Genomic DNA, 72,089 nt, shown 5'->3' with positions numbered 1-72,089 from the left:
TGGGGGGACTGTTATTATATATAGGTCGCTGTTTGTGGAACAGGACGCCATGCTCTTCACCGAGGGTGCTGTTCTGCCACCCCAATGAATGGATACCTCCCTTTTGGCTAGTAGTAAGCTGATGGCAACAAACCTGCGAATTGCCGGTGGGAAATGCTTTACATATCCCAACAGAGCAATCTCGGGCAAGGGGGTCATCGGTACTTTAACCAAGCCACTCACTATCTTATGTATTCCTACCCAGTATGAGTGTTTGCGTGGACAGGTCCAGGCGAGGTGGGCAAAGTCTGAATTTGGAGCGTTGCATCTTGCACAATGGTGCGGTCTGGCAGGGTCTATCCTGTGGAGTCTGGAGGGGGTAATGTATATCCTACGAAGAAACTTAAAGTGTATTAGTTTGTGTCGGCTATTAAGGGAGACATTTTTCGTAACTGCACAGCAGGCAGCCCACTGTTCGTCTGTGATCGGATTACCTAAGTCGGTCTCCCAGGCAGTGCGTACTCTGTCTACGATTGCAGCGCATGCCTTATAGAGCTGGGATATTAGGTGTACCCCTCTCTCGCTGCTTATCACTGTCGTGAGTGGGGTGAAGGAAGGAGGTTCCAGAGGGTAGTCCGTTAAAATAGCTCGCAGGGTAGAACAGATTCGTAGAAGGACGTATCTGTCCATGAATGTGGCACCATGGAAGAAGGACTCATCATCGGGATCAAAAATATGTCCATCTGGAAATTGTTATTGTTATTGTTATTTTTGATTTGTAACGCGCTCAATCACCTGCAGGCCTCTACGCGCTCGGAAATCGATGGTAAAACAACAACTTTGGAAGTACAGAGAAGCATCCACTAGCCTAGATGACACTCAAGGACCTCCTAAACAGCAGCGTTTTCAACACCTTTCTAAAGCGTAGGAGGTTCTCTTCCCTGCGCAGTGGCTCAGGTAGTGTGTTCCATAGCTGAGGAACCAACACCGAAAAGGCTCTTCCACCCTTGGTAACAAGTTTGTACCGAGGGCAGACCAATAATTGAGAGTCTGAAGATCAGAGAACTCTCTTTGGGCTGTACACTGTCACACGGTCTTTAATGTATGCGGGCGCCATGCCATAGATGGCTTTGTGGGCTATACACAAGCTTTTAAATTCCACTCGCTCCTTGATGGGGAGCCAATGGAGATTCTGTAGCAGGGGGGATGCTTTGGTTCGTCTTGGCAATCTAAAAATGAGACGAGCAGCATCATTCATCACCACCTGTAGCCTATTTGTCAGGATTTTTGGTAGGCCAAGGTAGAGGGCATTTCCGTAGTCTATTCTTGAGATCACGGTGGCTTCGACAATGGAGCAAAGCATAGATTGGGAGATGACAGGTACTAACTTCCGTAGCTGTCGGATAATGTTAGTGCAGCTACCCACCACTGAAGAGATTTGGTTGACCATTGAAAGGTCACAATCTAATTTGATCCCCAGGCTCTTCACATTCAGGCTGGGTTTTGGGGCCGGGCCTAACTCTGCTGGCCAGTAGAGATCACACCATGGTGAGGTGGCAGATGGAATCACCACTACCTCAGTCTTAATGGGTTGATTTTCAGAAGGTTTCCTGTCATCCATTGGACCGTGTATCTCAAGATATTCTGAGTGTGGAGTTGAGCGACATTTGTGTTGTCGACACTCAGCAGCAGCTGCGTGTCGTCCGCGTAGTTGTATACTGTGCAGCCCATACGCGCCAGGGAGGCAATCAGAGGCTGCAGGTATAGGTTAAATAGCAGTGGGGACAGGGCCGAGCCCTGGGGCACCCCACATTCTAGCTTTCCCACTGCGGAGGTTTCTTCTCCAAGTTGTATTCTTTGGGTCCTTCCTGACAGAAATGACTGCAACCATCTAAAAGCCAGGCCTTTAATGCCAAACTCACTCAGTCTTTCCAGCAGCAGCGCATGGCTGACGGTATCGAACGCCGCTGAAAGATCTAACAAGATCAGGGCGCTCGGTTTTTTACCGTCAGCCAGGCCTCTCAGTTCATCCAGTACCGAGAGCATCACCAACTCGGTGCTATGATGTGCTCGGAACCCTGCTTGTCGTTCGTGAAGTAGGGAATGGGACTCCAAGTACACGGACAGGGATTTTAGTACATGTTGTTCCAGTACTTTCGAGAGGAATAGATCGCCTATCTTAGCAATGTCAAATGTAGCGCATGTCTTCTGTATGAGCTTTTTGCTAGTTATAGGTATCCACTTAGGGTTCGGGAGTGGGAGATCAGAAGAATAAAGCAATGGTGTGTGTGTTATGCAACGCAATTTCTCCCATGCCCAACTAGTGGTCGATGTGCGTTAGATATCTTTGAGGGAACCCTTCGTTAATATCGCCGCTAAAATGTCCGGGAGGACTAAGTCAGACTCTGGTCGGAGGTATGGAATTCTGGCATCAGGGTGGTACCATGTCTGTGCAAAACTGAACTGTGCAGCTAAATACTACAGTTGTAAATCAGGGACCCCAAACCCACCTTTATCGCCGGGGAGTTTACCCTGAAGTTTCCGCCACCCCATACTAATCTTATTAAGTGTGATCAAAGGGTCGAAAGGAATTTATTCATAAGAGGGATCGGGATGTTTTGAACCAGATATAAAAATTTCGGAAGCACAACCATCTTAATGAGGGAAACTCATCCAGCCATGGATAGGGGGAGCTTTAGCCATTTCTCTGTTTGAGTCTCTAATTTGGACCAGTTGTCCGTAATTGCGGCGGATGATCTGCTCTGTTTCTAAGTGTATATGTATGGCCAGGTAGTTAACCGAGTCAGTATTCCATTCCAGGGGGAATTCCAAGTCCCTTGTCTGTGCTGGCAGTGAGTGGAAAAATTACAGATTTGTTCCAATTGATACCCAATCCGGAATGTCTGCCAAAGCTCAGAATTTCCCGGATAAGGGGATCCAAATTAGTCTGGGGGTTGCGTACATATAAAATCATGTCATCTGCATACTGTCATATGGTTACTACGTTTCTATATATTGTGTTAAGTTAGCATGTGCTTATTAAATGTTTAAACGCCATATTTTCTTTCTGCTTCGGTTTGCACACGACACCTAATTGTTATTACAACTTTTAACCTAGACGAAAGATGTGATTTATTTGAGAATAATATGTTATTGCACTGATATCAGTCGTGCTTGGTACACTTGGTACAAATGTCTGCACACTGAGAACTGCACACTCTCAGAATAACCTAACACAAGGTTGCTGTAGGCCTGATCCTCGCACCACGTTAGTCATAACACAAATAATGTTTGTGCCAACATTTGGCTCTACGTGGGTTTTAGATACAGTTACAGGGAATGAATCAACACACTTGATGCTGAGCATGCTGAGAGCTGGTAGCTGTTGATGTGAACTCCTACTACTGAGAATTAGAGGTATGGGTCCGCCCTGCTAAGAACCCAGATGAGACCTTCTTAGATATAATATATTATGCTAATTAGGGTGCGCGAAATATAGGTGATACAGAATTCTATAGAATTTGCATCAGAACATGTTATCACCTTTTGCTTACTATGGATTAGTGACTATGCTGCTGACTCTGATTTTTATAATATGTATGTTGATATTATACAAGATACTGCGTTTGAGAATGCTGCATTGAAAAATAAACATTTCAAACTTGCACGTGTTTTCATTGCCTTCCAGTTTCGGTTTGGAATGATAATATAACGAAAGAGTGTTCATGTGTTCCACGATACCTGAGGTATTCTAAGTTCATGTTCTGGATTGTCTAAGTCATTGGGAAGTAATTACTACCGATGCGACACTGTAGCTAGCTAGGTAAGGGGATTTCTGAAACAAAGGTGAGTTGTGGGTCACCCTAACTCACCCAGGTTCTAGGTCTCTGTGCACAGTTCTGTGAGAGAACGGAAACCCTGCGACATGGTGCCCATACGTTGATTGGCCTTATTTCATGACACTCGAGTAGTATATCATTCAAACCTTAACGACTACATTCCCGTTTCCGGAAAACGGCAGTGTGGGAAGAACCTACCTATTTTTGGAATAGGTCTTTTTCAAGCTTGAATCTATTTAAAACGGTTTCTTTGAATTACTACCCAGTTGTGCTACAGAGTATTATTTGTTTTTTTTCGTTCCTGTGCTGACATGGCTCAAGACGTGGACATCCCGCAGCATAGTCGCATTGCGGTGCGTGACCATTTGCGGATGTATGATGTTCCTCTAGAGGGCTTGGCTGTGATTCTAGTGGTGAGTGCGGAACATGCTTACCCGTACGAACTGTTTTATTCGTGGGTGACATTTCCGCCGGTGGACGCTAATTCTGGTGTGTTCCACTCATACACTGCTTCAGATGTACCGGTTGCGTACGCTCCGTACAGAGCACTGGAAGTACCTATTGACGCTTGGCAGCATGGAGTTTGATTTGGTGGCGCCCTACCGCACGCTTTGACCGCTCCGAGGTTAGGTCCATTGTCCATTCCGGGCACTCCGTGGCCCGCTTTGGCTGGGTTTACTCCTCACCCCCGACGTGCCACTTGTAACGTGGGAGAACTGCGGCGGCTTCATGAAGTCGCGGTGGAAGTGATTAGAGCGCTTGTACATTACACTAGCCGTAATGTTCAGGACGCGGCCCCTAGAGGCGCACAGCTTCGTGCAGAACATGCTGGTCTGAAAATCAATCCGGTCATGGTTAATTCCGTGATGGGTAAGAAGCCCCAAGAAAAGGATGATTTTCCTTTCTGGCTTGCTGAGAAATTCGGCCAGCTGGAAGCTGTGTTTCCCAATACAAGTCCGGGTGATAAACACCGGATTCTTACACTAAGTTTGCCGAAAGATCTGGCTCCTGACCTTGCTGACTGTGAAACCTGGGGAAAAACTTTTGCGGCGGTCTATTCGAGGTGCTATGGCTCCCCGTCTGTGACCAATCTAGGTGGGGTCCTTAAACGTGTTCAAGACGAACACGGACCAGAGGCGGCTGTTGAATTGGGCATGCGCCTGTGTGGCTCATTTGAAGTGGTTTGCGATCTGATCCTTGCGAATGTCAAGGGAGATGCAGTGAACTTTCAGGTGGCTAACGCGTTGGCGTTGGTTCAAGAGGCCGACCGACCCCGACAGTTGGCAAAGATCATTGTGACTGCTTACAAAATGGTTGGCCGCAATGTGAAAGGGGTTAAAGCTTCTCCGGATAAGGAGAAGAAACAGCCCCAGGGTCAGACATCGGAAACTAGTGGTCAACAAAAGTCCAAAAAGCAAAATTGGCCTAAAAAGCAGAATCAGGGTAAGCAACAGCAACAACAAACACAGGTTTCTGCTCCGGCGTCTCCGTTGCCTGCGCAGTCGGATCGTGTTTATGATTTGCGCGACCGCGCGATGATTAAATCGCCTGAGAGGTTTCAGGCTTCTGACTAACGCTCTCCTCGTTCCTTTCAGGACTCATCGGCACCGTCAACCGGTGGTGGAGGGGGCGGCAGGGGCCGGGGTGGCCAGCAGGGACGTGGTCAGCCCCGCCCGCGCAACGGTGGAGAGCAGCAGGAAGGCTCTACGCCCAAGAGACCACAGTTTGCTACGAAGAAAGTCGCCGCCCTGACCGCGCATCGTTATGCCCCAGATAGTGAGAACGCGGCTTCGGAATCTGACGTGGGCTCTGACCTTGCTGGACAGCACAGCCGAGATTACCATAGTGAGAGAGGCCCTCCGTCCACTGTTGAAGGTGACAGCGACTGATTCTTATGTTGTAATTGAAACTGCTGATACGCATGTTGCTCCCCCTGAGAGACTTTTTGAAATTGTCCTGTTAATTGAAGGTGACATGCAGCGAACTGTAAAAGGGGTATTTTGGGAAAATCTCTCGTCTACGTATGACATTTTACTTTCGGAGGCTGACTGGCCCCCACCTTTTGTTCTCGCAGCTCCGCGAGGGGAGGAGGTAATCCTGCCCAGCTTCGCGCACACCGTGCCGAGGGTGGAGGCACTGCATTTTGCAGAAGAGTGGGCTCTGGCGCTTGCGCCGGCTGTGTACCGCAATCAGTGTGGCTGAGATAAATTGTCACCAAGCCACGAGATTCCTTTGCGGTCACAGCCACAGCCTCAACCTCAATATCCCATACGGCGTGAAGCGAAAGCTTCAGTCGCAGCTATCCTTGAACAATTGGAATATCAAGGTGTAATTGAAACGTGTGTGTCACCGATGAATAACCCCCTTTTTACTGTAAACAAGCGGGACGGCTCATATCGTTTGGTTTTGGATTATAGGCATTTGAACTCGCATTGCCGTAACTGTGCAGTACAGAATACGCATGGCTCTGCGTTAGTGAATAGTCTTGAGCGTAAACGATTCAAAACCACGCTTGACATTTCCAATGGTTTTTATGCCCATAGATTAGATGGTCTAAGTTCCCAATGGACCAGTTTTACATGCGGCGGTGTACAAAAAAAAGTTTAAACGACTCCCAATGGGCTACAAGAATAGTCCTGGAGTGTTTTCCGCATGCATTGTCTCTCTGCTGGAGAGCTTCGACCCAGTTGCTTGTTCGTATGTGGATGACATTTATCTCACAGACGACGATCTTTGGGAGCATCTGTGTCGAGTAAATAGCATCATTTGTAACTTTGCTGACGTGGGTTACAAATTTAACTTTGCAAAGTCGCACATTGCAGAGTACACAATGTTGTTTCTTGGTTACGAGCTTAACAACGAAGGGAAGGGTTTAGCACCCCATTTCCTGGAGAAATGTGCACATTTGTGCTCTCCGACAACGCTGAAAAAATTACAATCTCTACTGGGCTTTTTGAATTTCGGGACATACATTCCGGAATATGCCCAGCGTATCAAGCCTTTGTATGCTTTGATACAACCATCTTTTTCCAAATCATGCTGGCTGCCTGAGCATTCGGCCATTTGCAGTCTTTGCAGGCTGATTTGCTCGCTTCTGAATACTTACAGACTCGTGATAACCAAACCAACCTGGTGATAAGAATTATCCCTGGGGCGGTGGGTTTCACATACCTGACTTTTAATGAAGGAGACACAGTACCTATTGCTTACAAGTCACACCTGTACACTTCGGCTGAATTGCGGTTTTCCACTGTGGAGAAGGTTTTAACGGCTGTACAGATGGCAATTCTTAAGGAACGTGCCCTGTCACAAGGAAAGCGCATGTTGGTTGTTACCCCGTGTCCTGCCTTAGAGGCGGTTACGAAAGCCAGTGTACCTAATTCCAAAGCTTTGCACCCTCGGTGGATTCAATGGGCTGCATCCTTGACGTCCCAGGATGTCACGTTTATTTTTGACGCCACTTTAAGGTCGCAGGAGTATTTACAGTATGAATTTGTTCATCCTGCTCCGTTAGCAATGCGGCCGTTGGAGGATTTCCACTGCATCATTTACACTGATGGTTCGGCGCAGGTTGCGCATGGCTCTAAACATGCCTACGTTTCCGCTTGCGCCATTGTGGTCGGTGCCATGGTGAACGATGAGTTCGAGTCCAGTGTCGTGCACACGCAGACACTTGGGGACTGCACCGCACAATTAGCAGAGCTTCGTGCGCTGATGCTTGCATTAGAGTACGCAGATCCTAGTGTGACGACTTTGATCGTAAGTGACTCTTACTACTGTGTCCAGTCTTACAATGAAAACTTGTTCTTTTGGATTCAGAATGATTTTCGTGACTCCAAAGGTAGCACAATAAAACACAAGACGATCTGGGTACGAGTGGCGGAACTTAAAGAGAAGCTGCCACTTGTCTTTGTGATTCATACTCTCGGTCATCAGCGCGTGGGGGTCCACGCTGTTGGCAACTCGCTTGCTGATGAAGCAGCGAAGTCAGCGGTATCGAAATACCTGGTTGCAGCAGTCACGAGATCCAAAAGCAAAATAGATGATGACATCTTGGCAGCAGTTGCTGCAACACAGAAGGGAAGTAAATATCCTGCGGGGTTCCCTTCTAAATACACATACCACTTAAGTCCCGATAAGGTTCCTTATGTGAAAATCCCTGAAGTTGGCGAACGTCTAGTTCCCAACTCGGATCGCAGGGCTGCTTTGATTACAGCGGCTCTGCGCATGCGGGCGTCTCGGCCACTGTAACTCAGCTACAACAGAGATTCTGGTGGCGGGGACTGTACAAACAGACGCGTGAATATGTTCTTCAATGTGACATTTGCCAGCAGATTAAGCCTTCAACTGCTGCGCGTCCGCCTCAGACACAGTTGTACATCTCGAATAAACCACTTGGATGTGTTTATTTGGATCACTGCGGTCCATTGTCTTCTGATACTGCATATAAGTACATCTTAGTAGCAGTTGATTCAGGCACACGCTTTGTGTGGGTATGGCCGCATCGGAGCGCTGATTCACGTACTGTCATTAAGGATTTGCGAGTCTTTGTGGGAATTTTTGCCTGTGGTACCTTCCATTCGGATCAGGGTCCGGCATTTGCCTCTAAGGCGTATAAGGATGCTATGGTTTCGATGGGGGTCCAAGTCAAATTTTCGAGTCCCTACAGACCTGAGGGTATTAGTGTAGTTGAACGAATGAACCGCGACTTAAAGCAATCTTTGACAGCTCGAGTTATAGGCACTGGCAGAAACTGGTTAGCCCACCTCATAGGCGTGCAGCGTGCGCTTAATAATCTCCCTAGAAGGTCTCTGGGTGGGCGGACCCCATACGAAATGCTCTTTGGTATCAAGATGTATGTACCTGACCTCGATGGGCTAGACAGCAAGGCCCAGGCCACGGCCTTTGACGTAGATGAACATTGCAATGTTTTACAGAATCTACAAAAGACCAGAGACAGTCTTGCAAAGGAACATTTGCCCTCCACATCGGATGATGCGCTGCAGATCCCGGTAGTTGGCTGGCTACCCCAAGTTGGAGAACTGGTTCGAGAGAAGATCGATAACAAGAAAGAGTTTGGTCCCTCATATCGAGCACCGGTTCGAGTTCTTGGAGTGAAGGGCACATGAACAGTCATTTTACCACCACTTCCAGGTCGTAAGGAAAACAGATTTATTTCTATTGACAATGTCAAGACACACAGGGTGGCCGATTCTTCATAGCATGACACCGGCTGTATCCTGCCCTTCCATGGTGAGGCACTCTGTGCTGGCTATTACATCTGGTGCAGAACAGGAGGTGTCCCTCGAGATGCCTGCCATATCCAGTCCTTTATTAAATACTATTCCTGATACTAACATTGATGAGCTAAACTACACTTATCCTGCTGATTTATCGATGCCTGATTTACAGACCCGTTTGGCAGGCCAGTCCAGATTCTCTTTTGACTCTGTTTCGGAAACTTCAAAGAAACCCACAAACATTGCCAGATATGCCACATTGTTCAAAAAACATTTTTTAATTCCGCCTTGGACATACATTTGGTTGATCCTATTTTCATTTTATCTTTTTATGTCAATTGGTTTTGTGTTTTATTTTTTCCGCCTGAATGATGGTCACTACGTTAAAGAAAGAACAGGAATTCGGTACCTTAATGGAACATTGGCCCCTCTTTCCTCTTCACATTCTGCGCACAGACTGAAACGAAACTTAAATACAGTTAACATTACTGCTTGGCCTGTCCTTGATGGGATTGTGTGGGATGCGGTTAGGTTTCAAATACATGGGCCTACTGAAGTGATTAATGTTCCATAAGTGCTTAGAGTAAACATGGGAGATGTAATTAAACAGAATATACGCTCTGATGATTGGGATATTCAGGCCGTAGAAACATTATTCTCTGATTTAAAGTATTATGCTGCCTTCGATGCTGAGGATCTGTACACAGATTCTATTAATTATGGTGATTTGTTTTGTTTTCAACACTATGGTAATCATTTTTTACATAAAACGAACTCCAGGAGGGTTGCTGTTAATTATACACAATGGGAACATTGCCCTACTCCATTTGGGGGCAGTTCCGATACGTTTCTGAAAAAATACACCTATTTTACAGACTTTAATCAATCTAATCCCGAGTCATTTTATTTTAAAATGACACAAAAATCTAGGTCCAAAGTTAGACTTACCGATACAAAATTGCTGTATTCGAAGTCCTTTCTAGACAGGTTGGCTGTAGATGGCTACGAGTTTTGGAAAGGAACAATTGACCTTAAATCGATTTGGGGTACCAAAGATTGGCAGGTACAAGGCACTGAGGCTTTGCACCGTGCATGTCTAATCCCGAATCACATGTTGCTTTTAAATTCATCCATTTTCCAAACAACATGCTTTGGATTGGCTACTTCTAAAAAATTGAATACACCGACCATCCCAGATTTAGAGGAATATACAGGTTGGGGTAATTTTACTGATTTGTCCATTCATGAGTTGCAAACTCTTATACACAATTCGTCCTTTAACATATCCAGTTTGGATTCGAAGGGTTGGCTAATGTGGCATAGGAGTGCTGATTCTTGCCAACGCCGTTTTCTGGGTTTGGCTAAGGGGTTCACAAAAGTCAGACTCGATCCCCGTTTTGAAGAAGACTATACTGTCACGACTTATTCTGTGGGGAAGCTGTGTCAGAATTGGTTACAACATTCCACTGTAGCTGCAGTTAAAATACATCTGTCTCTATTAAATGATAATGTGGATTTGAACGATTTTATAAAAGGCCCAGCTAAAGGTAGATCTAAACGATGGCTGTATGCGATTTACAATGAAATTTGGAAAGTTACCCAGGTTGAGGCTGCTAAACGCCTGCTGTGAGAAGTTGGCCCGATATGCAACGTTCGCTATTCTAGCGACCGCTATGTATCGTTCCAACGACCCTTATGGTGTTTGGTTGTAAGTCAACCTATAGACCAGCTATCCTAGTAGCGTGGATACGAGCAGTCTAAGGCTAAAGACTCGAGAGGGCGTGTTAAGCCAGCTGTTTACCACACATGTACCCCTTGAACACCCAGTGAAAGGACACCACACAAGCGTTATGAAAATAAACAGTATATTTATTAAGAATCACAACAGCCCTGTACTCTTTATGAGGACAGGGTACTAAGCACAAACCAAATCTCTTTAGCAAATACTTCAAGTGCACAGTTTAAAACAAGTGTCCGAGGACACGGAAAGGTTAAGGCAAGTCGGAAGCGAGGGACTCGGGACCCTAGAGTAAGGAGGCTATGCAGGCACCGAAATGCCGAGTTACCTAGCCACGAGGGCTGCGGCTGCACAAGTCTTACAGGCGTCGGGGTCTTCGCTGACGAGCCGGGAGCCGGAAGAAAGGAGTTGCTGGCCGGCGACCAGTGCTGAATAGTTCGTAGAGATCCAAGCCTGAATCGGAGATGGAAGAAACCTGAAAGCAGAGGGGACCAAGTTCGTACTACTAGCCAGTAGTCAGAGGGTACCAGGAAGGCACCAGTTGGCCGTCACCTCGACAAGGTGAGTGGGCGACGCTAGGCTCTGCAGTCTCACGGACCAGGAGGCGTTGTCGGCGACCACGGTGGAGGTGCGAGCTGTCCCACGAAGGATGATGCTGTCGGCGTCGCTGGGCCCAGGATGGGGCAACAAGCCTTGGCAGATCTCAGGGCCACGTGGTGGGCCTAAGATGGCGTCTTGAGTGGACCAGGAGGGTCCGGGGTGCTTCTCGCAAAGATGGAAGCAAGGGCCAGTCTGGAGCAACCAGACCAGCAGTGATGATTCTCGGATGTCGTCAAAGAAGGGCACAAGCCAGCGGCTAGTGACCAGACAACGTGCTGAGCAGCGAGCAGAAGGGCCCCACGCAGATCGTGGAGATGCTGGGAGACTGCACTTCGGTGCTGGAGCGGCTCAGGGTCGGGGCTTCTCGGACCCCAGAGCACTCACCAGAGAGTTACCTCGATGGTCGTGCTGGTTAAGAGCGTGCAGGTTCTGATGATGGCCGGTCCCTCGAGGTCTCGTCGCACCCACAGATCACAGCTAAGCTGATGACGTGGGTAGAGGTCAGAGGTGCCAGGGAAGCCGGTTCTCGTCGAGCTGGGCCGTCGGATTCCTTGAGGAAGGACTTACAGCAAACCGCAGAGTTCTTAGATGGTGCCCGCTGATGCAGGGTGACTACTCCTTAGCCACAAGGGAGAAATCTTGAGAAGAGTCTTGAAGTCCTTTCGTAGAAAGTATTCTTGATTCAAAGATGATCTAATTTGGAAGGGTCCCCGCTCCGGCCTTTATTCTAAAGAAAGGGGTGGGTACATGACTAGGTCCTGCCCTAAGGGTGGAACCAGGAAGGGGGGTAGTTACACCCCTCTCCCCTGCCGGACTTTCCCCAGGCCAGGGCTGTCGCCCCTGGAACTGGTTCTAACCGGCAGATGCGTAGTGAGCACCGGGGTGCCACTCCGCAGTCACCTTCTCGCAAAAGCCCTACCTACCCAGAATACACAAACCCTGTCTGGGACGGTGCGAACACCGCCCTCGACAGGAAACCCTTTGTCCAAGCGCTCCTCGCTGGAAGGACTCCCAGCAGCAGGAGGTCAGACTCGTGTCTGTGGTGGCAGCATCCATTTTGTGGAGCTGAGGCTTTAGTTAACTTTAACCGGGGTTCACAGTTACGTACATGTCGTGTCCCTCTAGAAGGGTGGAATGCTAACCTCATCGCCAGAATTGGTGAGAGGGCAGCACCCCGATTCGTATGACACCTTACTCGACATGTCTTGATAACGCGACACCGAAGTTACCGATGTGGCACGCGTTATCATGGAACAGCCATTGGGTCCTTTGTCCGCAAGCTGCAACCGGGCTCGGCTCGGGCCAGAGCACAGTTCACACGAGCCCACGCACTCTGCCTTCAGGATTGTCAAGGCCTGCCATAGGAGTGACTGATAGGAACTCGGGTGTCCATTGTGTGGTTAGATATAGGGCTACTATATCTAAAGCAAAGGGTGATTACACGACTTCGCCCCAGCTGTCATGCAGCCAGTTGTGTCAAATTTAGGAGGCCAGCCAGGGGTGGCATAATACATGCTGCAGCCCCTGGCGGCCCTGGGTACACCTATGCCCTGCGTTACGGGGTCTGATAAGGTGGCCCAGTACCAATTGGTAAATGCACCTAGGGTACATCTCGTAATTTAGAAAGAGAACAGCCAGGCTGTGGGTCTGATTGGCAGGCCCACAGCCAGAGAAAGTCGTAAACCAGTGAAACAAAAGCAAAAAATCTGGGTGATCATAGGATTGCAGACCCTACTCTCCTACATGACCCCCCCCCAAACGTCGGAACAACTAGCTAACCTTGACCAGGTGAGTCTTCTTGTTCTAAGTGGAAATATCTGGAGAGCCCATCGGCATTGCCATGATCAGTACCAGGTCTATGTTCCACTGTAAAGTCCATCCCCTGTAGGGAAATGGACCACCTAAGCAGTTTGGGGTTTTCACCCTTCATCTGATTTAGCCACAAGAGGGGCTTATGGTCGGTCTGAATCTTGAAGTGAGTACCAAACAAGTATGGCCTCAGCTTCTTCAGGGCCCAAACCACAGCAAAGGCCTCCCTCTCAATAGCTGACCAATTCTTCTCTCTAGGGGTCAGCCTTCTGCTTATAAAAGCAATGGGCTGGTCTTGACCATCAAAATTCAGTTGAGAAAGAACAGCTCCCACACCCAACTCAGAAGCATCTGTTTGGACAATGAATGGTTTGGAGTAGTCCGGACTCTTGAGGTAGGCGCCGTGCACATGGCCTGCTTTAGGTCATCGAATGCTTTTTGACAGCTCGCTGTCCACTGAACCTTTTTTGGCATTTTCTTACTTGTCAGTTCATTTAATGGGGTCACGATGGAACCATAGTTCCTGACAAACTTCCTATAGTAACCAGTCAGGCCCAAGAAAGCTCGAACCTGAGTCTGGGTGGTTGGAGGAGCCTAGTCCCTGATTGACTGTATTTTGCTCTCCAGTGGCTGAACCTGGCCTCCACCTACAAGGTGGCCCAGGTATACAACCTGTGTCTGCCCTATCTGGCACTTGGTGGCCTTGATAGTGAGACCTGCTGCTTGCAGCGCCTCTAACGTCTTCCGCAGGTGGACCAGGTGATCCTCCCAGGTGGAGCTAAAGACGGCAATATCGTCAAGATACGCCGCACAGAAGTCATCCAGCCCAGGAAGGACTTGATTCACCAACCGTTGGAAGGTGGCAGGTGCATTTTTCAGACCAAAGGGCATCACCACGAACTGATAATGCCCACCAGGGGTTGAAAATGCGGTTTTAGGCTTGGCGTCCTCAGCTAACCTGATTTGCCAATACCCAGCTGTCAGGTCAAACGTACTTAAGTAGTTGGCCGAAGCCAATCTATCGATAAGCTCGTCTGCCCTTGGTATTGGGTGGGCGTCAGTCTTAGTGACTGCATTGAGACCCCTGTAGTCTACGCAAAACCTCATCTCTCTCTTACCACCCTGGGTGTGAGGTTTCGACACTAGAACTACGGGACTAGCCCAAGGGCTATCGGAGGGTTCAATGACTCCCAGCTCCAACATTTTCTGCACTTCATTCTTGATGCAGTCTCTAACGTGATCAGGCTGCCTGTAGATTTTACTCTTGACGGGCAAGCTGTCACCAGTGTCAACCTCATGGGTGCACCAATCGGTCTGACTGGGTGTTAGAGAAAACATATGCCTGAACGACTGAAGAACCTGTTTACAGTCGCTCTGTTGATGTTCGGAGAGGCTGCCACAAAAGACAACACCATCTACCGAGCCATCGTCAGGATTCTGAGTGAGCAGGTCGGGGAGAGGGTCACTCTCTTCTTCCTGTCCCTCATCTAGGGCCATGAGCAAACTCATGTCCTTCCTGTCGACATATGCTTTTAGCCTGTTGACATGAAGCACCCTGTGGGGGCTCCGGGGAGTTCCCAGGTCGACCAGGTAGGTGACCTCTCCCTTTTTCTCCAGGATGGTGTAGGGCCCGGACCATTTGTCCTTGAGTGCTGCTGGGGCCACTGGCTCCAACACCCACACCTTCTGTCTGGGCTGGTAAACAGTCAAGACAGCCTTTTGGTCATGCCAAGCTTTTTGGAGTTCTTGGCTGGCCTTAAGGTTTTCAGATGCCTTTTCCATGTACTCAGCCATCCGCGAGCGGAGGCCAAGCACATAGTCCACTATGTTGGCTGCAGGCTTTTTGAGAGGTCTCTCCCATCCTTCCTTCACCAAACACAGGGGTCCTCTTACAGGATGCCCGTACAAAAGTTCAAAAGGGCTGTAGCCAACCCCCTTCTGTGGGACTTCTCTGTAGGCGAACAAGAGGCAGGGGATCAGGACGTCCCATCTACGCCGAAGCTTTTCCGGTAGTCCATGAATCATCCCTTTTAGGGTCCTGTTGAATCTCTCAACAAGCCCATTGCATTGTGGATGATAGGGTGTAGTGAACTTGTAGTTGACACCACATTCCTTCCACATAGCAGTTAAGTAGCTCGACATAAAGTTTGCACCTCTGTCGGAGACGACCTCCTTAGGGAAGCCCACTCTGGAGAACACTCCAACTAGGGCTCTTGCCACAACAGGTGCTGTAGTGGTCCTAAGGGGAATAGCTTCAGGATACCTGGTGGCATGATCCACTACCACCAGTATAAACTTGTGCCCTGATGCTGTTGGTGGTTCCATGGGACCGACGATGTCAATCCCCACCCGTTCAAAGGGCACCCCCACCACAGGCATTGGTATAAGGGGGGCCTTTGTCGTGCCACCTGACTTACCACTGGCTTGGCAAGTGACACAGGAGCGGCAAAACTCCTTGGTATCTTCGTTCATGTGCGGCCAGTGAAAGTGTGAGACGAGCCTGTCCCACGTTTTCGTCTGGCCTAAGTGACCTGCTAAGGGAATCTCGTGGGCCAAGGTAAGTAGGAAACCACGCTGAGACAAGGGTACGACCAGCCTCCTAGTCATGCCAGGCTTGGGGTCTCTTGACTCAGTGTACAGGAGTCCATCTTCCCAGTATACCTTGTGGGTACCTGTGGCGTTCCCAGCAGCCTCAGCAGCAGCCTGCTGTCTGAGGGGTTCAAGAGAAGGGCAGTCTAACTGGTCCTTCCCCAGGTCCTCCCTTGAGGGTCCCCCTGAGCCCAAGAATTCAACTTGATCAAGTTCGAACTCCCGTGGCTCAGTTTCCCTCAATTCCTGTAGGTCAGCCTCCTCTGAGACTTGATCCACGACCTGGGGCAAGGGGGAAGGCGCAGCCTTAACCCTACCGCTCTTTTTCTTGGGAGGTGTCTGGTCCGTTGTTCCAGGATCCAGCACCTGTTCAGTGGGGCATTTCCTGACCTGTGACCTAGTCACAGCGAACACATGTGCTGGCAAACCTAACATTTCCATGTGAGTCCGGTGCTCCACTTCTGACCATTGTGATGACTCCAAATCATTGCCCAACAAACAATCCACTGGGAGGTCTGGACTAACTACAACCTTCTTTTGGCCAGTTACCCCTCCCCAGGAGAAAGCTACAATTGCCATACTGTGATTGGTAGTGACATTGCTTGCATTGGTCACCAGGAATTCTGTGCCTGGCATGATCTGTCCAGGGTCCACAAAGTTAGGCGTCACCATGGTGACGCTGGCACAAGTGTCCCTATAGGCCTGAGCCATCTTTCCATTTATGAAAGGCGTCTGTCGGTATTTGCCCAAAGTATTGGGGCTTACGTCAGGGGACACGTCCACGTCCCCTGTACTGACAAGGACAGCCTGAGTGAGTGTGCCAACTAAGTTGTCACGCCCCTCAGAACCCAGGGTTAACCCTACTAAACCCTTGGGAGGCGCACTACCACTGCTGACTGTACTAGGGGGCACAGGTGCCTTAGGGGCTGCAGTGGCAGGAGTCTGCCCTCCTCCTTTCTTGGTGCACTCACTAAACCAGTGAGACTTACTTTTACAGTACTGGCACCATCTTTTGGATTGGCCTTCTTTCTTCTTTTGGGGAGCCTGACCCCCACCCTCTTTGGGTTGTTGGGGACCTGTCGAAGACTTCTGGTCATTTTGTTCCCCCTTAGAATCTTTACCCTTCTGGTCTGCTTTCTTCTGACCACCTTGATTCTGGCCCTGGTTCTGTTTAACTCTCGTACGAACCCATTTGTCTGCCTTCTGTCCCAATTCTTGGGGAGAGGTCAGATCCGAGTCGACAAGATGCTGATGCAACAACTGGTTCTGACAATTGTTTAAAATTTGTTCTCTCATCATCAAATTGTACAATCCTTTGTAATCAGTAACCTTACTGCCCAGCAACCAGCCCTCAAAAGCCTTAGTGGCACAATCGACAAAATCAGACCAATCTTGAGACTGCGTTTTCTGGGTATCCCTGAACAGCACCCTGTACTGCTCAGTGGTTAGGCCGAACCCTTCAACGAGTGTATTCTTCAAGACTTGGTAATTGTTAGCATCCTCCACCCTTGTGGTGAGGAGCTTGTCTCTTCCTTTTCCTTCAAAGGAGAGCCACAAGATAGCTGCCCACTGACTCTGGGGTACACCTTGCACAGTGCAGGCCCTCTCCAAAGCAGTAATCCATTTGTGGATGTCGTCCCCTTGTTTAAAGGGGGGCACTATCTTCCCAAGGTGTTTCGTATCGAAACTCTTTTCCCTATTACTAGGTACATTGCTGCCACCAGTGGGGACTACCCCACTTAACTGTTGCTCTCTAGCAAAAGCAAGCTTTTCCTTGGCCAGGGCAAGTTCTTCCCTTTCAATCCTCAGATTAGCTGCCCTTTCCTTCGCTTCGTACACTCTCCTCTGAGGGGACGTCATCCCTCTTTGAGAAGAGTTGTGAGAGCCATTGGTATGAAGGGATCTGCCAGAGTCTCTTGACAGAGATCGGGCTCGTCCGTTCCCAAGGTTAAGCTGACCTGATAGTGGCCCCAGGGGTCCCCCAGTACCGCTATCATGTTTGCTTAAGTTGGACCTGCTTAGTCTGACGACTTCTACCTGTCCCTTATCTGCCTCATCCCCAGAGAGATCCTCATCCTCATCCTCCTCCACATCCTCGTTCTCGGTTGCGAGGTGAATGAGGTCAGGATCGTCTCGGGTTCCCTCGAGGGGAGGCATGTCTCCTTCTGGATTAGAAGAGCTACGAAGTTTCTCAGCTCTCCTGGCATCATAAGTCTCCAAGAGACCAATCAGAAAGGACGTTGTGGGGTTAGACCCCTGCTGAATCTTCCTGGAGTGACACAGTCGTCTTAACTCCTTGAAGCTCAGCACAGTATATCCTGAAGGGATGACCTGTGGAGGGTCAACTGACACAAGGGGAGACTCAGAGTTTCTTCCTTGGCCCGACATACTGTTTCTAGTGTGGTGTAAGTGATGCACCTACCTACACTATGTGTTTTCCTACTGTTCCCTTGCTAAGAGTTGTAGCCAAGGTGTGCTAAGCCTTGAGGAGCTACAACAGCTGGTTCAGTAGAACTCAGAGTATTCTAAGCTTTTGGTTATATGTACTAACAGTACTTGTGCGATCTTTCAACAAGATATTCTTAGGATACGTGTGGTAAAACAACAGCAAGCTCAAATCCCAACCGCTGCTCACCAATGTGAGAAGTTGGCCCGATATGCAACGTTCGCTATTCTAGCGACCGCTATGTATCGTTCCAACGACCCTTATGGTGTTTGGTTGTAAGTCAACCTATAGACCAGCTATCCTAGTAGCGTGGATACGAGCAGTCTAAGGCTAAAGACTCGAGAGGGCGTGTTAAGCCAGCTGTTTACCACACATGTACCCCTTGAACACCCAGTGAAAGGACACCACACAAGCGTTATGAAAATAAACAGTATATTTATTAAGAATCACAACAGCCCTGTACTCTTTATGAGGACAGGGTACTAAGCACAAACCAAATCTCTTTAGCAAATACTTCAAGTGCACAGTTTAAAACAAGTGTCCGAGGACACGGAAAGGTTAAGGCAAGTCGGAAGCGAGGGACTCGGGACCCTAGAGTAAGGAGGCTATGCAGGCACCGAAATGCCGAGTTACCTAGCCACGAGGGCTGCGGCTGCACAAGTCTTACAGGCGTCGGGGTCTTCGCTGACGAGCCGGGAGCCGGAAGAAAGGAGTTGCTGGCCGGCGACCAGTGCTGAATAGTTCGTAGAGATCCAAGCCTGGATCTGAGATGGAAGAAACCTGAAAGCAGAGGGGACCAAGTTCGTACTACTAGCCAGTAGTCAGAGGGTACCAGGAAGGCACCAGTTGGCCGTCACCTCGACAAGGTGAGTGGGCGACGCTAGGCTCTGCAGTCTCACGGACCAGGAGGCGTTGTCGGCGACCACGGTGGAGGTGCGAGCTGTCCCACGAAGGATGATGCTGTCGGCGTCGCTGGGCCCAGGATGGGGCAACAAGCCTTGGCAGATCTCAGGGCCACGTGGTGGGCCTAAGATGGCGTCTTGAGTGGACCAGGAGGGTCCGGGGTGCTTCTCGCAAAGATGGAAGCAAGGGCCAGTCTGGAGCAACCAGACCAGCAGTGATGATTCTCGGATGTCGTCAAAGAAGGGCACAAGCCAGCGGCTAGTGACCAGACAACGTGCTGAGCAGCGAGCAGAAGGGCCCCGCGCAGATCGTGGAGATGCTGGGAGACTGCACTTCGGTGCTGGAGCGGCTCAGGGTCGGGGCTTCTCGGACCCCAGAGCACTCACCAGAGAGTTACCTCGATGGTCGTGCTGGTTAAGAGCGTGCAGGTTCTGATGATGGCCGGTCCCTCGAGGTCTCGTCGCACCCACAGATCACAGCTAAGCTGATGACGTGGGTAGAGGTCAGAGGTGCCAGGGAAGCCGGTTCTCGTCGAGCTGGGCCGTCGGATTCCTTGAGGAAGGACTTACAGCAAACCGCAGAGTTCTTAGATGGTGCCCGCTGATGCAGGGTGACTACTCCTTAGCCACAAGGGAGAAATCTTGAGAAGAGTCTTGAAGTCCTTTCGTAGAAAGTATTCTTGATTCAAAGATGATCTAATTTGGAAGGGTCCCCGCTCCGGCCTTTATTCTAAAGAAAGGGGTGGGTACATGACTAGGTCCTGCCCTAAGGGTGGGACCAGGAAGGGGGGTAGTTACACCCCTCTCCCCTGCCGGACTTTCCCCAGGCCAGGGCTGTCGCCCCTGGAACTGGTTCTAACCGGCAGATGCGTAGTGAGCACCGGGGTGCCACTCCGCAGTCACCTTCTCGCAAAAGCCCTACCTACCCAGAATACACAAACCCTGTCTGGGACGGTGCGAACACCGCCCTCGACAGGAAACCCTTTGTCCAAGCGCTCCTCGCTGGAAGGACTCCCAGCAGCAGGAGGTCAGACTCGTGTCTGTGGTGGCAGCATCCATTTTGTGGAGCTGAGGCTTTAGTTAACTTTAACCGGGGTTCACAGTTACGTACATGTCGTGTCCCTCTAGAAGGGTGGAATGCTAACCTCATCGCCAGAATTGGTGAGAGGGCAGCACCCCGATTCGTATGACACCTTACTCGACATGTCTTGATAACGCGACACCGAAGTTACCGATGTGGCACGCGTTATCATGGAACAGCCATTGGGTCCTTTGTCCGCAAGCTGCAACCGGGCTCGGCTCGGGCCAGAGCACAGTTCACACGAGCCCACGCACTCTGCCTTCAGGATTGTCAAGGCCTGCCATAGGAGTGACTGATAGGAACTCGGGTGTCCATTGTGTGGTTAGATATAGGGCTACTATATCTAAAGCAAAGGGTGATTACACGACTTCGCCCCAGCTGTCATGCAGCCAGTTGTGTCAAATTTAGGAGGCCAGCCAGGGGTGGCATAATACATGCTGCAGCCCCTGGCGGCCCTGGGTACACCTATGCCCTGCGTTACGGGGTCTGATAAGGTGGCCCAGTACCAATTGGTAAATGCACCTAGGGTACATCTCGTAATTTAGAAAGAGAACAGCCAGGCTGTGGGTCTGATTGGCAGGCCCACAGCCAGAGAAAGTCGTAAACCAGTGAAACAAAAGCAAAAAATCTGGGTGATCATAGGATTGCAGACCCTACTCTCCTACACCTGCGAGCTATTGATCAAGCAAATTTAGAGAAGGTGCTTGCAGTTGTTGATAACAGCATTAACACGCTTTCTTCCCGAATTTACACGTTAAACAATATTGTGTCTTCTGTTGTTGACATTGTACATGATGAAGTGTCCGTGTTATATCATGGTCAAAATCAATTGCGTTCTGTGATGCAATTTGCGTGGACACTACAGACTCTTAAGTCTGGTCGAGTGCCATGGACTTTTATGAACGTCTCATCATTATTTGCCCCGTTTAATCTGACCAAAAAACAGCGTATGCTGTCAATGAGAGATGCAACATTTTCTATGTTACATATTGAAAAATTAGAATCCTTGCCATTTTCTGTGGCTGAAGTGACTGCTGCGACGTGGCTTATTCATGGTGTTATAACATTACCTTTTGCTTTGTATAAATTTACAAATTGTATGAAATATATAGCCATTGGGCGATATGAACCATTAGGCAGTGCTTTCCTCCATGAGACGTGGTCTTTACCATACACTTACAGATGCCTTAAGGAGGGAAATGAAGTGAATCTGAATGGTGAAGAATGTACACAGTCGCCTGACCGCTCACTAATATGCAGACACATCCAGTTGCATGGTTCTTGTAATCAGGACAAACCTAATTTGGCCTGTGTTTTGAAAGGGACACCAGTTCCTGCAAGTGTTCCCACGTTCACGTTGTTGTCCAACGGTAGTTATTTACTTTTGAATAACGAGTTTTGTTGTGGGTTAGAGGCTGGTATCGCTTATGTGGTTACCGTGTCAGAAAGAGTCGTTTGCTGCAAGAATGTGTTGTATCCACCCACGCATGGGAATTCAGAAGTTTTAATTTGGCCAAGAATACCAACCTTGAGAGCTGAGTTCAATGGTTTAGGCCGTATAAGAGCCCTTTTGTCTCAAAAACAGGTGGCCCTGAGCTCTGCCCGTGAAACGTATGTCCTTCACATAGCAAACACACGCACAGAAGTACAGGCACTTTTAAGTACTGATTTGCCGTTTCATTTCTGCGAGCTGGTTCATCAAATCTTCAATGCCTCCTCCACAACGAGCCTGGCTCATTTTTTTAAAATGGTTAGCGGTGGTCTCGTGACTACATTTGAAAAAGTATTTGGTATTATCCCTGCGTTCTTTCATTCTATATTCGCTAGCTTGTTTGGCGGATTTCCTGTTTTGCTGGCTTTGGCTGCAGGCGTTCTGGTGATATTTTATTTTATAAAACATGGATGCCCATCCTGCGCAAGGAAACACTCAGCACCTACTGATGCAGTTTCGCAACCGGATGCTTGAATACTATGGATCCTTGCCGCTTGCGACCTTAAGCACGGCTTTTGGATTATCCTTCAGATTTTCCTATTTCACATGTGTCCAGCCTGTGTTTCATTGCCTGAGCTGTGATTTCGACTGGGCCATTGATTTGTGTCTCTGTTCACCGACTTCTCCTGACGTCAACTTTGATCAGCTGATGTACCCCGTAGTGGCTCACGAGCTGGTCTGTTCTGGCGAAAGGGTTATGGCTGTAGCAGCGATGCATGGACTAATGGGTCAGTGGGACATATTCGCAGCGGCGCATGACTTTCTGGCACAGAGCGTTCTCGAGAACCCACTGAGTTGTCCTCTGATGATGCTAGAGGAATCAGTGTTGGAGGAGCACGTATGTTCTTTCCCATTGCTTAATTGGATGGCTGAACTGTTTTCGGATGATGGCAGTGATTTCATGTTGGAAGCTGTAGCTACCTATTTTGCATATTCATTCAACGAGGAATGACTCTGAATACTTCCATCTGGCACGTGACTTTTTAGTAATTCTGAATGGTGCCTTTTTTTAATATGAACATTCGATTTTTCATATGTTCTAGGCCTGATTAATTGAAATTAGGCCTCAAGTTCGACTTTTTATGTTTTGTGTGGCCACTATAGGCATTCATACTTACATTTTTGTGTTTTTAAATTTTACATACATTTACATACATTTAGCTTGGCTCAATATCATTGAACTCTGCTTTCATGTCTTGCCTCTCATAGGGTATTGGCTTATATTTTTTCTTTTTTAACGGTCCTCGGATCATTGGGGGGGTGTCATATGGTTACTACGTTTCTATATATTGTGTTAAGTTAGCATGTGCTTATTAAATGTTTAAACGCCATATTTTCTTTCTGCTTCGGTTTGCACACGACACCTAATTGTTATTACAACTTTTAACCTAGACGAAAGATGTGATTTATTTGAGAATAATATGTTATTGCACTGATATCAGTCGTGCTTGGTACACTTGGTACAAATGTCTGCACACTGAGAACTGCACACTCTCAGAATAACCTAACACAAGGTTGCTGTAGGCCTGATCCTCGCACCACGTTAGTCATAACACAAATAATGTTTGTGCCAACATTTGGCTCTACGTGGGTTTTAGATACAGTTACAGGGAATGAATCAACACACTTGATGCTGAGCATGCTGAGAGCTGGTAGCTGTTGATGTGATCTCCTACTACTGAGAATTAGAGGTATGGGTCCGCCCTGCTAAGAACCCAGATGAGACCTTCTTAGATATAATATAATATGCTAATTAGGGTGCGCGAAATATAGGTGATACAGAATTCTATAGAATTTGCATCATACCATGTTATCACCTTTTGCTTACTATGGATTAGTGACTATGCTGCTGACTCTGATTTTTATAATATGTATGTTGATATTATACAAGATACTGCGTTTGAGAATGCTGCATTGAAAAATGAACATTTCAAACGTGCACGTGCTTTCATTGCCTCCCAGTTTCGGTTTGGAATGAAAATATAACGAAAGAGTGTTCATGTGTTCCACGATACCTGAGGTATTCTAAGTTCATGTTCTGGATTGTCTAAGTCATTGGGAAGTAATTACTACCGATGCGACACTGTAGCTAGCTAGGTAAGGGGATTTCTGAAACAAAGGTGAGTTGTGGGTCACCCTAACTCACCCAGGTTCTAGGTCTCTGTGCACAGTTCTGTGAGAGAACGGAAACCCCGCGTAGTTGTATACTGTGCAGCTCATACGCGCCAGGGAGGCAATCAGAGGCTGCAGGTATAGGTTAAATAGCAGTGGGGACAGGGCCGAGCCCTGGGGCACCCCACATAGTTGTAGCGTAGTTGTATACTGTGCAGCCCATACGCGCCAGGGAGGCAATCAGAGGCTGCAGGTATAGGTTAAATAGCAGTGGGGACAGGGCCGAGCCCTGGGGCACCCCACATTCTAGCTTTCCCACTGCGGAAGTTTCTTCTCCAAGTTGTATTCTTTGGGTCCTTCCTGACAGAAATGACTGCAACCATCTAAAAGTACAGGTAGACATAGTACACACTGTTAAGGGCTCAATAAATGCCGCAGGGTGATCACATGTTACATAAAGCAAGTCCCTCGGCGGCTAACATATTTTCTGTTACAATCGTTCTTGACTCTGATTCACATAAACAGTGTTTACAATCATGACATGGGAATACATCAACTGTACCAACATCAAAAAAGGAGTTTAGCATCCGGTGTAGTTGATTATTGACATGTATCTCGGGACAGTCTAACCCACCCCTGTTGGGACTATGCCCTGTTCTTTCTGGGTAGGGGGGTCTTGTCGCTGCGCCTCTAGGTATGTTCTGAAAGTTCCCCAGATATCTCTGGGCCTGGAGGTGGGGGGGACTGTTATTATATATAGGTCGCTGTTTGTGGAACAGGACGCCATGCTCTTCACCGAGGGTGCTGTTCTGCCACCCCAATGAATGGATACCTCCCTTTTGGCTAGTAGTAAGCTAAGTAACAGATTCGTAGAAGGACGTATCTGTCCATGAATGTGGCACCATGGAAGAAGGACTCATCATCGGGATCAAAAATATGTCCATCTGCAAATTGTTATTGTTATTGTTATTGTTATTGTTATTTTTGATTTGTAACGCGCTCAATCACCTGCAGGCCTCTAAGCGCTCGGAAATCGATGGTAAAACAACAACTTTGGAAGTACAGAGAAGCATCCACTAGCCTAGATGACACTCAAGGACCTCCTAAACAGCAGCGTTTTCAACCCCTTTCTAAAGCATAGGAGGTTCTCTTCCCTGCGCAGTGGCTCAGGTAGTGTGTTCCATAGCTGAGGAACCAACACCGAAAAGGCTCTTCCACCCTTGGTAACAAGTTTGTACCGAGGGCAGACCAATAATTGAGAGTCTGAAGATCAGAGAACTCTCTTTGGGCTGTACACTGTCACACGGTCTTTAATGTATGCGGGCGCCATGCCATAGATGGCTTTGTGGGCTATACATAAGCTTTTAAATTCCACTCGCTCCTTGATGGGGAGCCAATGGAAATTCTGTAGCAGGGGGGATGCTTTGGTTCGTCTTGGCAATCTAAAAATGAGACGAGCAGCATCATTCATCACCACCTGTAGCCTATTTGTCAGGATTTTTGGTAGGCCAAGGTAGAGGGCATTTCCGTAGTGTATTCTTGAGATCACGGTGGCTTCGACAATGGAGCGAAGCATAGATTGGGAGATGACAGGTACTAACTTCCGTAGCTGTCGGATAATGTTAGTGCAGCTACCCACCACTGAAGAGATTTGGTTGACCATTGAAAGGTCACAATCTAATTTGATCCCCAGGCTCTTCACATTCAGGCTGGGTTTTGGGGCCGGGCCTAACTCTGCGGGCCAGTAGAGATCGCACCATGGTGAGGTGGCAGATGGAATCACCACTACCTCAGTCTTATCTGGGTTGATTTTTAGAAGGTTTCCTGTCATCCATTGGACCGTGTATCTCAAGATATTCTGAGTGTGGAGTTGAGCGACATTTGTGTTGTCGACACTCAGCAGCAGCTGCGTGTCGTCCGCGTAGTTGTATACTGTGCAGCCCATACGCGCCAGGGAGGCAATCAGAGGCTGCAGGTATAGGTTAAATAGCAGTGGGGACAGGGCCGAGCCCTGGGGCACCCCACATTCTAGCTTTCCCACTGCGGAGGTTTCTTCTCCAAGTTGTATTCTTTGGGTCCTTCCTGACAGAAATGACTGCAACCATCTAAAAGCCAGGCCTTTAATGCCAAACTCACTCAGTCTTTCCAGCAGCAGCGCATGGCTGACGGTATCGAACGCCGCTGAAAGATCTAACAAGATCAGGGCGCTCGGTTTTTTTACCGTCAGCCAGGCCTCTCAGTTCATCCAGTACCGAGAGCATCACCAACTCGGTGCTATGATGTGCTCGGAACCCTGCTTGTCGTTCGTGAAGTAGGGAATGGGACTCCAAGTACACGGACAGGGATTTTAGTACATGTTGTTCCAGTACTTTCGAGAGGAATAGATCGCCTATCTTAGCAATGTCAAATGTAGCGCATGTCTTCTGTATGAGCTTTTTGCTAGTTATAGGTATCCACTTAGGGTTCGGGAGTGGGAGATCAGAAGAATAAAGCAATGGTGTGTGTGTTATGCAACGCAATTTCTCCCATGCCCAACTAGTGGTCGATGTGCGTTAGATATCTTTGGGGGAACCCTTCGTTAATATCGCCGCTAAAATGTCCGGGAGGACTAAGTCAGACTCTGGTCGGAGGTATGGAATTCTGGCATCAGGGTGGTACCATGTCTGTGCAAAACTGAACTGTGTAGCTAAATACTACAGTTGTAAATCAGGGACCCCAAACCCACCTTTATCGCCGGGGAGTGTCAAAACCCGCCAGTTTACCCTGAAGTTTCCGCCACCCCATACTAATCTTATTAAGTGTGATCAAAGGGTCGAAAGGAATTTATTCATAAGAGGGATCGGGATGTTTTGAACCAGATATAAAAATTTCGGAAGCACAACCATCTTAATGAGGGAAACTCATCCAGCCATGGATAGGGGGAGCTTTAGCCATTTCTCTGTTTGAGTCTCTAATTTGGAAACAGTTGTCCGTAATTGCGGCGGATGATCTGCTCTGTTTCTAAGTGTATATGTATGGCCAGGTAGTTAACCGAGTCAGTATTCCATTCCAGGGGGAATTCCAAGTCCCTTGTCTGTGCTGGCAGTGAGTGGAAAAATTACAGATTTGTTCCAATTGATACCCAGTCCGGAATGTCTGCCAAAGCTCAGAATTTCCCGGATAAGGGGATCCAAATTAGTCTGGGGGTTGCGTACATATAAAATCGTGTCATCTGCATACAATGATACTAACAATGGGCCGGTGGTGAAGTGTAAACACCTATGAAGGCGTTTCTCTTGGAAGTGCCGTATTAGTGGGTCCGTGGCTAAAATGAACAACAGAGGCGACAACGGGCAGCCCTGTCTCGTGCCACGTGAAAGTGAGAAGGGAGCTGTCAATGTACCATTTAGTTGGAGTCGGGCCAGCGGTTGACTGTATAGCAGGGCAGTCGCGGCAATGAAACCAAACGGCATCCCCATGCGCTCCATGATGGATAAAATAAAAGGCCATTCAAGGGAGTCAAATGCCTTTTCTGTATCAAATAGGATTGCCGCAGCAGGGATTTCCGGGTTAATTCTATGCAGAGTGTTAAATAATGTGCGTACATTGAAGGCTGTCGAGCGATGGGGTATGAAACCAGACTGGGCCGGGGAATGATAGATTCTATTAGGAGAGACAGGCGACATGCCAGAGCCTTTGCCATTATTTTGTAGTCTAGGTTTAATAGTGATAACGGTTGATAGGAACCACATAGCAGTGGGTGCTTGCCAGGTTTGGGGAGAAGAATGAAGCCTGCTTCACGCAGGGTGGCAGGTAATATCTGCCTCTCCAAGGCTTCTGCATATAATTTAAGGAGATGGGGAATCAATAAATCTTTATAGGCGTTATAAAAATCCGCAGTGAAACCGTTGATCCCCGGGACCGAGGAACTCTTCAGGGCAGAGATGCCTCATCAATGCTCTCCTCAGAGATAGGCTCAGCGAGAAAGTCCTGCATAAACTTCTCGAAATAAACGAAAGCGACCTCGGACAAATAACTCTTCTGCTGCGCCCTGTCTTGACCCAATCTAGTGGTGTATAATGTTTTAAAATAGGACATAAATTCCCCCTACATATCCTGTGTGTCAGTGATCTGCTGTCCCGACGAAGTTCTCAACTCGGGGATGTATACCTTACAATAGGGAGGTCTAATCATCTGTGCTAGGACTCGTCCCGGCCACTCGCCTTCGCCGTATTTCCTGGCATTGTAGTATTTCCCCATAAAAAGGATCTAACTCTCAGCATATCTTTGAATTCTGTGAGCAGGGACAAAGGTCGCTTGTCTATTTCGGGACCTGTCGCCTGGCATTGTTTAGAGTCTAACGGCCCTAGGTCATTTTCCAGGCGGGCTAACTTACTGCACAAATCCGGCACTACATCGGCATTTTTGGATATACACACGCCCTTCATGTATGCTTTAAAACCCTCCCATAACATTGCCACAGTGTCTACTGAACCAGTGTTAATGACGAAGTAGTCCTCTATCGCTTCTAGTTACTCCTGTCTAAAAACATCATCATCTAATGCGCGGCTGGGGAATCGTGGGACCTTCAATATTGATAATACCGGGGAGTGATCCGAATATGTGCGAGGAAGTGTCCGGATCACATGACACCAGCTGATAAGTTCTGGGGATGCCAGCCAATAGTCGAGCCTCGTCCATGTGGTATGACTGCCAGTGTAGTGAGTATAGTCAGTGCTATGCGGGTTTTGCGTACGACCTATGTCAATTAAGTAGAATTGATCGCAAAGCGAGCTCAATGCCTTTCGTGCTCACGGTTTGGGATCTAGTGCTCTCGAAGTGGTGTCAAGTGACTGGTCCTGGACTATATTAAAATCACCCCCCAGTAAAAGGGGAACTGGGCCTAGCTGCGCCAGTTTAGAGAGTAGGGTATAATAAAGTCCAGGGAGTCGCTATTGGGGGCCATACACACAGACCAATGCCACCCTGTTACCCATTAACGTGCCCAGGACAATGATATACCTGCCTTCACTGTCACGTATTACAGAATGCAAATGGAAGGGGAGTCATTTATGTATAAGAATGACAGTGCCCCTTGCGAAGTTGCTGAAGTTGGCAAAATATCGATGTGTTCCCCAATTTGCAGCAAAGTGGGCCTGATCACTAGGAGGCAGATGAGTTTCCTGTAAGAAAGCTACATCTACCCTGTGACATAGTAAATACTGTGTTATCTGCCTTTTCTTGCAAGTGTTGTTCAGGCCGCGGACGTTCCATGTCACCAAAACCACCTCTGAGGGTACAGAATTATACCCTAACTGAGCCATGGTGGTGGTAAAAATGAGTGCTTAATGAAAATCAACCGTGCGAACTTGCCAGTTACATCCAAGTGTGTACCTAAGAACGTCTCAGTGTAGCTAAACAATGTCCCAGCCTCCCCTCCCCACCCTACCAGAGAGGCAAAACCATTACTATCCAGAAACAGTACAGTACTAATAGTTCCTCTGCATCGCTGAAAAACAACCATAAATAGTACTTACTAAATTCACACAACAATTATAAGGTGAATACCATTAGGGTGGTGGCAGCGGCCCTACAGCTACGTTGCAATAAAAAATTATACTAAAAGTGATTGAATGAAATCCCAACTTATTCAAGTCTCCATGTAAAGGAAGGTCATATTAACAGTTTAGCCGTGCCCAGATCCCGAGTATAATTCCATGCTGACGTCTGAACCACTCTGCGGAGGGGGAAGTCTTTTGTCCTCAGCTGGGCGTTTGTTGTTAAGTTTGTAAGTGTGACAGAACTCCTGCACCTCCATAGGATTGTCAAAGACACGGGCTCTCCCATTGATCTCAACACGTAACCGAGCTGGATAGAGCAGTCCTAGATTTCTGAGTGTAGCCTTAACTCCAGTGTATTTCCGCCTGGCCTCCTGTACCATGATTGTAAAGTCTGGGTATAGGGACAGCTTGGAGCCCTGCCATACCGGTTCGCCCTGTTCTCGTGCCAGGCGCAGGGCCGTGTCTCGATCCCTAAAGTTCATGACACAGGCAGTGATTGGTCTGGGCGGGCATCCAGGATTGGGCCTTGGACTTAGTGATCTATGAACGTTCCATCTCCTAGATCTGATGTATGCGATTCCACCACATCGAGTTTTCTGTCGTGAACTTGGATCTTCGATCCCAGATCCGCCATGTGCTTATCTAGGGCATCAAAGCGCACATCTAGGGCTGGCTCTGAACCCCGCTCTCATCTCTTGTAGCAGGGAACCTAATTGGTTGGTATCACCCTCTAGTGTTGTGTCTTTCTGGCTACCTTCCGCCATGTTGTCAGGGGCTTCTTGGGCTACTTCGTGACCTTTTCGAAGGGGAGGAGGCGCTGTTTGGGGTCTTTGCGGCCCATACCGCAGTTCCACCTGCCAAGTATTAATTAAGCCCAATGCCAGAGTCTTCTGGTTATGGCCGCAGAGCAGGTGCATGTAGCTGGCGAAGAGAGATAAGGCAAGCAGAACTGATAAGCAAGGAATGGGCATCCAACCCGTGTTTGTATTTTCCTGGCTACAGGGGAGGTTTTGGCTATTTCACTATTGTCTCCCACAATGGAGCTTGTGGCGTAGCAGTGGTCGAGGCACAGTACTTCCACGGGGCAGGTTGTTTGAAGACAAGGCAATGTGCAGTGGGCAGTTAATGTTTCAAGTTTGCTGCAGCATAAATTGGTGGCTGGGGCTGAGACACTGCTGAGGGTTGGATTCCGTTTTTCGCTCCGGGAGCAGCGCAGCCACGCCAGGAAGGGTTACAACAATGGAGCCCTACGGAGAAAAGGGGGAGAACAGCGCAGGCCGCGGCCGAGCGAGTGCTTATACAGGGAGGAGATCCCCAAGGGCGCTTTGGAAATGCTGTACCAGATGTCGTCGGGGGAGAGATCGCAGGCACCATCCCTGTGTGCCCCCGCGATCAGCGCAGACATAAAAGTGCCGTGCTCGGACCGCCAGAGGTCAAACGGACCTCCCGTCAGTACAGAGCGCCGCTTTGCCCAGAATGTGGCCGCTCAACGCTCCGGCCCGTGGCCCGGCGACTCACATCACCTCAGCTGCTGGCTCAGTCCCTCCGCCGCCGCACCCGGAGTCTCCTCATATCGTCAATTCCGCTATCTTGAAAGTCGTCCGCCTGGAGTCGCCGATTTCTGCCGTTCCGGTGGTTTTCTCACAGCACCCCAGGGAGACTTTTAATCAGGATCCCTTCCACTGCATTTAAGTGTCTTTTCCCTGCCCGGTAGCCTCGCTGGATAGCGGAACATCACGTTGTTGCATCGACTGCTGGCGGAGCTTCAAAGCAGAGCGACCATCTTGATCTCTGGCTTGGCCATGCCTCTTACCTCTTCTTCAGCCCTGGTGCCACTGTGTCTGCTGCACTAACAATAGATGTGCCTATGTTCTCTGTCCTAGGAGCATTTTGCACTTTGACCCCTAGCCTTCGGTGCCCTGCGCGTTGGTTGCACTGGGCTGTTTACATTTATGTGCCCTGATGTGACTCCATCTACTGGACGGCACCCCTCATATGAACCATATATTAGATAAGACCCTTTCAACTCTGAGATCCAGAAGGGCCTCACTGAAACCTGATATGCTGAGAATAGATATAAGAAAACAAAGCAAGAGAGAAAATGGGGATATAAAAAAGAGTGAATGTTGTAGAAAAACAGAACGAGAAACAGCAAAGGAGAAACAAAGGTTATGAAGTGCATGTGTGATTAGGGTGACCATGTGACCCGGATTTACCAGGACAACCCCGGTTTTTCAAATTTCAAGACATGTGTCTTGTGTCCCTGTTTCCATAGAGGGCTAGCTGAAAGAGGCGCATTTTTATGTTTTCCATTGGAGGACTGGCTAGTTTCTGTTATCAGAAAGCAATTTAATTAGCCGGTATGAAATGGTGTTTAAAATGGCATTTTATTTATTTCCTTAGCATTTCGATGTTGATAAGCACTGTCATCCCATACCCCTCAGTTGATGTCAAATAGTCGTTCTTCTTTTAGATTTTTTAAAATATACAGTTTTTTGTTGTTTTCAAAATCTGGTAGTCTTATGTGTGACCAAAATAGAAAAAGAGACCGAAAGATAGACTAAGAGAATGTGAAAACGAAGTAAGAAATAGCATGAGAGAATGAAATAGGGTAAGAACCAGAGCAAAAGAGAAACAAATTAACTTGAAAGTGACTACAAACTCCGGGACATTATAGAATAGAGTGAAAAAGTCAAAGGTTAGCATTTAGAACTTTTGAGATGATGGATATCAGCCAGAGATTGTCAGATATGATGTCCCCCTTATTCAGAGTACTTAAAGGTGCACACTCTGCAAGTAGGGTGAAGAGTGAGAAAGATGAGAATGGAGAGCAAGAGGAAACCCAAAGGTATCAGAGAACAGAGTGAAAAAGAGGAAAGAAAGAGGGTGATGCAGACAATGGTTGAGAAGAAGAGCAAATAAGGCAAAAATAGAGAGATAAAAGGAGACAAAGATGAGGATGAGGGAAGAACAGAGGGATAAAAAGAACAGCATAGCTAGTAGAAGAGAAAAAGATCAAGAGAGCGAACATACAACAGACAGTGAGACATAAAAAAATAGTGAGAAAAAAACAAGATTGAAAGAAAAAAAGGCTGTTGAAAAAGAGGAAGAGAGCTAAAAGAAAACAGTGAGATAATACGGGAAAAAGAAAGTGAGAAGCTAGAAAGAGAAAGTAAGAGATAAATTAAGACCATGAAGGTCCACTTGAGTGAGGGAATGAGTCTTAAAAGGATAGAAGGGGGACCACATTCGTGAGAGACATGAAAGGAGAGAAAGTAAAGTGGACTGAGAAGAAAAGCAGCAGAGAAGGAATTTGTGGTGTTAAAGGTTTTTTTCTCATAAATTGACGTACTTTTCATAAATACTATTATCAGGCGCAGGTAGCAAAGTCTTTTGTACGGGGATTTACTAATGAAAATCAAAACAATTACACCACTTGTAGGTGGTGGGAATAAAGAAAAATCAGTAATATTGATCCATTAAAAAAATTCAGGATAAACAGTTTTGAAGTTAACTCGCAATAGAATGGTACATCGACTTTCAGTGCCAACTAGTTCTCACAAGGAAATACTGTCTGTACACTGCTGTTTTAGGGAAAAAGTATGCCACAGAGTAATCGCATTACAAAAGGGGGTGGTGATGGACGGAGCATCTGAATCAATCAAACACTCACACTCAGTCAAAAGATCTGGGTTTAATCCATCACCGTTCTTTAGCCCACTCTGCCACCCCAGTTCAGACATGGCTATATGCAAATCAGTCTGACCCTGTGCCTTATGGGAACAGTCCAGCCCGAACTGCCAAGCCATGTCTTCCCTGGACCGGAAACAAGCTCCCGAGGGCCGGTTTCTGCCATTCCAGCCATCTTCAGCCCAGCTTGCTTGAATCCAGTGGCAAAGTGAGCAAGGGACTCACGTCTGAGCATACCCTGCCACACTTATGGCGGCCAAAAGCGGTACAAAAGGGGGTGGTGATGGACGGAGCTTCTGAATCAATCAAACACTCACACCCAGTCAAAACATCTGGGTTTAATCCATCACCGTTCTTTAGCCCACTCTGCCCCCCCAGTTCAGACATGGCTATATGCAAATCAGTCTGACCCTGTGCCTTATGGGAACAGTCCAGCCCGAACTGCCAAGGCATGTCTTCCCTGGACCGGAAACAAGCTTCCAAGTACCAGTTTCTGGCATTCCAGCCGTGTTCAGCCCGGCTTGCTTGAATCCAGTGGCAAAGTGAGAAAGGGACTAACGTCTGAGCATACCCTGCCACACTTATGGCGGCCAAAAGTGGTACAAAAGGGGGTGGTGATGGGCGGAGCATCTGAATCAATAAAACACTCACACCCAGTCAAAAGATCTGGGTTTAATCCGTCACCATTCTTTAGCCCACTCTGCCACCCCAGTTCAGACATGGCTATATGCAAATCAGTCTGACCCTGTGCCTTATGGGAACAGTCCAGCCCGAACTGCCAAGCTATCCAGGCTGATGAAGGCTGATAGCCAGAAACCGGTCCTAGGATGCTTGATTCCGGTCTGGGAAAGACATGGCTTGGTAGTTCGGACTGGACTGTTCCCACGAGGCACAATGTCAGAGCTGATTTGCATATAGCCAGTGTCTAACCCAGGGTGGGGTGGAGTGCAAAAAAACGATGGATTTAGGCTCAGATCCTTGTACTGGGGTGAATGTATGACATTGTTCTACATTCTGTCCATCAACTGTGTTTTTTACAATTTTCACCCCAAATGGGCTGGGTATGCTCAGACGTGAGTCCCAGGCTCTCCACACCACTGGAGTCAAGCTATCCAGGCTGATGAAGGCTGATAGCCAGAAACCGGTCCTTGGATGCTTGATTCCGATCTGGGAAAGACTTGGCTTGGTAGTTCGGACTGGACTGTTCCCATGAGGCACAGGGTCAGAGCTGATTTCCATATAGCCAGTGTCTAACCCAGGGTGGTGTGAAGTACAAAAAAACGATGGATTTAGGCCCAGATCCTTGTACTGGGGTGAATGTATGACATTGTTCTACATTCTGTCCATCAACTGTGTTTTCTACAGAGTAATCGCAGGCACATCTGTGAAGTATAAATAGTCCAGTAATCATGATCTATACAAGACTTTGATTGCCAACGTGCTGCACTCCAAAGAGAAGGCAGTCAAAGCACTTACAAATGGAGGCTGCATAGATTGAGAGAGATTTTACTAACTAGCCTATGGCTTAACTGGAAGATCCTATTATAAATTGATATCTTTGAGCGTAGAAGTAAGGGCTGAGGAGCAAATTGGGTGTCAGTGAGTACCCGAAAGTGGATAGGATCACTCATCAGTGAGGCAGTAAAGCCAGAGTCTCAAAAAATGCAGACCACTGCCATTGATCACATGTGAGTTTTAATTGCGACAGTGCCCTGTCCTTCAGGGCCAACTAGCCCTCCTGTTACCTTCAGTAAGCCCCATACAGCTGGATTGCTGAGAATGTTCAAAGGCCACGCCACCTTTTTACACCATTCTGAAAACGCGACTCCTGGCGCACTGCTGCCCAGGGGATGAAGTTCACTTTAGTCCTGAGGGCCTCAGGGCACAACAGGACCTCATTGCCCCATCAGCAATGCGCCACAAGGCGCGTTTGCAAAGTGGTGTAAAAAAGGGCGTGGCCTCGGACCACCCCTCAGCAATCCCACTGTGTGGTGCTTGCTGGAGGTACCTGGTGGGCTAGTTGGCCCCTAAGGACCCATAAGATGTGAGGGGACTTCATCCCCCAACCCAAAACGAGCCAGAAGGCGTGTTTTCAAGTGGGACAGGGAGGGGGCGGGGCCTACGGCGAGATCCAGCTTCGGTTTTCTATTTCTTTTTTTAGGAGGGGGCTGTGTGGCACGCCTTCTCTTAACATTTTTTGAGCCCTGGGGATCCCATCTCCCAGTGCCTGAGCATTTAAAAAAAAACAAGAAGGCCCCGCTTCCCTGGGCACTATTGGCCCCGGCGACCCCATCCCCCGGGGCCTGGCCTTGTGTTAAAAAAATTGCAGAAGGGGGCAGCGTGGCCTCACTCCCCTGGGCCACCTCTAGACCACATCCCCCAGGGCTGCCCTTCCATTAAAAAAAAGCAATAAACTAAAGGGGAGGGGCTTTGTGGCCCCCCTCCCTTGTCATTTCTGGCCCCAGGGACCCCATCCCCGGGGGCTGACCCTCAATTTGGGGGGAGCCCCAATGCCCCCACGGTCCCTGCCGGCTCCTCGCCTCCTGCCTGAGCCATAATTGCTTTTGGGTAAGGGGAGCTGCTAACATGCAGCTCCCCTTGCCCAAAAGCAATTCTGCTTTGCTTCTTGGAAGCGAGAGCAGGTTTCCTGCTCTCGCTTCCAAGAAGCAAAGCAGAGTTTACTAAGGCATGGCGGGAGACATTGCAGCTGGCCCTAGGGGGTGATACTCCCAAGGCCCTCAAGGGCTCTGGAATGGGAGCTGCGCGGCCCCCCCTCCCAACGAGTACAAAGCCCCTTGGAGGTGGTGGTCCCTGGGGCCCATGGTGTCACGAATTCACCCACCTGTACTCCGGTTTGTTCCTTCCTTGATGCTTCTATTACCCAACTCCCTCTGAACTTCACCAGAGAGGCAAGGATAGGATTCACTTGCCGCCCTGATCGAACCCCAGGGGAGGGGGGTATAGGGACGAGAGAAAAGAGAAGACACACTGGATTCTTGTAGACCGACTTGACAATTCAGTCGTGTAGAATGTCTCTCGAGAAAGACAAAGTGTTACTGGGCTTCAGTTTTCAGCTCGTGTATAATCTGATAAATGTACCCGATTAATCTGAACACCCTAAATCACTTCTTTAGGTCAAACATCTGCTTTGGAACTCTTAATTAGGTATACCTGAATTACCCTTGACCTTTTCTCAAAAGGATTCTTGAAACTAAAAGAAAGAATAAACAAAAAAAACACTACAGGTGCACTAATAATCTGTGATTGCTCAAATTAACACAAGAGTTACTGATTTCCTCTACAATATTTGCGCCATAATTTCAGATTAAATATATATAAATAATAAAAGCAACCAAGCTCTCTGTTCCTTTTCAGACTTCTAATCAGACTCAAGGTATTTACACAAATGTCCGTTTTACTTTAACATTCTTTACTTACTCAATGTCCTTAAAGTCCTTCGATTGTTTCAGGAAGAGTTTCAAAACGTTCTCTTGATTTATAGAAGGTCAAGAGGTCCACCACAGTTTTCATAAAGTTTACATTCTTACCGGTCTGTGTTCAAGCATGCTAACGCTTTACCATTCAGAGCGAGGTGTTGCTTGGCAACCCTTTGTTGATTCTCTTTTCTTTTCTCTTTTGCAGGAAATCGGAAACAGTGCCAAGAGAGGATTTGGAGCCGGAAATTCAGAAACAGGAAGGAACGTCTGAAATGTGCTCCGGGCAGCAAGAACACAGCCGAAGACACTGAGCGAAGACAGGGAAGTAAGCAGGGTGGAGCGTGGAAGAGCTTTGGATGATCTGCCATCCAGGTCCGGAGTCAGGTGAGTGTTTAGACACGAAGCGAATGCACGGGAACCAAGTGGGTGGGGTTTAAATAGCTTTGGGTCTCAGGTTTTCTCACGTGTGCATGTGAAGGTGATTTGGGCCTTAAATCTTTCCCAAGTAATTCACGTGTACATGCCAAGACCGTTTACACATGCAGGAAATGCCTCCTGCCCCCCCCAAAGGGCTTCGTATGTGACAGGGTTTTTCCGGATGCAAGGCATGGAAAGATCTGACCAATCTTGGAGTATGTACATGTGTTTCTGTTTCCAGGATTTTTCTGACGCATCATAACCCTTCCAGTCAATTAAATACTGTAATCGACCATGTATACGTTTTTTACCTATATTGCGATTTTCTTCATATGCAATATTGTCTCCAACTACAACAGAAGGAGGAGGGTTGTCTTTTCGTGTGGACGGGTGTAATGACTGATATTTTCCTACTTTTCTGGTGTTTCAGCTAGTTAGCTATAAAGTAATTACTCATCACAGTCCCTTCCCAGAATGCCTAACAACAAAACACCACATTCAGACTTACCTATCTGAGAAAGGAATAACATAAATAACTAAAGATACTATAGATCATACCTCTGAGGGTATGTATAGCAACGTCCTCCGACGAATCAGAATCAAATATCAAATCAGGTCAGCAGCGTCTTTCGATGATCAACGCGCACTTATGCGAGCAACGCATCCAGGTGCGCATCAATATCAAATCAGCAACGTCTTCCGACGAATCAATATCAAATCAGCAACTTCTTCCGGCGAATCAATATCAAATCAGCAATGTCTTCCGACTAATCAAATATCAAATCAAGTCAGCAACGTCTTCCGTCGTTCAGCGCGCACTTACGCGAGCAACAAACCCTGGTGCGAATCAGCAACAACTTCTGGTGAAAATCAGTACATACCTCTTATGCTATGTTGGGTTGTCTACCAGCAATTTAGGTATTCCTGCTTAGGAGCCGATTTCCCTTCCGTATCTACAATTACTCATTAGAGGGGAACTAGCACATCCCTCTGTAAGCACTTGGTAAAAAAGGGGCCCGACCTTCCTCCACAGAGAATAAGGACAAATTATATATTCTCCCATGTAGTCATCCCTAATCATGAGCAGCGTACCTTCCTCTAGCTCGGAGAGAAACATTCTGGATAAAAAAACTGGGTACACTGACACCGGGAGGGCTTAATGACCAGTACGAGATGGTGTGTTTCCTATGATATTAACAAAGCAGCAGAATATCTCTTGCAATATTCTTGGGTTGGTGTCATAGTGTATATTTATAAGAACCAGGTTGTTGGTTAAAAAATTCTTTAAACAGTATTTGTGTGTATACTTAATATAACCCTTTGTACAGGATTGACACTAAGTTCCTTCACGTTTTACTTTTCATCCATTTCACTCTTTCACTGTATTTCCTATCTAGACCGTTTCTTCCCTCCTTCTTTGATTCATATTTCACCCTATATATATCAGGTGCAGGTCATTACTACACCCCTTATTCACACGACCACCGTTTCTTCAGTTACACCTCATACGCATTTCCACATTTAACACACTTTCCACAGTTAACTCACTCAGCAGCATAGCATCTTCGGATTTTTACTACCGTTTTTCATTACTTATTTTCATTTTATATTTCATCTTTACGCCACGATTTTCGAGGCATGCAGTCAGTTATTTTTATAACGCATAGGCACTCCGAGGTCTTTGTACGTCCCGCTATTTGAAGAGAATAGTTCCGGACCCGATGTTTACACCGGAAGTAATTGGGAGGACAGAGGTCGAGGTACGCAAACGCGTCAAGGTAAGCTCTTTTGCCCTCATTGCGATCGGTTTGAATACCCGAGGAATATACCACTCAAGGATGGGTAGTTTACACATTTTGACTTTCTTTCACTCCTCAGCTGGCACCATAGTTCCAGAATACCTAATCAAGAGCATTGGGACACGATAACTCGCGTAGAGACGTCCGTTAACTGGGTAAGCCGGCAACTGCAGCTTCTTTGATAGCAGGTCTCGCTCTTGAATTTTTAACCGTTTAACCAAGCCTTTACTCTTTTACACATCTTTTACAGATTATATTTACATCGGTGACCCGACACGATTTTTTCGTGCGGATATTTGTACTAGTCAGGTAGATACAGTCAACATTATAAACACCAGGGCTTATTAATGGTCACCTATAGGGGCACCTAGGGTTTTGGCATGACTTTTAATTAGGAATCTTCTCACAATAGGTGGGTGTTGGTACTTTCTTTATCACATGCACTTACCATATATTCCGTGACTCTCGTTTACGTCACACACACATATATTTTCTGTTCGTTTGCACCTCTATTCATTGGAAATCAGTGTTAATTCTACTTCACACGATGATGTACACAATATTGTGAAACATGGGAATACATTATTATTATTATTACTTTTGCAGTGCCCAGAAACGGAACTGATGTGAAAGGTACAAATAACCAAGTCTGGATTCGCTTCTATATTTGTATTCCCCTGAAAAAGGGTCGGACATGACCCGAAATGCATTGGGAAATGTGATTTTTTCTGTTTATTCATTGATTGTTGTGTAATGGTATACAACAGAATTATTTGATTTCAAAGTGATTTTTTGGTTGAATTACTTTACGCATTTATACAACATGCTTGAATTTGAATATATGGACCTTTACTAAAAAAGTTTAATTATTGAAAACAATTGTGATCTTATTTTATTTGGAAAACAGTTGGGTTATTACAATATTGATTAATCGAAAAAATGTTCTGAAACCCCAGGGACATAGGGTGAGCTCCCGGCCAGACCTAGTCTCTACTAGGCCTCTACATAGCAGCGCACCTTCCCATCATCAGTTACCTGTAAGAATGGAATCACCCCTCCTTCTATACAACAGCACCTGGTTAAGGAGAACCCACACTCCCTCTTAGTGACAACAAACAAATGGAATTAATGCAAATTGGGGTCTTTATTACACAATGATGAAAGGACATAGAAAGAAATGACTTATTAATATACATACACACATATAGAACCTGAAAATAAAGGAATAATTAGATAAAATTAGTCATTCATGGAACACCTCACCATATTATTAGACATCTGCAATCTGAAGACAGGTCCGTCTCTCGTTCCCTCTTCGGTTGGGTCAGGACTCTCTGTTCCACAAACACGACTGCACCGTGATGCTTCACCAGACCGCCAAAACCACCAGACAGTCATCTCACCCTCACTTGGACCTGCTTTCACTAATATAGAATGTAGCTCTCTCTCGATGCTTCTAGAAGAACGCGCCTACCGTTCTCATGAGATTCCTGTACCTTTCCATACCTGGCACACAACAGCAGCTGGCCAAGCATTTGTTATGGCTCCAGCGCGAAGAGAGCACATTTCTCCGATAAGAACCAGTGCTTGCTGGTTCACTACTAGTGAACAACACATTGAAACTAAAACATTGCCTTTCACCTAAAGAGGCTTAGCAGGATGGTGTCAGAAAAGAACATGGCATCGCTCGAGCATAGGCCTTTAGGCCCGAAAAAGAGCGAAAAGCAGCATATAAGGGGACATAAAGCTGTCAAAGTCTATAGGCAAGCCCTACCAACTAGGTGAAATAAAGGTCGTGAATGGACAAAACACCATACATGTTCGAATGACAGCAGCATATACTGAGATGGTGGTGGGCAACGATCATAACCGAGCCAAAAAAGCACCAATACCTCAGTCACTACAACGGATCATGTGGTTTGAGCAAAGATACATGAAAAACTGGGTGGATCGCATATTCTGAGGGCAAAGTTAATCTCATTGAAACTGGATTCAAAATGTTATTTATGGGAAAGGGGCCATTGAACCTAGGTTTTAGTTTCTTGGGGACTTCAATCTGAATATTTCTGGTTGATAACCAGACGAGATCCCCCACTTTATAGGGTGGTGCTGGTGTTTTGTGTTTATCGACTGATAATTTGACCTTTTTGTTTATTTTTGGCTAAACTACGCTTGGCTTGTTTTTGAAATTCTCGCAATTCTGTTAATCTTTCGGTCACAGCAGGCATAAATCTGAAAGGATGGCAGGAATAGATCGTGGATGTAAGTCAGTTATAAAAAAGAAAGGGGAGCAGCCTAAAGCTGCATGATAGCTATTGTTGTATGAAAACTCTGCCACTGGTAGGACCTCATCCCAATGAGCCGATATAATGGAGGTTAGGCACCGAAGACTTTGTTCAAGGTATTGATTAACTTTTTCTGTCTGGCCGTCAGTCTGTGGGTGAAAAGCGGAGGATAATGCTATTTCAATTCCTAAATGTTTGCACAACTGACTCCAGAATTTTGAAACGAATTGAGGACCCCTGTCGGAAATTATTTTACTGGGAAGGCCATGTAGTTTTTCAATCTGGTTTAAGAACACTTCACTAAATTCTGTAGCTGTTGGTAGTTTTTGTAAGGGAATAAAGTGCCCCATTTTAGACAACAGATCCACAACTACTAAAATTGCAGTGAAATTATGGGATTTAGGCAAATCTGTGATGAAGTCCAAACTGATAGTATGCCAGGGAAGAGGAGGTATGGGCAATGGTTGTAGAAGACCTTTAGGGGATGAATGGGAGGACTTTTGTCGTGCGCACACTGGGCAGGCTTTTATATATTGTTGGACGTCCTGTCTGATGTTTTTCCACCAGAAATGCCGCTGACATAACTCTAAAGTTTTATTGACCCCTGGATGTCCTGCTGTACTAACATCATGATTCCAGTGTAATATCTGTTGTCGCAAGTTTTCCTGAGGGATAAACAGTTTATCCTTGTGGAAGAAGTAACCCTCAGATATGGTGTTTTGTTTCTGAGCTAGCCATTGCTGTTCATTTAACGTCTGAACACTCAGTTTAACTTGGTCTAAAAAGGTGTCCGCTTGTGTGACTGCCACTATTTTTTCAGAAGGAATTATACTTTATGAATTCTTTGTTTTTCTAACATCCTTTTCACAAACTAATCTTGACAAAGTGTCACATGGCGTTCCGTCTATGGCAGTGATACCAGACGTCCTGAAACAGATTCAAAATGAATACGGACCAGAACCTGCCTTAAATCTTGGTTTGAAATTACTAAAAGAGTTCACACAGGTTTCGGCTATATTATTAGCTAAAATTAAAGGTGAAGCAGCATCCGTGGCACTCTGCCAAAAACTAAAAGAACTTGATATTACTGAGCAACCATATGAACTTGTAAGAATCATTTAAAAAATCCTATGAAGACTTAGGCAGAGACAGTTTGGGTGGTAAACCAGTAAAACCTGAACTGACTGAAAATCCTGAAAAAGTCTTTATTAAAAATAATCTCACTACTCCTAAAAAGAATTGGGAAAAGACTAAACAGACACTTCCTAAAGGGAAGCGTTCTCAGTCCAGGGGTAGGTCTCCTCAAAAGGAGCACTCTGGAAAGTGGTATAACCTCAGGAATAGGGATAATTTGAGAAACCCTGATAGATATCAAGATACTGATACACGTTCCTCTCGTACCTTTCACAGAAATCGGAAAGAAAGAAGAGGACGGTCAGAACACAAGGAAGAACGCGTGAAGTCCAAAGACGATCAACACGTTCAGAAAAATAAAATTCAATTCACCAAAAAGTAAATAGCAGGTCTAAAAATCAGACATGCCGAGGATCTTGAGGACACAACTCAAGAACGGGGAGTGGGCTCAGACAATGCTAGACAGCGCAGCAGAAGTCACCATAGCTCGCAAGATCCTGAAGAAAATAAAAGCATTCTTTTGGGAGAAGCTATCTAAGGGTTATGACATTCTTCTAGCTGAAAAAGACTGGCCACCTGAATTTGTCAGGGAGTGCCCACATGGCGAAGAAATCATTATGCCAGCCTTCTCAAATCATGTTCTAATTCATAAAAAATACACATATGCCAGGAAATGGGCTGTTGCCCAGGCTCCAGCATTATATAAAAATCCTGTAAGGTGATTTTAACGCATTCCCTCTTCATGTCTGATAGTGATTGCCAATCTTCTGATTGGCTTCCAGTTGCGCCATCACGGTTGAGGCCCAGAATTGAGTGGGTCCTAAGTCTTTCTACTGCTTACTCCTCACCATAACTCAAAACCTGGCCTTCCATTGCCTAGTTGGGAGTGTCTAGTTTGGGTGAATAAAATACACCCTCATTTGGAGGGTGACCACTCAAATATAGTGGTGTGTAATCCAAATTTGAGGGGGACAGACCAAATCTTACCCACCGAAAATAAGTCCCTTGTGGTTTAGCCGTGCAAAGAACTGAATACAAAAAGGAGGGACTTTCTGGCTTTTTCCACTCACGAGGGAGTGGGAGGTCCAGCATAAACGGGGGGGCCGTCACAGTATCCAAGGAGTAGAGTTATGCCGGTCCTCTAATTGCAAAATCACAGACGGGCTCCCTAAAAAGGGGCACTTTACTGATGATCTTTTATCCAAAAGCCGTATGGTGAAGTGCAGGTGTGGGGCCAGAGTTGTGTATATGGACAGTGGTGAGTTAAAATAGGATTGGGAGTATCTAGCAAAAATTGGTGTTTATTCCCTGTATGTTAGCTTCTTTATTTGTCTGAATACAGAGAACTGTTGTCTGAAGGCCAGTATTAAGGGCTACATAAAATAACTGGACCCTGCTGTAGCGCCTATAAGCACCTAGATGTGGGTGTGTAGGTGTGACAAGAATCACCTAACCCTCTGAAACTTTGTCTCTTTTAAATACCCAAGAAATTATTAGCATACATTTATGTACCATGTAGAAGCGATACAAAGCTTACCTTCGAGGTAAGCTTTGTATCGCTTTAGAATGACTGAAGGCATGACTGACATAAGTGTACATTGAATGTGTGAATGAGTGTGCCGTACAGCAGAAAATAAACGACTATAGTATCAAGCCTCTTGGGAGGACTTTCGATTTGCTTTTATCACAGTTTATCCCTTAAGCCTTATCGCCTGCCTCTGAGGGCGTTAACAAACAAGATTAACGCCCGCAAAGTATGTTAACTGCTGTTAAGTAATCGTCAAGAAGGAGGGAGAATGATCAATTGATCAATTGATCAATCGGACACTATTTACCACTCAGGAGGGTGGAAGGTCCAGTATCAGCTTGTGCCCGTGTCAAGTACAGGTAAGAAGGGGGGTTGCTGAACTGTTCCTTTGAAAAAAGAGGAATTAGGTGTAACTGGCGTGACCGGAGGTGTAGATGTAACACCTTTGGGCATCCATTTTGTTGGATGTATTTGCCTCACACACCCATAAGGGTGTCATGCTTCATCATAGGCGTTGCTCCTCGTCGGGGAGGCGGTGCAATCCCCGACGGGCTCACCTCAAAGAGGGACTCTTTGGCGGAGATCTTTTGTATCCAACTGCCTTACGGTGAAGGGCGGGTGTGTGGGTGGGGTAGCAAGTTGCCTAGAGGAGTGATTTAAAATGTAGCAGGGGGTGCCGGAAACCACTTTATTCTGGGGGTCCCCCTACTGCAATTAAAAACGTGAATCTATCTCGCTAGGTGTCAACAAGTTAGGTATAGTGACCCTAGATGAGACTAGAGGAAAGATTGGTCAACATGTTTCTCGTGTGTGGCTGTTCGCCCGCGATTCATCAGGACCTATTAATGGTAAAAACTACATTTAAACAACATGCTGGTGCCTAATGGTCAGGGATTAAATGCCACATGAACGTCTCAGCGGTGATGGGTAGGTGAATCCGTGTGGACACTGGAAGTTTGAGCCATATCCAAAGGTCCAACCCCGATGTACCGACCCGCCGAACGTTCATGTGGCATTTAATCCCTGACCATTAGGCATAGGATTGAACCACAGAGGTAAACCACACCCACACTACACACATGACACCAGCATGTTGATTAAATGTAGTTTTTACCATTAATAGGTCCTGATGAATCGCGGGCGAACAGCCACACGCGATAAACATGTCGACCAATCTTTCCTCTAGTCTCATCTAGGGTCACTATACCTAACTTGTTGACACCTAGCGAGCTAGATTCACGTTTTTAGTTGCAGTAGGGGGACCCCCAGAATAAAGTGGTTTCTGGCACCCCCTGCTACATTTTAAATCACTCCTCTAGGCAACTTGCTACCCCACCCACACACCCGCACTTCACCATAAGGCAGTTGGATACAAAAGATCTCCGCCAAAGAGCCCCTCTTTGAGGTGAGCCCGTCTGGGATTGCACCGCCTCCCCGACGAGTTGCAACGCCTATGATGAAGCATGACACCCTTATGGGTGTGTGAGGCAAATACATCCAACAAAATGGATGCCCAAAGGTGTTACATCTACACCTCCGGTCACGCCAGTTACACCTAATTCCTCTTTTTTCAAAGGAACAGTTCAGCAACCCCCCTTCTTACCTGAACTGCTGTTAAGTGAAAGAGCCAAAGGCGAGGGAATGCAACGAGGGGACAGACAATTAACAACTGTTAATGCCAGACGGCATGTTAAAAACAAGTTTATATCCTTTCTCCCTCATCATACCACACCCAGATAGGCACACTCTTACTTTCCGGTCGATGTCCATGCTTCTCACTCTCACAGGGCCTATAATGCAGACAAATGACAGTATTGGTGGCAGCATTCTAAGCATGCTGATGAGTTGAGCCGATCTCTTCACAGTGATGGCTGAAGAGCACGTGCTGATTGGTTGAGCCGATCTCTTCCCAGTGATGGTGATTGCTGAAGAGTGCGTGCACTGTGATCATGTTTCTACGTGCATGAGAATCGGGGATGAGTTATCAAGTGAAGTACAGCTGTTATTTCAGCTACGTTTTCATAATATAAATTGAAAATATAATTATGTAAAAAGAAGTATATTTGGGGTTTAAATAGGGCAAGCCTGTCTCTGTATCGCCAAAGAAAGGGAGGCCGGGACGTGGGGGAGGGGAGACTTCACGACTTATGTCTAACACAGCGCCTCATCAGAGCACTTAGCTCCTTGTAACCCGGCTTAGCTTCATGGGTAGAGGGGTGCATGTCTCGGTGTTAGTCAGGGTTTGGATAACTCCAGAATTATGCGATTTACTCTTGTCAGATGTTCCAAGAGGTCATCATCCGTCAGATATAGGTCATCGACACAGGACAATACCTGGTCATTAAAATCTATTACTAGCTTTGTTACTCTGTCTGAAAACAGCCCGGGCTATTCTTATCAAAATCTGAATTGCGATCTTGGCGGTAGGGCTGAGGAAGAACACCCATTTCAGTAGGCCAGTTTTGGGGACCCCAAAGATCTTTATTATCAGGACCTTAGTTTTCTCTCCATTGAGTTTGTGAAAATTGGCCTGCATCCAGTATGCAATTTTACTAAACCCCATCTGGAGAGCAGATGTCTCAGACACCCTCTCCATAGAGAGAGAGAAGACTATCTGGGTGTCGTCAGCATAGGAGAACAGGGACAGCCCGCCTCCTCTGTAATGTCAGCCAGAGGTCTGACATTAAATAACAAAGGGCTAAGAATGGAGCCATAGGGTTCCCCGCAGGGAGAGGAATGAGTAACAGAACTGGCCGTTGGGGGGAGAAGACCTGGGACGTTCAGTTGGCGAGAAAAGAGATAAGCCAGTTGAGTGCCGGCCTGGTAACACCCAAAGATCGCAAGGCTTTCACTAACACGGTGTCAGACACCGTGTCGAAAGCTGCTCTCAAATCAAGTTATATGAGGGCCATCGTGTCTCCAGAATCTAAACGGTGTTGCAGCCTTTCCATAACTCCAAGAAGGGTAGTTTCAGTTGAAAAGCTGGCTCTAAAGCCAACTGAGATGAGTGTAAAAAATGTTGTGACTCGACAGACTGAGATAGCTATGAATTAATGTGTCTTTCTGGGATTTTCAAGAAGGCCAGGAGCAATGAAATAAAAAACAAAGACACACAATTGATGGACGGAATGCAGAACAAATGAAAACATTCACCCCCAGTCAAAAGATCTGGGTTAAATCCATCATTCTTTTGCTCACCATGCCACCCAGGTTTAGACCTGGCCATATGCAAATCAGTCTTGACCCTGTGCCTCATGGGAACAGACCAGTCTGAACTGCCAAGCCAGGTCCTCCCTGGACTGGAAACATGCATCCTAGGACCCGTTTCGGACTTTCAAACCCCATCAGCCAGGATAGCTTGATTCCAGTGGCACATTGAGCCTGTGACCCACGTCTAGGCATACTACCGGCGCACTTAGGGCGAGAAAGCAAAAGACACACAATTGATGGACGGAATGCAGAACAAATCAAAACATTCACCCCCAGTCAAGAGATCTGGGTTAAATCCATCATTCTTTTGCTCCCGATGCAACCCCAGTTTAGACCTGGCCATATGCAAATCAGTCTTGACCCTGTGCCTCATGGGAGGCCAAGCCAGGTTCTCCCTGGACCAGAAACAAGCATCCTAGGACCGGTTTTGGGCTTTCAACCCCCATCAGCCAGGATAGCTTGATTCCAGTGGCACAGTGAGCCCGGGACCCGCTTCTGGGCATACCCGGCGCACTTAGGGCGAGAAAGCAAAAGACACACAATTGATGGACGGAATTCAGAACGGGACTGTTCCCATTGGGTGCAGGGTCAAGACTGATTTGCATATGGCTGGATCTAAACTGGAATGGGATGGTGAGCAAAAAAACGATGGATTTAGGCACAGATCGCTGTACTGGGGTGAATGTAAGACATTGTTATGCAATCTGTCCATCAATTGTTCTTTTTGCATTTGTCACCCCAAGTGGGACGGGTATGCCCAAACATGGGTCCCTTGCTCTCCATGCCACTGGAGTCAAGCTATCCTGGCTGATGGGGGCTGAAAGCCAGAAACCGGTCATAGGATGCTTGTTTCCAGTACAGGGAGGACCGGCCTGGCAGTTCGGGCTGGACTGTTCCCATTGGTTGCAGGGTTAAGACGAATTTACATATGGCTGGGTCCAAATTGAAATGGCATGGTGAGAAAAAAAACAAAAGGATTTAGGCCCAGATCGCTGTACTGGGGTGAATGTATGACATTGTTGTGCATTCTGTCCATCAATTGTTCTTTTTGCATTTGTCACCCCGAGTGTGACGGGTATACCGAGACGTGGGTCCCGTGCTCTCCATGCCACTGGAGTCAAGCTATCTTGGCTGAGGAGGGCTGAAAGCCCGACACCGGTCCTAGGATTCTTGTTTCCATTCCAGGGAGGACCTGGCCTGGCAGTTCGGGCTCGACTTTTCCCATTGGGTGCAGGGTCAAGACTGATTTGCATATTGCTGGATCCAAGCTGGAATGGCATGGTGAGCAAAAAAACTATGGATTTAGGCCCAGATCGTTGTACTAGGGTAATTGTATGACATTGTTCTGCATTATGTCCATGAATTGTTGTTTTTCCATTTGTCACCCCGAGTGGGACAGGTATGCCCAGACGTGGGTCCCGTGCTCTCCATGCCACTGAAGTCAAGCTATCCTGGCTGACGAGGGTTGAAAGCCCGAAACTGGTCATAGGATGCTTGTTTCCAGTCCAGGGAGGACCTGGCCTGGCAGTTCGGGCTAGACAGTCCCAATTGGGTGCAGGGTCAAGACTGATTTCCATATGGCTGGGTCCAAACTGGAATGGGATAGTGAGGAAAAGAACGATGGATTTAGGCCCAGATCGCTGTTCTGGGGTGAATGTATGACATTGTTCTGCATTCTGTCCATCCATTGTTCTTTATGCAGGGAGCAATGAAATAGGCGGGTAGTTAGCCTTCTTCAGAAGAGGAAGCACCATTGCATGTTTCCACTCTGGAGGAACAATTGCCTCCTGTAAGGTGGCATTCAAGAGTTCCATGATTATTGTGAGTGAAAGCGACTCAAGCTGCTGGAGCACCGAGATCGGAAGAGGGTCACAGGGTGAGCCAGATTTAATACTGGCGATGAGTCGTATAAGGGAGTTCATATCTAATGGAGCCCACATTTCCAGTTTATTAGTGGATTCAGCGATCCTGTTGTCTATGTGAGAGATCGTTCTGGCTGCTTGAGGGGATGTAGGTGCTTGCTGAAGGGGGGTACCTGGTTTTATGCCCTTCATTTCAGAGTGTATTTTCTCCACTTTATGGACGAAGAATCTCTCCACGTCTTCACATTGTAAACCATTCAGGGAAGGGGGAGTAGATTGTTTCCGATCCAGAAAGTTCTTTGACCATTTTAAATAATGTCTTGGAACAATTCAGCGCACCAGAGATGGTCGAGGAGACATATTCAGTACGAGCTGACTTACAGAGAGTGTGGTATTCTCTTTTTTCCCTTTTATATGCGAGTTTGTTGTCAGGCGCATAGTTCCTCCTTCAGCATCCTTCCAAAGCTTTGCATTTGATTTTCTCTGTTTTTAAATTCCCTGTGAACCAAGGGGCAAGGGTGCGGTGATTGTTCACCTTCTTAATAAAGGGAGGAAGACAAGTATCAATGGCATGTAAAAGCCACTTTTGGACGACACCCCAAAGAGTGACAGACATTTGTTTGGTGATAGCAGCGTTGGAAGACAGAATCTTATTGAGAGCTTCAATGTCCAGTTTTCCCCAGTTCATAGTTGGTTTCCTGATGCTAGGCGCGGCTACAGGTGAGTTCACTGAGATCTCGAAACGCAAGCCGATCGCAAAGTATTCAGACCAACATAAGGGAAGAGCTGGTGGGCTTGTTGGATAAACTGGAGAAAATAGGGTCCAGTAGGTGGCCGGCCACATGATAGGGACTGGAGTTGCAAAGTGCGATATTCAACGCTGGCAGATCAGAGATAAAAGAAGCGCTATTAGTACATGCAGAGTCATCCAAGCGTAAGGTAAGGTTGCCCAAGATGGAGAAGTTGGTGGCATTTAAGAGAAAAGGGGTTATTAGGTCAGGAAAGGATGAAGCCCATGGACCGGATGGCCCAGGGGAACGATATCTAGTAAGCCTGAGAAGGTGAACTTAGGGGTCAGGGCAAGCTTAAATAAAGCTGCCTCACAGCTCGTAAATGGCAGGTCTTCAAATTTGCACATGTAGGACTTTTTATAAATTATAGCAATGCCACCACCTGTCTTGGAGTCCTTGTCTTTCCTGACTATAGCATAGTTAAACAGTAAAGCTGCAGCCACATCAGGGCCAGAGCTCATGTGCAGCCATGTTTCAGTAAGAAACATTGCGTAAAATACATAGTAACTAGTAAATCCAGTATTTGTAAAGCGCAGTTACCCGGAGGCATCCTGGCGCTGGGGGCCATTGGGAAGATTAAGCGAGCTGCATGCGTCCGATCTGGGGTCATTGAGTAGGGGTTAGGCAGGACGCTTGCAGCGACTAGAGCGCTTCCCGGAGGGAGAGTGTGGCCGAACAAAATGGCCACCCGGGCAGGAACATCCCCTCAAAGTACAAGTGCAGGAAAAAAAATGAGTATAACACACTCAGTAAAGCAGAAAAATAATGCAACTGCAAGCAACAAAACTATAAGCATCCCTAAACCTAGAAAGGCAGAAAATGGTTTTGGCAGCCACCAAACATGACTACCCTGTCTCCCTCCAGGAATTGTGGTAACAAATCTATAGCTCTTTCGCTCAGTCACTCGTGCTTTCTCTCAGAGAAATAAATAAGGAATACACAGCGGACCTTGCAGGCAAGTGAAAACAGAGCTTTAGTACTTCTTAATACTCTTAAAGACAAAAACTTGTCTGCTTCTGTTTTTATTGTATATACCATCTTTGTGTTTTTTTCATAGACTGTGCTGTATCTTTTTGACATCCCGGTCTGCAGCGGGACTTCTCCGATTGAGCAGAGTAAGTCTTTCAAGCCCCACATCCAGAGCTGTAGGGGCAAATTAACAGACTAGTTGTTGGGAACCTGTTTTTTTATTTAGTGACTTATGTGTAGTCATCACAAACATTTCTCCTGCTTGGGGATTTTAATTATCATGGAGAAGATTTTCTAGATATGGAAGTAGCAAAACTGTTATCAGACTTAAAGACTTGAGGACTGCAACAAAAGATTACAGGCCCTACTCACTCGGCGCGCCACAATCTTAGACTTAATCTTCACCACCTCTACTGCACTGACTTGTGAAGCCCATGCCTTTGACGTGGACTGACCACTCATTAATCTTCACCACCTCTACTGCACTGACTTGTGAAGCCCATGCCTTGACGTGGACTGACCACTCATTAATCTTCACCACCTCTACTGCACGGACTTGTGAAGCCCATGCCTTTGACGTGGACTGACCACTCATTAATCTTCACCACCTCTACTGCACGGACTTGTGAAGCCCATGCCTTTGACGTGGACTGACCACTCATTAATGTTCACCACCTCTACTGCACTGACTTGTGAAGCCCATGCCTTTGACGTGGACTGACCACTCATTACTCGTCTTTCAAATACCTAAAGCTGGGTTGCCTGAGAAACAAGACCTGAGCAAAAGAGTCTCTTGTCAATGGCAGCGCATTATTCCTATTGCTGAAAAATTGAATTTCTCTGTAACCTCAAAGGAACAAGACATACACCACACCTTAGCGGACTAGTGTAAGGCTTTAAATTCTGCCTTTGATAACATTGCTCCTTTTAGAACGCATTCTAATAATTAACACAGGACTCATGCCCTTTGGTATCCTACAGAGCTGAGCCCGGAAAAGTCACTATGTAAAAATCTAGAGTGGCATTTAACTACCAACCCTTGCGACAGAGATCAGACACCTTTATTGCGCTCTTTTTTTTAGGTGCTAGATTGTTGGCTACTGTGTGGCATTTCACCAATTGTTCCTTCACGCTGAGTCCTATAACTAATGTCAATCGATTGGGAGATGCGTCTGGTTAACTGAATAAAGCCGAGAAGGCCTTGGGTCCTAAAGGATAGATGGTCCCACTTGCATACACAACTGGCAGGCAGGAGATGCTGTTTACTCTGTCGCACTCTCACATTGCATTTATTCTACGCGCACCAACAGCCTAAACACAAACTTGATGTTAGCGCAAAGTCTGGGCACATGTATAGAAATGGAGCATTACATGGGTGTGTCAGTAGGACGCCACTCCACTGACCATGATGCAAAGATCTCATCAGGCTATTGATCCTTACAACAGGGTGCATTGCCACCACCGCTCTAGCTGTTAAACCCATGACAGTCCTCTGCCTTAAATGAGGGCACACTTGGTGTGACCCTCCAGGTCACAGGACCGGTCCAAGACCCCTCATAGTCCCTTGTTAGAAGTTGCACAGTACTGGGGAGGCAGAAAAATCTAATGTTATTGTTTTGTAGTAGATTTATCCCAGTAATGTGCAATTACCAGTTTGGCGCCATTGACTGGGGAGTTGCCACAAGGAACAGATTCTTCTGCCTGTCAAACCACATGCCATTCACTATTTCACAATGTTTTTCTTCTTTTATTTACCACTTGTTTTAAGCAGGTGGTAGATATATGCATGTGGTTGGTTGGGGGGCGATGGGTGAAGCAGGGGAGGGAAGGGTAAAGAAATGTCCAACAAAGGGAAGAATTGTGTGTTTCCCCCAGTTTGTAAAAAAACAGCATAAGTCTTGGCTGCTTCTGCTGCACCCAGAGTCTTGTGCGTCTTTTCAGTCTAATTTTCCTGTCTGGACAAAAATGGTGTCCTGTTTTTCTGCACCCGGTACATCCAGGTGCAGAGAAACCTAACAAAGGTTAATCAAGTGGAATACAATGAACACTTGAAAGTACGCCTTAATTTCATTGCCCTCGATTTATACTCTGGACCATAGTTGAGGGATATGTCTAGGCATAGTCCTCGCAATACACAACAGATTTGTGTGCGGCAGAGGCCAAAACTGAAAAGTCAGGATACTAGATACAAGTAGGTGGTAACTCAGGGCAAGGGAAAAATGCCTGTTGTCCATGGAGGGGAATTTCCCGTCCCAGAAATCTAGATTAAAAATTAATTAATAGTATCCTTTTTTAAATATCTGTTTTGGTGCCTGTGCATATGACTTTAATTTCTGCCTTTGGGATTCAATGTTACAAGTCCATAGGGTACATGTATCCTTTGTGAGCTTAATAAAATGTTGAAAATTCTATAAATCCTCACTCCTACATCCAAGTACTCTCAGGCTACCACTCTACACTCGGCTCTGTCTGAAAAACAGCTCACATTTTCAAAATTCTGCAACTCTGCATTGATTTGGCTTGTAAATTATATTTTTGGAAATTTTCATGTATTAACTGTTTAATTTTAATATTATAGGTGATTGAAATTACTGACGAAGAAAGCAAGATTTAGCACCAGGCAACTGAAGTCAGTGCCATAAGAAGGATTATTTTGAAAAACTGAAGGACATCCAGCCTTCTACGTTTAAACAATTTCCAAAATCTAGGTGTGGCGAGGAAGTGGGAGCTGAGGAAAGTACTATACTGTAAGTGAAGTCTCTAATTTAGTATTTCATTAACCCAGAGCAAAGCCATATCTGTGCACAGAATAACGTTCATCTAAAACATCATGTAATTCCAGATAGGAAACACACATTGCATAAAAGAAAGTTATAACAAAAGGTTTCTTCTGCAGACCATCAAAGAAGAGACGCTGAGAGAAGACTCCGAAGCTGACACGTTAACAACCGAAAGATTGGAAAATTACCTTTGTTCAACAACCGTTTTTAACCAGTTACGCAAGCTTGAGACTATCTGCCTCTGGGTAGAAAACCATGAGACACTCTGCTCACTCTTGCGAAAACCTTACAAATACACCACTTTATTGTGTTCATAACCATCTCAGATTGTTTCCTTTTTATTGTGTACTGTTCTGTAATTCTATGTAAATTGCCTCAACATTATCTGCTGTGCGTGAATGATATGTAAAACTGTTAAAGATAAAAATGGATTAAATGAGCACAGTTGCGCTATGGGTAATGTAAATACATCTTCGTCTTCAGAACTACAAATCTTTACCTTACACCAAACAAAGAAAGGGTAAAAGGAACTGATGTTCTGCAACTGGTGATCCACAATAGTACTGTGCATGTTCTAACACCCTCAGTTACTGCCATTACTTCAGTGCAAAAAGGTACTTCTCAGTTTAATCATTAAATATCAGACTAACACCTTATCACTGCATTGTTAAGAACCTATACAAATAGATTTGAGAAAAACTTCAGTCACAAAATAATTTGCTGCCGGAGAGGCAATAACCTAAAGACTATTATCTGCTAGAAACATTTCGACAGGTGTTACAGGGCTGCTTCAAGACATAGTTTGCTCAATTCAAGTGTTAAGAAGATTACACACAATTTCTTTTAGAGATAAATGCTGAACATTATCTAAACAAGCCTGACTCTAAAATCGGGTTCCCTCTTACCGTGGCATATAAGTAAGAGAAAACTAATTGCAGAGATATTAACACTAGGTATACACCTTATAAAAATACGGACTGTGAGACCAAATTCAGTGTTCAAAACCACCTCAATGAAGGCAAAATAACCTAATTTGGGGGAAAAAGTTACATGTGCCAAAAAAGACACAGCCATAAATCTTATCTCACAGAATTTGACAGAATGCATACTGGGGGAATCCACTCTCAGTGCAAAGTATGCCAAAAAAGTTTCAGGCGTAAATCTTATCTCACTGAGCATATGAGAATCCACACTGGGGAAAACCACTCTCCGTGCAAAGTATGCCAAAAAAGTTTCAGGCGTAAATCTTATCTCACTGAGCATATGAGAATCCACACTGGGGAAAAACCTTATCAGTGCTCTGAATGCCAGAAAAGTTTTAGTTTCAAAGCGACTCTAAATGAACATGCATTAACCCACTCTGGGGAAAAACCTTACCAGTGCGCTGAATGCCAAAAAAGATTCTGCCGTAAATCTAAACTCACTAAACATTTGAGATCCCACTCTGGTGAAAAACCTTATCAGTGCGCTGAATGCCAGAAATGTTTCAGTGACAAAGGAGGACTCACTCTACATACAAGGACCCACACTGGGGAAAAACCTTATCAGTGCTCTGAATGCCAGGAAAGGTTTTGTAACAAACAAAGTCTTTCTCGACATGCATTAACCCACTCTGTGGAAAAACCTTATCAGTGCTCTGAATGCCAGAAATGTTACAGTGACCAAAGCAGTCTCACTCGGCATGTAAGAACCCACATTGGGGAAAAATCTTTTCAGTGCTCTGAATGCCAGAAATGTTTCAGTGACCAAAGCAGTCTCACTCGGCATATCAGAACCCACACTGGGTATAAACCTTTTCAGTGCTCTGAATGCCATAAATGTTTCAGTTACAAAATCAGACTCACTGAACATACAAGGACCCACACTGGGGAAAACCCTTATCAGTGCTCTGAATGCCCTAAACATTTCAAACTTAAATCACTTCTAACTGCACATTTGAGATTCCACACTGGGGAAAAACCTTATCAGTGCTCTGAATGCCCAAAACATTTCAACCGTAAATCAACTCTAACTGCACATTTGAGATCCCACACTGGGGAAAAACCTTATCAGTGCTCTGAATGCCAGAAAAGGTTTAGTTTCAAATCGACTCTATATAAACATGCATTTACCCACTCTGTGGAAAAACCTTATCAGTGCTCTGAATGCCGGAAATGTTTCAGTACAAAAAGTAGTCTCACACTGCACAGAAGAATCCACACTGGGGAAAACCGTTATCAATGCTCTGAATGCCAGAAATGTTTCAGTGAAAAACACTTTCTCACAGTGCATATAAAAACCCACACAGGGGAACAACCTTATCAGTGCTCTGAATGTCAGAAATGTTTCATAAACAAATTCAGTTTCACTAAGCATATAAGAACCCACACTGGGGAAAAACCTTATCAGTGCTCTGAATGCCCAAAAGATTTCAGACTTAAATCACTTCTAACTGCACATGTGAGATTCCACACTGGGGAAAAACCTTATCAGTGCTCTGAATGCCAGAGATGTTTCAGTGAAAAAAACAGTCTCACTCAGCATATAAGAATCCATACTGGGGAAAAACCTTATCACTGCTCTGAATGCCACAAATGTTTCAGTGTAAAAAGCAATCTCATTCAGCATATAAGAACCCACACTGGGGAAAAACCTTATCAGTGCTCTGAATGCCACAAATGTTTCAGTGAAAAAATCAGTCTCATTCAGCATATAAGAATCCATACTCGGGAAAAACCTTATCAGTGCTCTGAATGCCACAAATGTTTCAGTGAAAAAATCAGTCTCATTCAGCATATAAGAATCCACACTGGGGAAAAACCTTATCAGTGCTCCGAATGCCAGATATGTTTCAGTGTAAAAAGCCGTCTCACTCGGCATATAAGAATCCACACTGGGGAAAAACCTTATCAGTGCTCTGAATGCCTAAAATGTTTCAGCCAAAAATCTCATCTCACTGAACATGTGAGAATCCACACTAGAGAAAAAAAATTATCAGTGCTCTAAATGTCAGAAAAGATTCAGAGGTAGAGATGGTTACAAGCGCCATAAGAAAACACACCATTAAAATAATTCAGTGCTCCAAGTGCCAGAAAAGAATCAATTTTAAACGCAATCTTACTCTACATGAGCAGATGCACACAGGGGATAAAACATTACAAATGCGGTGAATGCCAGAAATTCCTATTTGATTGGCACAGCCTCACTAACCATAAGCGACTCCATACTGATGAAAAACCTTATGAGTGCTCTGAATGCCAGAAAAGCTGCAGAGAAAAACGCTATCTCACCATGAGAATCTCCACACTGGAGAAAATCCTTATGCCATAAAAGCTTGAATCTGAAAGACAGAGTTATGCTTCATGAGAGATCCCACTCTGGGGAAAAACATTATGAGTGCTCGAAATGCAAGCAAAGTTTTGGTCACAAATTACTTCTCACTTGACATGAGCGAACTCACACGGGGGAAAAATGCCTTATGTGTGTTCTGAATGTCAGATAAGGTTTAGTCTCGAATACAATGTCACTTCACAAGAGAGAATTCCCACTGGACTAAAGCCATATACAGGAGGGGAAAGCCAGAAACGTTTTACTCAGAAAGGAGATCTCACTAAACATGAGAAATGCATCCACACCAGGTGAAAAGTAAGGCGTATCTTGAGTTGCAGAAAAGCTTCTAACAACCTGACTTTACATGAGAGAGCACATATTGTAGTTGCAATAGGATTCATCAAGAAACTCTTGCAGGATAACTTAGGCTGCCCGCATGCAACCTCCAAAGAAATTTCAGGCCTGGAATTATTTTTTAATTGCAACGAATCCACAATTTGAGTATCTGAAAGTTACAAAACTCTCAAGGTCTTTACTTAACACAGAGAAGTGTTAGTGCTTGAAAAAATCAACTAATTGCCATAAAAATCACAATATTAATGTCTTAAATTTTACTCCACCCAAAATGTTTCTACTCACCCTTGTTTCTTAACATATGACTGGTATCTATATTTTCATGGTAAGATTAAGCCTATGCGGAGTTCCTCAATGAAGAACTTCGCAAAGTGACAAAAAAACTCTGGCGGTCTACTCAGATTTCCGCAAGCATCGGAGTGCGTAAGGGTCATGCCGTTCGTGGTGATTTTGATCTCCTGTTGTTTGTCCCGCCCTGTAAAAATAATTGCGAAAGGCACCATGTGCAGCACAAGAGGGTGCAGCTGCTTCTACTCAAGCGGCAGCTTTGTCAATGCGAAGGAAGGTTTCTCAATGCGAGTGGTGTGACCGGCCACGACCACTTGCATTGAGAAATCCGACGACCCGCTTTGAGAAATCTCGCCAGGAGGTTGATTTTGCTCGCCAACTAGACCATGGCGAGCGCGAGCAAGGAAAAATCTTATCAGGAGGTGGATTTTCCTCGCTCCAGCACATAGCGTTGAAGAGTGTGAGCGTTGAAAAAAACTTGCTACGCTCCACGGAGCGGAGATTTTAGGAACTATGTGAGCTCCGCGGAGTACGGAAAACTCTACCAGCGGAGTTCACCACCCAAAATGAGATAATATACAACAGCAGGAAAACATAACACACCAGTTACTTGCCTTCGATAACGCTCTTTCTGGTCGATACTCCTTTACCTGCAGATTCCTCACCTTGTAAATATTTCCCACACACCAGACTGGGTCCTTCAACTTTAAAGCAGAGTAGGAGACAACATGCAGCTCAGTGTCGCCGTCATTCTGCTACAGAAGTGACAAGCGGAGACTCAAAGAAGCACTTCCCAGGCGCACTAATAATAATAATAATAAGGGAAGTTTGTAGAGCGCCTGGTTACGCGCAACGGCGTGTCCCCGCGCTGTAGTGAGTGGAATCAACAGAGTCACAGCCACCAAGTCGGCCCGGCTTACTGCGTGTAGAGGTGAGTCTTTAACTTCTTCCTGAAGCCAAGTTCAGAGGGCTCCAGGCGAAGTTCCAGTGGTAGGGCATTCCAGCTTTTCGCGGCCAGATATCTAAAGGACCTACCCCCCATGCGTGCCTTTTTTATCCTGGGGACCTTCATTAGCCCTGTACAGGAGGAACGCAGAGCGCGCACAGGCGCATACCGGGTGACCAGGCCCTGGAGCGAAGCCGGTGCCTTACAGCACAAAATGCGGTGGCACGTACAGAGAGCCTTAAACTCAATCCTGCTCCTTACTGGGAGCCAGTGAAGGGCCTGGAGGGCTGCCTTAGACGCCGATCTTTTAAGAAGCTTCAAGACCAAGCGGGCCGCTGCATTTTGCAGCACCTGGAGGCGGTTAATGGCCTTTCCAGTGGCCCCCAGATAAAGCAATTTGCCATAATCCAGGCGCGATGGGACGAGGGTGTGCACCAGCGTCCTTCGGGCGGCCGTTGGAAGAAGATCGATAACTTTCTGCAGCTTTTCAGGATGCCGAAGCATACCCCCACCACACGGCCTATCTGAGGTCCAAAAGACAGATCGGCGTCAAACCACACCCCAAGATTTTTCGCTTCCTGGCAGGGTGTGGGAGCATCCCCGAGACAGGGTGGCCACCACGCCGATGACCAAACAGACAGGCCCCCCCCACCACGAGCACCTCAGTCTTGCTGCCGTTTAACTTTAGGCAATTGGCGGACATCCAGTTAGCCAGCTCCTGCATGCAGGCTCTGAATCTGTCTGCCGCTAGACTGGGCGCGGGCGATAGGGAGATGACCAGCTGCGTGTCATCTGCATAGGCACTATGTGCAGGCCGTGGCTTTCGACGATGGACGCCACCGGGGAGACATATAGATTGAATAAGGTTGGGCTCAGGGACGAGCCCTGAGGCACGCCCTGGCCCAAACCAATCTCCCTCGAGTAGCAGTCTCCCTGTCGAACTTGAAAGCCTCTCCCTGTCAAAAAAGACTGGATCCATTCAAGCGCAGCCCCTGATATCCCTCCATCATTCGGACACTGTAGCAAGGTGGTATGAGCTACAGTGTTGAATGCTGCACTTAGGTCCAAAAGGATGAGAGCCATAGTCTGGCCCTCATCCACCCCCTGGCGTATGGTTTCCACCGCCATCAGTAGCGCCTATGCCTTCCTAATTAACCCATGATAAGCATGCCTCCCAGTTAAATATTCCTCCTTGACATGCGTGGCAAATGCCACCCGCCACTGCCTTTCAGGGCGCTTAAGTACGGCTTTAGCCACCCGAAGCTCATCACTATACCACGGGCCGTTTTTTGAGTACGGCAACCCAATTTTGCCAGGGAGAGTCGGGCAGTACAGTTTAGCGCCTCGGTAATGCGCATACTTAGGCTAGTGTTAGGTGTTTCCACATCATCCCCCCCTGGACTCCCCCCTCTAATAAGTGCCGCACTGAACTTAGCTTGGGAGAAAGTGGCCCATCTCCGCCTCGGGTGGTTCAAAGGAGCTGGCTCTGGTAATCTAACCCCTGGGATCCGTATGGTAAAAGGTACCAGGTGATGGTCCGACCAGGGAATAGGTATAGGTATAGGAGTCAGAGCATCTACTTCCCCCCAGTTGGCAAATATGGGGTCCAGTAAGTGGCCTCACTGGTGGGTGGGATCTTTTACTTTCTGATCTAACTGAAGGGCACGTAATTCTTGGCAGAGGTCCATGGCGGCTCTATCTGTGGGGTCGTCCAAATGTTAAGATCCCCTAGCACCAGGAACTTATCCCTGCGCAGCGCAGCCTCTATAATGCCTTCTACTAGGCTGTCCCCAAACCTGGCAAGAGGGCCCGGGGGTCTATAAATCAGGAGGCCCTTCATAGTGTAGCCATCATTCACCTTAATGGTAAAAATACCCGCCTCGCTATCCATAATGGCGATGTACTCTAAGTGGCATCGTAAGCGTTGCTTGGCTACGATAGCTACCCCCCCTTCTATGCCGGTAGGTCTATCCGGCCTAATCATAGTGTAGCCTTCCAGTAACGCCTCCATAACATCAGGGGCCGAGCAATCATCAAGCCAAGTCACCGTGAGAAACACGAGATCCCACTGCTTCTCAGTGTGCAAATCGTAAACATCCAGCTTATGTTTCTAAGTTGTAGGCAAAATGACAGTGCCCACAACCCGCATTCTCCTCCACCCTCATACTGTGTAGGCAGGAGCTTGGGGTGGCATTACGGAGGGACAGCAGCTGCGACCTACTCCAATTTAAGGGCCTTCCCGTTGGGGCAGGGGATATGGCCCTGGCCCGCACTCGACCGCGGACGGGCGCAGACGGGCTTGACTTAGGTGCGACTTAGGCACGCCTCCGTCGCGCCCGCTGCGCTGTCGATTCAACATCCGCCTTTTATCCCCCCACAGCGTCCTAACAACTAGAGCGCTGCCCGTCCTCCTCTGCACACTGGAGTGGCTGGCTCGGACCTTCCACGCCCCCTGCTCAAACCCTAAAAATACCCCTTTACCCAAAAACTGAAAACTGACCCTGAACCCTAAAAATACCACTTTACCCAAAAACTGAAAACTGACCCTGAACCCTAAAAATACCCCTTTACCCTAAAACCCAAAACTGACCCTAAACCCTAAAAATACCCCTTTACCCCTAACATATAACATTTAAAATATAACTATATACTTACCAATACTTACGTTGTAATGGTATGCGTTGTAAAGGTACCTGCGTTGTAAAAAAATGCGTTGTAAAAACATGAGTTGTAACAGTATCTGCGTTGTAATAGATGCGTTGTAACAGTAGTGCGTTGTAAAAAATGCGTTGTAACAGGTGCATACCGGGGGGGGTTGAGTTGAAGGCTGATGACAGGATAGTCTCAGCAGGTCACTGCAGGTGGTCCCTGGGTTCACCTCCCGCCGGGCCCGATCAGTGGGCTAATTCAGTGTTCCTCACACAGCTTGGAAGGCAGCACCTCAGCCCTGTCACTCCCAGTGGTATAGGTTCTTGACTAGGCCCTACCACCTAAGTCTCCTGCGTAGGTTCCCCCAGGTCAGTGGTGCCCCAACTGACTAAAAAGTTTCCCTCCTTCCTTTATATATCAATCAACAATGCTTTATTTCGATATAAAATATCATAGAAGCATTTTTACAATTTAAACCACATTTCATAATAAATACCTTAAAAGAAAAAATTTCATCTAAAAATCATTTTTACAATGATGTGTTAAAAAATGTATTGAACTATAACAGCTTTGATGAGGTTTAGAATAGTTCATTATACAAATTCATCATTTAGCCTTCAGTCTTATCAACCAAGCCCAGCTTAAAAATGTTGCCACCCCGCAGGCCAAGGTTGTACTGGCATCAGCATGGAGTATTTTAAGAGCAACAGAATGGTTCCTAGTCTCAAGCTGTAGGCATACAGGTTTAAAGCCACTACAGTCTATGTTTGGTGTAAGCTGGGCATACAAAAAAAAGGTGAGGAATATTTTCAGTAACACCTACACAATTTGGGCACTCCGAGGGCGTTTGGTGCGGGCTTCCATTTACTTGTACGATCACGAAGAGGAAGGGTACCCATTCTAAACTGGATAAAGAGAGCCCTGTCTCTCGGCTTCTGGATGAAATCTAGATAAGGCTCTAGACGAGGCACTTGCTTGTGCTGATGAAATGCGTCAGTCAGCCTGCCCAGATTAGGGTCCCTATGTTCCTGTTTATCAACCCATGCCCAAAAGGCTCTCTTGGTTTCTGCCTTGGTCATCGCAACCCCAGACTCCCATGTAGTTTTGAGGCCAGAATCCAGATGGAGCTTTTTTACATTTACTAGCCAGCCAATCTTGCGGGATCCTTGAAGGTTCATTGCCTCTCTTAGGCCGTCGGCATATCTGGCTAGCTCTGGGGTGCGCCATAGCCGAGCCCAGTATAAAAGAGGTCGCAACATAATTAGGTCCTTGATTGAACGATGCCCCAAATCACTCAGAAGTGGCTTAGTTGGAGTGCCCCTAGGGAGCGAAACAAGCTCCCTAAAAAACTTGTTTTCTGCAGTGACTAGCACGTCTACACAACCAAAACCCCAGAGTTCGGCTCCATATAAGGCACAGCCTACAGCCTTTGCAGCATAAATTTCCAAGGCAGGGGCAATGGGCCTAGTGTTTGAGGCACGATGTTCCCACCCTAACACCCCCACTACCCGCTTATGATTTAAAGCCATTTTATCAATCTGTGGCTGCCATTTGAACTTGTCGGAGATTCTAATTCCCAAGTAGTCAAACTCTTTGACACGTTCTAGAGGCACCCCATCAAGAACCAGCATGGATTTAGTCGATCTGCTAGGATTAAAATAAAGAAGCTTCGTTTTGGAAGTGTTAATGACTAAGCCCCTCGTTTTACAAAACAGGCAGAAACGATCCAGCAGCTTCTGTAATCCTGCAGGAGTTTTTGATACTAGCAATGTATCGTCCGCAAAGAGTAAGGCGGGGACTTTGTCACCCGCCAAAACTGGAGCGTCAGCGTTAATTTCAAGCAAAAAGGAAACTACCCCATTCACGAAAAGCGTGAATAGGGTAGGAGCCAATACGCATCCCTGACGGACACCTCTATTTACAGGGATTTTATCTGTTTTTTGTTCCTGCGTACCCCATCTAATGCGGGCATAATTTCCATCATGCAAGCGTGCCAGGAGGTTCAAGATAGGTAGGGGAAACCCCATCTCCTGCAAGACCAGCCATGGCCGGTCTCGGTGGACCAAGTCAAAGGCGGTCTTTAGATCGATAAATGCTAAATAAAGACCGCCCTTGGCTATGGTAACCACCTTCCAGTGTAAAAGTGCCATCCTAAATACCTGGTCTATAGTGCTTGTACAAGCCCTGAAGCCTGACTAGCAGACATATAAGACTTATTGGCCGATAGTTGGCCGGGTCCCCCCTGGACCCTTTCTTGTAAATAGGAATTACTTCGGCCCCTTTCCAGGAGTTTGGAACCGGGGATCCTTCCAGCAGAGCATTAATAAGGAATACAAAATAAGTGGCCCATTCCTCAGCATTAGCCCGGAATAAGTCACCCGGTATACCATCTTGTCCCAGGGCTTTAGCAGGTACAATCTTATTTATAGCAGCCTAGAGGGCCCTGATCTACCGCTAGCCTCATCTCCTACATATAGTTTCCTAAAGTGTTCAAACCACTCCCAATCAGTTATATGGTTAGGAATTTGGTCTGAGTCACGACCATTGGATCTTCTCACCAAAGCCCAAAAAAGCTTGCCGTTCTTGGACTGGCTCGCTTCCTTTAGGCTGTCCCAATGTGATTCTTCCCATATCCTCTTCGCCTCTATGATAGCTCGCCTATACTGTAATCTCGCCAACAGAACCTCAACAGAATTATTGGATTTGATGGCAAGTATCAAACCGTTTTTTTTTCATTCTACGGTCTTTGTCAAACCACTTCTCAACTGGCTTGCCGCTCGTAGGGCACTTTTATCATGGATGAAGGCTCTACAAATAGAGAGCCAATCATGTCTATTGTATCAACATGAATTGATTCCACAGCTGGGGGCCCAACCTCATTCTTACAGGCTGCAGAAAGCCTAAGAGTCTGATCTCTTATGATTTCCGCTAAGGTTCTTAATCTTTGAACATTCAAAACGAATTTTGGCCATTTAAGGAACCTGTTGCAATTAGATGGTATGATTGCCTTTGTTAACATCCTAGGTCTAGTAATGGGAGTGGGATCCTTCTTTTCCCACATTTCCGTCATTGTAAGGGATAAGGGGTTATGATCACTGTCCATAGATGGTATAATGATCATGTCATTCACGAACTTCCAGGACCTCTTGTCCACCAATATGTAATCAATTCTACTCTGACAAGAAACCCCGTTATATGTGGAGAAGTGAGGCTCACTGGTTAGAGGAGGCAGACCCGGACGCTGAGATCAGACCCGGGACCAGGGTTCAATTCCCGATGCGGCATGGTCTTGAGCCCAAAATGTCCACGGACTCGGTAATTCTCGCTTCGGTGCCTACTCGAATCACAGGTTCACACTCTGCAACTCTGGGCAATAGCTTGCTTAATCTCCACTACGGCCCCCTGCAGCGGGATGCCTGGCTTTCACCTTGGGGATACCCAGTAGGGGCTATCTCACAGGGAAAAACCAGGACGGGTTCCCAATGCAAAGCGCTTTGAGACCTGGCGGTGATATTGCGCTATATAAAAACCTGTCCATCCATCCATGTATTTTCTCCCATTACATCAGAGGACGTACGTCCATTAACCACTCTTAGCCCAAATCCCAACATTAGGGCATTCAATTGAATGACCACCGGCGACCATTTCTTCACTGGCATAATTGACAAAGATGGTATGCCCCATCTGACATCCTCATCATAAATTCCCAAAATATCATCTGCTGCCAAAGGTTCAAATGAACAATTTAGGTCACCGCCGACCAGAACAAAGGAATCTGATGGAAAAGAGAGAAGCACTTCAGAGAGAATGGAAATAGTTGAAGATTTAGCCCCCCCCTCCCTTGGGTGCCTCTAGCATAGATATTAAAGAGTTCCCAAGTGTTATTGCCCTTCAAGCCCTTAATGGAGAGTCTCGTTAGATCTGGTGTTGGACAGAGATGGTGGGTAATCTTACAATTAACAGCTGCCTTGACCCAAACCATGAGCCTCCAGATGGGCGTCCTCGACCAGAGGAAGTAGCTGGTAAATGGAAGCAAGAGTAACCAGGCTTATACAAAGGTTCCGGGCTCCATGTTTCCTGGAATAAACACAAATCATAACCATCAATAAAAGTATTCCAGTCCGGTAATGAGAGCTTATTACATAAACCCGCTACATTCCATGAAACAAGTTTAAAATTACCAGTTGAACCATCACAGGGGGTTAGGGTGCCTTGAAATAAATCAGGACCCCAGCCAATCGAATTATTGTCCCTCAAGGATACAGGAACAGAAATTGATAATTCTGGACCAGGAGACTGGAGCGGTCCAGGAGGACTAGCAATACAGCTACCAGGGGGAGAAATAAAGCTAGTTAGTGCCTCTTCATGAGCCTGAAGTCAGTCAACGGCCTTCAGACTACTGAACCAGTTTTGAATAGGAGTTTGGCTCGAAACTGGCAAAGACTCGGGCCAGCCCCCATGGATCAGCCCCCTCCCATTCCGCTGTACAAGTGTCCACCCATCCGATACTGATGCAAAGTGACCAGGGGGGTAAAAATAGAACAGAGGGAGAGAACGAATAGAAATTCCTGGGCTAGAGTGTCTCCAGTTACAAATATACTCAACTGTCCTTGGGTCTTTAAAGTTAACTAGCACACAATCCCCCCTTATATCCTTGGCCAGATGTCCCACCCAGGACACCCCCGCATCATAAGTATTTTGCTCACTATATGTATTGGCAGCGGTCTATTTTTATTTAGCCAATAGGCAACCTTATTCCTCAGGGCCGTGGGAGATTCATCTTTATGCTTACTCAGTTCGGGAACCCCGCTAAAACTACCAGGTAAGGGCTTACTTCCGGGGGCAGGTTGATGTTAATTTCCCCCCTGGAAGCCTGGGCTTTAGGAACCCCGCCACCCTCATTCGGTTGAATGGGATTATATTGGCATGATTTATTAACAGCAGGCGTGGCTGGAACCTTACAAGGAGGTCAGCTGTGGGCTGTGGAGCTGCAATCGTGGCTGGCGAGACCCTCAAATCTATAGGGGCATTTTCCCCTCTGGTTTTAATTAGCGGTAGAGCAACCCTAGGTGTGTTTCCCTTTTTTAAGATATCAACACTTCCCTTAGAGTCAAGCTCGATCTTGTTTAGATGCTTTTCAATCTTGGTTAGTCTATCCTCTACTGGACGGAGAAGGAGTCTAATTACGTCATCCGGGGATCCTCCACCTCCACCCTTTCACCTTGAGTTTTCCCCCTGCTTTCAGCCTGGGGTACCGTTCTAATGGGTATTGGGTCGTCTATAGGTGAGGCTATAATTTCTGGGGCATCCACAACTGCCTGCTCCCTTGTGGTAGTGGTTGCTCTAGTGTTTTTTGGCACCTTCCCTTTCTTCCCTCCTTTGTCACTGGCCAGCCCTTGCTTATACTTAGGAATAGCCCCTTGGCGTCTCTCATGTAGTTGCCTGATATTATGCTCCTTCACTGGGCTAGCCATAGAGGGAAGCTTGTGGGGAGATAATAGTAGCGATTCCGAGACCGTAGACTGATCCCCAAAGGAGACATGGTCTACATCATGAGATGCTAGAGGTGTATTTGGGGATTCTATGATCGCTAGTGCACCTATACCACTACTTTGTCCTTTTGTTCAGGGGTCCATGCGTTGGCAATATGCCCCATGGATGATCTTCTAGCGATAGCTAAATCCTGTAAGACTTGTCGTTCCATCAACGTGATCCCCTTGTCTATTACAGAATTGACCCTGGTAATGAACTTGTCCATTGTTCCTGTGAGGTTTACATTGTCCGCCCTACTTCTAGCCTCCTTCGAAGCCATGGTAAAACAGGTATGTCAATAAGGCAAAATGAGTACTTACAAATCAAAGGTCCCGCAACAAGATTGAAAGAGGGGTGGCCCGTCCCGTCCTTGATCGGGATGAAACGGGCCCGCCCTTGGCGCGACCCGCGCGCGATCCCGCGACGCGGGGGCTCTCCTCTCTTATGTAGCGCCTCCGGGCGCAGTGTAGGCGGTGGCGGCTTCCGCCGCTGAGGCTCCTGGTCGTTGTGGTCCCCTCACTCCTCGCTGAGCTGATGAGGAAAGTGCAGCAGCGGAAGGGAGACCGGCAGCGGCACAGCGGGACACCAACAAAGGACTCCGCAATCAGTATTGCCCCCGAAATGCAATTAACAGAGGCCAGGTCAGGTGACCACACTCTAAGGCGGCAAAAGCAGATCCCGCCCCTACTCTAGAAGGTTCCAGGAGCTTCCCCACTCTAGCTATGGGAGAAAAAGGCGGGCTGGTGTTGCAACAATGTTTGGGGTCCCAGCCAGATCCTGGCAACTAGGGTGCTACTGAAAAGACCACTCCGCAGTAGCAGGGGCCTGTGGCAGCCATATTGGGAGAAGAGAGCACCTGCACCTTAGCATTGATTAGCAATGGGAAGGCGCCCGGAGACTTAAGGCCAACAAAAAAAAGAGGTGGGAAAAATGAGGCAAGGGCAAAACAAACAGGGAAAGACCATCCTAGGGCTGACAGGTCTAACAACTATCATATGCTTTGCAGTTTTCCCATTTCTGTGCTCCACATTTTATTCAAGCATGCATTCATTCATAGATTATTTCACTACAAATACAGGTTTTTGTGCAACTGAATTCATATGCCAATTTGTGCATTTGACATCCTAAAACATGAGTTTAGACTCTAAGATAATGTTTGAAGTGTATTTAACCTCAATGCACAGGCATTCATTAAAGAGGACATCTTCAGATTTCAAGGGAGAATAAGGCGTGTGATGCAAACATCTCAGTCCTGAGGGCCACGGACGTCTAGCTCAGTAACACTCCATCTATCCACTCTTGGAGTATGGAATCCCAAAGAAAGCATTTCTTTCATTCACAGGGCACAGCAACTGCAGTTCTTTGTGACAGCACCTGCACTTCTGTCATTCACAGGGGACGACACCTGCACTTCTTTCATCCACAAGGGACAGCACCTGCACTTCTATCATTCACAAGTGACAGCACCTGCACTTCTTTGTGACAGCAACTGCACTTCTGTCATTCACAGGGGACGACACCTGCTCTTCTATCATTCACAATGGACAGCACCTGCTCTTCTTTGTGACAGCACCTGCACTTCTGTCATTCACAGGGGACGACACCTGCACTTCTTTCATTCACAGGAGACAGCACCTGCTCTTCCATCCTTTAAAAAAGGACAGCACCTGCACTTCTATCATTCACAAGGGACAGCACCTGCACGTCTTTCATTCACAAGGGACAGCACCTGCACTTCATTCATTCACAAGGGACGGCACATGCACTTCTTTCCTTCACAGGGGACAGCACCTGCACTTCTTTCATTCACAAGGGAGACACCTGCACTTCTTTCATTCACAAGGGGCAGCACCTGCACTTTCTAAATTCACAAGGGACAGCACCTGCACTTCTTTCATTCACAAGTTACAGCACCTGCACTTCTTTCATTTACAAGGGAGACACCTGCCCTTCTTTCATTCACAAGGGACAGCACCTGCACTTCTTTCATTCACAAGGGACAGCACCTGCACTTCTATCATTCACAAGGGACAGCACCTGCACTTCTTTCATTCACAAGGGACAGCACCTGCACTTCTTTGTGACAGCACCTGCACTTCTGTCATTCAGAGGGGACAACACCTGCACTTCTTTCATTTACAGGGGACAGCACCTGCACTTCTTTCATTTACAAGGGACAGCACTTGCACTTCTTTGTGACAGCACCTGCACTTCTTTCATTCACAAGGGACAGCACCTGCACTTCTTTCATTCACAAGGGACAGCACCTGCACTTTTCTGTGACAGCACCTTCACTTCTTTCATTCACAAAGGACAGCACCTGTACTTCTTTCTTTCACAGGGAACAGCACCTGCACTTCTTTCATTCACAAGGGAGACACCTGCACTCCTTTCATTCACAGGGGACAGCACCTGTACTTTTTTGTGACAGCACCTGCACTTCTTTCATTCACAAGGGATAGCACCTGCACTTCTTTGTGACAGCACCGGCACTTCTGTCATTCACAGGGGACGACACCTGCACTTCTTTCATTCACAGGGGACAGCACCTGCACTTCTTTCATTCACAAGGGACAGCACCAGCACTTCTTTAATTCACAAGGGACGGCACCTGCACTTCTTTCATTCACAAGGGACAGCACCTGCACTTCTTTCATTCACAAGGGACAGCACCTGCACTTCTTTCATTCACAGGGGACAGCACCTGCATTCTTTCATTCACAGGGGACAGCACCTGCATTCTTTCATTCACAGGGGACAGCACCTGCATTCTTTCATTCACAAGGGACAGCACCTGCGCTTCTTTCATTCACAAGGGACAGCACCTACACTTCTGTCATTCACAAGGGACAGTACCTGCGCTTCTTTCATTCACAAGGGGCAGCACCTGCACTTCTGTCATTCACGCGGACAACACCTGCACTTCTTTCATTCACAGGGGACAGCAACTACACTTTTTTGTAACAGCACCTGCACTTCTGGCATTCACAGGGGACGACACCTGCACTTCTGGCATTCACAGGGGACAGCACCCGTCACTTTTTTGTAACACCACCTGCACTTCTGGCATTCACAGGGGACGGCACCTGCTCTTCTATCTCTCACAAGGGACAACTCTTGCACTTCTTTCATTTACAGGGGACAGCACCTGCATTTCTGTCATTCACAGGGGACAGCACCTGCAATTCTTTGTGACAGCACCTCCACTTCTTTCATAGCACCTGCACTTCTTTCATTCACAAGGACCAACGCCTGCACTTCTTTCATTCACAAGAGACAGCACCTGCACTTTTTTCATTCACAGGGGACAGCACCAGCACTTCTTACATTCACAAGGGAAAGCACCTGCACTTCTTACATTCACAAGGGAAAGCACCTGCACTTCTTTCATTCACAACGGACAGCACCTGCACTTCTTTCATTCACAACGAAAAGCACCTGCACTTCTTTCATTCACAACGGACAGCACCTGCACTTCTTCCATTCACAAGGGACAGTAACTGCACTTCTTTCATTCACAAGGGACAGCACCTGCACTTCTCACATTCACAAGGGAACGCACCTGCACTTCTTTCATTCACAGGGGACAGCACCTGCACTTCTTTCATTCACAAGGGACACACCTGCACTTCTTACATTCACAAAGGAACGCACCTGCACTTCTTTCATTCACAACGGACAGCACCTGCACTTCTTTCATTCCCAGGGGACAGCACCTGCACTTCTTTCATTCACAAGGGAGACACCGGCACTTCTTTTATTCACAACTCTGGCCGAACTGGTGAAGAAGCAGAAGACATCAAATTGCTCTCTGGAGAGCTTCAAGTTGGTCACCATTGAGAAGGTCCTGAAAAGGCTTAGCCTTGAGAAAATCAGGGTCTCCAAATGATTCATGCCCCCCAAAAATCATGGCTCTCCTAGCCAAGAGCTGTGCCCCAGCAATTTGTGACATCTTCAATTGCTCTATATCTACAGGTATAATTCCACCCCCCTGGAAAGAAGCAGTGGTCCGCCCTATTCTTACGAAACCTACAGCGGACCCCGCAACCCTTAGCAATTTTCGGCCTATTTCCCTTTTATCTCTCTTGGGGAAACTCCTGGAAAATATCATAAACCATCAACTTAGTTCCTATTTGGAACAGAATGAAATCCTGGATCCTTCACAGTCGGGCTTTCGCCCAGGCTTTAGCACAGAAACCGCCGTTCTGGAGGTTACCGACTCATTAAGACAGACTATAGACTCAGGCGGTTCCGCGATACTGATACTTTTAGATCTCTCCCCAGCTTTTGACACTATCTTTCATACTAAGCTAGCGGAGAGACTATCTGATTGCAGTAACAAAGGAACACCCTTAAAATGGCTACAACACTTTTTGTCGGAGAGAACACAAATGGTTACCTTAGGTCCCGATTCCTCGGCCAAAATGCCCTTAGAGAAGGGGGTACCACAGGGTTCCTGTCTGAGTCCTACCCTCATTATTATATACATTGCCCCTCTGGCTCATATTGTGGAACAGCTGGGCGTTGAAATCATCTCATATGCATATGATACTCAGCTTATGTTCACTATCGGGAAATGTCCAGAGTTAGAAAAAACACGCTTCGCCAATGAAGCTGATCTCAGAATGGATGACTGGGAATTACCTGCAATTGAATCCAGGGAAGACGGAGATCATGTTAATGGGAAAAGCTCCGGACATCTGGTCAGACGACTGGTGGCCAGACCAATTGGGCTCTGCTCCCTCCCCCAAACTTTCCGTAAGGAACTTAGGAATAAAAATTGAACGCCCCCTATCCATGAAAGACCATATTGCGACCATGACCAGCACATGCTATTACGGTCTCTGACTCCTTTGGAAAATATTTCTGTTTATACCTACCTCATAATCGTAGGACTTTAGTTCACACAATGGTAACTAGTTGTTTAGACTATGGCAATGCCCTGCTGGCAGAAGTGGGTGAGACTATCCTGGCCAAATTACAGATTGCTCAGAACACAGCCGCAAGGATGATCTTAAATCACCCGGCAGGCTCTTCGTCAACCCTGTTGCTTAGAGAACTGCACTGGCTCAATGTGAAAAAAAGATCTTTTTTCAAAATCTGCTGCCTAACCCACAACGCTCTTAACGATAAAGGCCCCCGCTACTTGCAACTTAAACTGATTAAATACTACCCCTGTAGGTGGCTTAGATCCAGTACACAGGGACTGTTACAAGTTCCTCGAATCTGTCTCACCCGGACAGGAGGGAGAGCCTTTTCCTATCTGGCCCCCAGATATTGGAACCAGCTCCCACAGGCTCTACGAGCCATCTCGAGTTATGGCACTTTTAGGAAACATCTGAAAGCTTTCCTATTCTAAGTAATGCCCTGGTCTGGCTCCACTCTAGCAGAAGTCCAGTCTTTAGTCAGCGCCGAGATGGACCAGGGTGATTTGAGCGCTTAATACTTAACCTAACCGTAACCTAACAAAGGACAGCACCTGCACTTCTTTCATTCACAAGGGAGAGCACCTGCACTTCTTTGTGACAGCACCTTCACTTCTTTCATTCACAAGGGACAGCACCTGTACTTCTTTCATTCACAGGGGACTGCACCTGCACTTCTTCCATTCACAAGGGACAACACTTACACTTCTTTCATTCACAGGGGACAGCACCTGCACTTCTTTCATTCACAAGGTATGGCACCTGCACTTCTTTCATTCACAGGGGACGGCATCTGGACTTCTTTCATTCACAAGGG

At 46.8% G+C, this 72,089-nt stretch overlaps 1 protein-coding gene and 1 long non-coding RNA gene across 6 annotated transcripts; both read left to right on the top strand.

Annotated features, from left to right (window-relative positions):
- The first annotated feature begins 36,710 nt into the window (after positions 1 to 36,710).
- On the top strand, positions 36,711 to 53,688 carry LOC147662113 (uncharacterized). Its single transcript, XR_015305979.1, has 3 exons — positions 36,711 to 36,878; positions 53,068 to 53,236; positions 53,386 to 53,688. It is a non-coding gene; the product is annotated as an uncharacterized LOC147662113 (long non-coding RNA).
- A 631-nt stretch (positions 53,689 to 54,319) lies between these two features.
- On the top strand, positions 54,320 to 56,254 carry LOC147662112 (uncharacterized). 5 transcript variants are annotated; one of them, XM_086951105.1, is made up of 3 exons: positions 54,320 to 54,964; positions 55,049 to 55,442; positions 55,677 to 56,254. In XM_086951105.1, the coding sequence occupies exons 1-3, from the start codon at positions 54,320 to 54,322 to the stop codon at positions 56,252 to 56,254; spliced, it is 1,617 nt and encodes a 538-aa protein (XP_086807231.1). The 5 variants fall into 5 exon arrangements, with proteins under 5 accessions (XP_086807231.1, XP_086807227.1, XP_086807228.1 ...); XM_086951102.1 differs by having other exon boundaries at positions 54,371 to 54,964; positions 55,049 to 55,305; positions 55,390 to 56,254; XM_086951103.1 differs by having other exon boundaries at positions 54,371 to 55,236; positions 55,294 to 55,938; positions 56,107 to 56,254.
- The last annotated feature ends 15,835 nt before the right edge of the window (positions 56,255 to 72,089 follow it).

Source organism: Lissotriton vulgaris, unplaced genomic scaffold (genome assembly GCF_964263255.1).
Source record: "Lissotriton vulgaris unplaced genomic scaffold, aLisVul1.2 SCAFFOLD_2730, whole genome shotgun sequence".
NCBI classification, from domain to species: Eukaryota; Metazoa; Chordata; class Amphibia; order Caudata; family Salamandridae; genus Lissotriton; species Lissotriton vulgaris.
The sequence above is the reverse complement of the archived record's forward strand: the minus strand, read 5'-3'. Positions and strand labels throughout refer to the sequence as shown.

Coding starts and splice junctions, on each gene's coding strand:
- LOC147662112 (XM_086951101.1), top strand. CDS start 54,320: ATGTGCCAAAAAAGACACAGCCATAAATCTTATCTCACAGAATTTGAC. Junction 54,737..54,817: donor GTGAAAAACCTTATCAGTGC/GCTGAATGCCAG, acceptor AAACCTTATCAG/TGCTCTGAATGCCAGGAAAG.